Below are 72,089 nucleotides of genomic sequence, written 5' to 3' on the forward strand. Positions count from 1 at the left end.
GACCCCTGGGATTTGCATCCCGTGCAGGCATTGGCCCCAAGATTTACAACCCGTGCAGGCATTGACCCCCTCCTTTCGGAAAGCCCAGTCTAAATTAAATATTTTTTAAATAAATAAACGCACCAAACTGGATTCGAACCCGCGGCCCATGTGAAAGAATTAAGCAAGCATACCACTCGATCACGGCATACTTTATAAAAAGAAATAAAAAATAAGAAAATACTTACATAATGACATTTGATGAATAAAAAGATTTTTTTTATCCCCTTAAAAATGATTCTTCCTCCCAGAAATGCTAGTGAATACAGTAATTTAACATTAGTTTTACTGGGCAGGGACAATGAAGTTGTTTTAGAAAAGCAACAAAAAAACGGAAAAAACAAAAAGCTCGTAATTACCTTCTTATAGATGAGGCGCTATATTTAAGGGACGAGATTAGTGGGAACCACCTCAAGGTTTTTCATGGTGAACAGCTTGAAGCCATTGAAGTTGAATGTAGAGCTTCCCACCAGCTTCATCACAGGGGCGTTAACCGATTCGAAGCATTATGCAATAAAGTTTTTAAAATTCCTAGAGACATTATAAGAAAAATCGTTTCCGAATGCATCACATGTGGACAATCACAACCGTTAAAAAATAAAGAGCGGCAAGTACATATTACGGCCTCTAAACCGATGGAACGAATAATGATTGATTTAATCGATATGACAAGCTATAACAGGTTTAACGATGGGTATTGTTTTTTTTTCTTTATTTATGTGTATTCTAAGTTTGCCTGGGCCTTCCCATTAAAAAGTAAAACGGGTGATGAGGTTACAAAAAACCTAAATTTTTTATTTTACAATATGGCTGGTCCTCAAGATCCTTCAAAGCGATAATGGAAAGGAATTCTGCAATTCCTATATTAATAAACTTTGTTCAGACTTTTTTTTTATTGTCAAAACATAGTACTTCGTCACCCCTAATCAAACGGGCAAATAGAAAGGTTTAACCAAACTTTAACGCGAACAATACAAAAACATGTATTTGAAGAAAGTTTGTTAGCTGTTGACAATTCTAAAACTGAAGAAGAAAAGGAATGGCCGAAACATCTAAATAAAGTAGTTTACAACTACAATTTGGCCAAACATAGTGCGACAAAGCAGGTCCCGTTTAATTTATTCTTAAAAATACCAGGATTTAATTCTGGTTATACGCAAGATGAGAATGAGTCTTCAGATGATAGCTTAAAAGAAATTGAATTGATACTCTAGACAGAAAATAAAAGAGATTTGTCGAATAGTGTTTTTTTAGAGCAAACTGAAACTGGTTCAGTTGATCCAAATTACCTTGCAAGAATAAATCGTCATTCGTTGGTTCATATCTCAAAATATACTTTTGAAATTGGTGACAAAGTCATTGTAGCTAAAGACTTTGATAATAATATCAAAACCAAAAAACTAAAATTATCTTCATTTTTTTCTAAAGAAGTTAAGATTATAGAAATTCTCTCAAACAACAGAGTGAAATGTGACACTGAAGAAGGAACTCGAATTTTCCCTATGTCAAGGCTTAAAAAACTATAATTAAAATTTAATTTTAAATTTTTTTTTGTGTTCTTTTTATTTCTTATTTTTTTTACTTTTTTTTTTTGGGGGGGTCAACGCTCGCGCGCCACAATAATTATAGATTATTTGGGACATTGCGACTTTTGCTTAATTTGATATGTAGAAAATGATGATGATAAATTGAATGAGCATATGTTTTTTATATTAAATCATATATCTTTTTTATAATGTCATTTTTCCTCGAAGACGAATATATAACATGAAAGTTACGAAACACATCTAAAAACTCTATATGTTATTGAAGAACGAGGTGATTACTGTAAAAATAATAAGGACAGAAGAAAGATTTTATATATGAATCAAATGACCCCCTTTTGACAAACAAATGAGCAATTATCGATATAATATTGTAATGTGTAAATTTAACTCGAAACTCGTCTTTATCGAATTTTTTATAGTCGCTTTCTTATCAATGACCATTACATAAGGAATATGTAAAAAACCAGAGCTAATCGAACGATTCTGTATTATTTGATTTAAAACATCAATAAAAGATTGTCATACGAGTATTCATCATATATGTTAGAAGCGAATGGATATGTTTTTATTTAACCAACTTAATCATATGGAAGTATTTATCATATATGTTAGAAGCGAAAGGATATGTTGCTTTTTATTTAAACCAACTTATCCTATGTAAATTTATTTAAAAGAAGAAAATCTAATTAAAAATTAGTAATGTTAATACATCGATTCTTTCGTTACAAGAATAAAAAAAAACTAAAAAATTCCGTGTCAGAATAAACGTGAAAAAAAAATTAATCAATCTTTTACGATAGCAAATATGTAAATATCATTTAAATTAACAACATATTCTTGTATCAAACCACAAGTAAGAATAACAAAATCAATTTGAGCTATTTGTTATTTTGAAATTTGTTCTATGATGTCAAAAAATCCATTGCGTTTCCCAAAACTTATAAACAAATTATACTTTCACTTTTTGATTTTTAGTATGACAACATCGGCCTGTTTTTTAGCGAACGTAACAAGTTAGTACGAAGTCTTTGGATCTTGAAGAAAACGAACTTTGTACCAGCAAATTGTGGGCTGTAAAAGAGAATAAAAGAGAAAATGATATAAAAACAATATGTATACATTGTATTATAGCTGATTTAGATTATATTCAACTTATTAAATCTCATTATATTAGTAAAAATGTAAATAAAATGATTTGTTTATATTTTATAAAAAATTAGCTAAAAATATCTTTATAAACAAACTTGATGGTATAAACTTATAGAAACTTGTGAGATAAATATTATAAGATTTAATAATAGAAGAAAAAGAGCACTTAATTTGGTTATGTAACCATTAAAATAGAAGACGAGACAACAACAAAATTCTCTGAGAAAAGTGACAAAATCGAAGATATTTGCAATGAATTAAATCTAAAAAAATAATAAAATGAATTCAAACGGTCGTGAAATAATGCAATGAAGGATGTAGGTTAAGTTATATCTAACAATAAAGTTTCTATAAATCTTATATCTACACAAAAGATATAAAATCTATTTTACATCATTTCGAATTATATTGATAACTGTGATGTTACTAAAGTAATAATAAAAAAATTTATGTTTCAAAAAGAAGGTAAACTATTATTTAAGAATATCAAAATAAAAATGTTGTGTTGAATAAGAGTAATATGTGATTAGAACTAAAAAATCGAAATTCAAGAAGTTGAAGTATGCTGTACAAGATTGAACTACTTTATGCGTACTAAAAAATATGAAAATTATTTTTATAGTAACAATATGTGGTAAAACCATAATTCTGGACAAAAATACTCTATTCATGGTTGTATGGGATAGTATAGATTAGATGTTGCATTGACATCATTTTGAAGTTGCAAAAAAATTTTTATCATAATCACATTCGTTCTACGTGCTAAATAATATTTTTAATTCCATTTACGAAACTATAAGGCTGTGGTCAAGAATATAGGTTGATAATGAATATGATAGAATTGTATGTGTCATAAAATAAAGGAAACTAATTTTAGTGTTATAATTACAATATGATTAAATATTATGTATAATATAAGTGTAAATAATACTACAGTTCTATTTTTTTTTAATAGTAAAAGGTTAAGAAACTCGAAATATTTACTTAACACTTTTTGCAATCTCAAATTTTTTCTCCTTACAATATATTTATAATGATAGTGCCTTAAATTATATGTCAATCTTGTTTTATTGTATCTTTATTATCATACTCTTTTTGTAATTTTTTTTAAGCTCTGTTAAACTCTAAAAACAGTTTAAAGCTTATTAATATTATAAAAGAGTCTTTATGTATCAATCTTTTCAAACTTTAGGTATTTTTACCTTTTTTCATTTAATTTATTTGTTTGTTTTATTTTTACATAAAATATTTATTTATATTGATTTTAATTTCTACATGATTGAGATAAAAGAAATTCAGACTCCTTCTTCTAAACACCTAGTGTCTTTACCATAGTCAATAGCTCGACTTTTAAATTTTGCCTCAATAGCTACTGTCATATTCGTTATTCGACAAATTTCACCTATTCAACCAGATATATTTTTAATCGTTTAACACACAACGGGGAGATTTTATAATAAAGTTCATTTTCTAATATATTATAGAATCAAGTTATTATTTAACAAATTATATAGTTATGTGCAGGTATTAAACAAATACAGATAATTTTTAAAGAAGTTTCTTTAAACTCTATGTAAACATATTGAATAAATAATTGTAGTTTAAGGGTATTTAACAATGGGGATGGTTGTTATGTAAATGCTTATAGAAAAAAAAACATGTCACTGCTTTCTTTCGTATATTAGTATGTATTGTTATGTTCATTACTTTAAAATTTAAACATTCTTTATGTTTTTGACCATTAGCATTAAGTATAATAAAAAGACTATAATTTTAAATGTGGACGACGGATAGTCCGGACGAAACAGATTGTCTTCTTGGCATCTGAAACAATTGTTTAGAATTGAATATAAATACATCTTCGAATTAACGAAGATAAGTAATTGAAACAATATTATAATACTGCATATTTAGGTACGTCAACACTTAATATTTATGTAAGATTCAGCCGATAACATCGTAATCGCATATTTTATAACACTCAAAAAAAAATATTTTTTTAAAATATTCGAATAAGTTAAAGTTCTTTTGATCTATTTTTAATTGTACTGAAAAATAAGTACAGTATAATTTCTACATTTACGAACTATGTAGTTATATATAAATTTAAGATTTTCTACATAGTTCCAAAAAAATGTGAAAATAAATAAGAGGAAATCAATTGATCACATTATATCATTTGTAAATTAATACAATGTTTTTATGATTTTTTTGTCAATTTTATCTTACCTTTCACATTGAACTGCAGCAATATATCTTATCCTAGCATTTGTTTTATGATATAGTGCTAAATTACGCCAATATTCCGTTGTTATTACTTTTAAAATACCAGATTGTTCTTTATTTTACAAATATAAGGGTAATATTGAGTGTTTTCATAGAAATTAGATCCGAAATAGAAAATTTATATATATACGGCATTTAAAAATTTGATTTAGGTTGGTTGCAAAAAAATATTTTTAACAGACCGGATGATTCTTATTTATGCATTAATTAATAATAAAACTCAAATTTTTCAAAAAAAATAGATAACATAATTTACTCCGAAGAGAATTCATACATTAAAAAGTAATGTCTATGGGTGCCAGATGGGATTTTTTTCTAATTTTGCAGTATGAAAGATTTTATTGTAGTTTCATGATAAACATTTATGATATAATATTACAAAGAATATTTTTAGAGACATCTTCATGGTTATTACGTACGAAGAGAAAATTGTGAAGATCAATGAGCACGAAATAAATTATCTTTAGATTATTCAAATATTATCATCGCGGGTGGTGCACAATAAACTTTTATGTGTTTATCATACAATAGTACAGAGTAATATGGAAGCATTCATTGTTCGATTGTCATAACATGAAAATGTTTTATTTTGTTCAGACATATTCTTTTCTTGATTTTCCTTTCCAGGGCCGTCTTATTTATGAGAAAAAGTTCGGCCTTAAACATGTCATTTGATCATATCCGACAAGTGTTATTTTAAATCAATTACTTATAAAAAGAATTTAAGTACAATAACATATTTTTTCCATTCTCCAATTTCATAAAATTATTACGTACTTGAAGTTATACAAAATAAACAAAGACTACAATAATACAAATGTAAGTAAAACGATTTTAATATGATTTCGTTTATAATTCTAAAAAAAATCGTGTGAAAATTATTTTTTCAGTTTGTATAGATAAATAATAGATTTCATTTTTTTTATCTTACTATAGTAAAAAAAGCCAAAAGAAATAAATAGAAACAAACTTGTCCATTATTTATTTATCTATTAAAAAATAGTTGACTTAGCATTTCAAAGGTTTTAAAATTGATTTTTTATTGTGTAATTCGGTTTAATTTACGTATTTTTTTTTCTTTGTGTAAAGAATCAAAACTCAACGTGAAAATAAATAAAAATGTATAAAACTCTATAGTGTATTGATGTATTACCTTATTTTCATAAAAATTTTATTCTTTTTTCTATTTTCCATCTTTTCCATCTTTGTATTTGCAACTTTCTTTAGGATGTCTTTTCATAAAATCTTTTCTAGTAAACGTCCTGTTACATCCCTTGCTTGGACATTCAATGCCCTTTATTCCAGTGTGCGAATGGTAATGTCTTTTTACTAGGGTCAATTTATTCCACTGTTTATTGCAAGTTTCGGGCATATCGTCCCAACCTTTCCACGGAAAAGATATATATTTTTTATCCCCGATAATCTTTACATGAAACATGTTATTAGAATACTTTTTACTTTCTTTTATTGGGTTATCCATAACTCGTTTTACTTTTTTATTCCTTAATTTCAGCGCTTTTTTCGTTTTTAAGTTTTCTTTAGGAATATATACTAGTATTCGAATTACTAATATATCTTCATTTTGATCTAAACTAATCTTTTGATTATGTTTTAACTTAATCTGTATGTTTTTTTACCCCTTCACATTCTGATTTCGCCTCTAATCTTCTACTTTCTGTATTGATTTCTAAGGGTTGTTCATTATCATATTCGTGTGTTGCTTCAAAAAGAATTCCAACATCTTTTTCTTTTCTAGATTCGTTTTTTGTATGATCTACTTCTTGTTTTGTTTTAGATTTTTCCTTTTCTCTATTTTATTTAAAACATCAGATTTTTCCGATAACTTTCTTATTTTTATGTTAGAATTTTTGGTTAGTTCATTTCGGCTTCAAGTGCAGCTTCTAATAAATATTGAAGGTTTGTCTTATTTCTTTTTTTGGTGATACAACTTCTTGTTTGGCGCATCCAACTAAATATTCAATAGGTAACTTTTCATCATCTTCTTTATAATCGTTAAAACTTTTAGATTTATAAATACTATTTTCGGCGTTATTTCTAATTTTTATCTGTAGCTTTGTCTTTTTGGCCAGTTCTCGGAACCCCTGATATAAGTATCATATAAATCATCAAATGATCCTGAATCTTGTTTTCTTTTTAATTTAGAATGTTTTTTCGATGTCATTATCATTTTTTGTATTAGTGCCTGTGTTTTATTTTTCAGTTTTTTTGTTTCTTATCTGCTTTCGACGGTTTATTTGATTTAGATGTCTTAGAAGATTTTGTTGGCAAAAAGGGTTTTCTGGTTCGTCTCTCTTTTTTGTCATATCCTTCGTTGATTTTTTTTGTTTTTATCTCTTAAATGGAGAAAAGGGTTATCGTCTCATGTATACTCATATTTGTTTTATCTTACATAATTTCAAAATGTAATCAGAGAAAATAACAAAACTTGTTTTTGTAATGTTTAATTGTTTACTTACAAATATTTATAATGCTTCTAACAATTATAAGCACTTATGTTGCAAATCGATAGAATATTATGAATCAAACAATTTATATACAAAACAATACAATACATATATAAATATAAAAAATAATATAATTTATTAACAAATATCGTTTTTTGATTTCTAAATTTTTGGACATGATGATAAATCTAATTACACAAAAGTTATATTTTTTATCTATAACAAATATTATAAAATTAAATAGGTTTGAATAAAACTTAGGTCAATATTTTGTCAAATTAATTTACATTATTGTTTACTATATAATTGATAACAAATTGTATTTTTTTATATGCTAATTCTCTCATTTAAACACTGAAATTTTACCTTTGTAAATGTCCCATCCACGTCATTCCTGTTAAATAAAGCGACAAATATTTTTTCGAAAAGACCATCAAATTTCCATTTAGTGACTTAATTAAAAATGATCTAACTCAAAATGATTATTAAATTTTTTTGGGTTGGTTTAATCTTCTTTTATATCCATTCAGAATCATATAAAAGTTTTTTTTATTTATAATCTTAAAAAATATAACTGTTATTATAGTATTTATGTATATATAAAAAAATTCTTGTAAAGTATAAAACAGAAATTTTAAAGTACATTATAAATGTATTTTTGTGATGTTTCCACCGGGGAGATGGCTATTTTGTAAATAGCATTCAATGATGCTTTTCCCTGCATTTAAATTAGTTTTATTTATATTGCATTTATTATTGATATTCCCATGTGGGTAATTAGCTGTCCTCTTGTAAGGGGGTAAGTCCCTTGGTGACCTCCCATAATTGTAGTAGTGACTCTTCTTCTCGCTCATCCTTTTTTTGTGGGTTAAAATAAAAGGAAAATAATAATAGCAAAATATTTTCTAGAAAATTAACTTGAAGAGAAATAAGAATAAAAATTAATAATGTGGTAAATATTACCACAATTTTCGGGCTTATAATTTAGATAGCTTAATATTTAAGAATTTCTGCGTTATTAATTATAATGTTAGTTTTCATATATGAACATGTAAATCCATAGAATTTATTTATAAGTTAGTTATATTATAATTAATATTGTATAAATAGTCTACTCCTATTATTAATATATATTACAAACTCAAAAGTGCATCTTATTTTTAAGAAAGTAAACAAAAAACTCATTTATTGATTTTTAGAATTTATTCATGCAAAAATGTTTAAAAAGACTTTAGTTTATGCAAGTCTAAAGTGTTTAAAAAAATTAGAAATTGTTGATGACTTTAAATTTAAAATTTAAATATATTGTATGTGCATTTTTTTAGATTAGTATTAAATGGAAATATTATAAACTTCAAATATAACTTATGTGATTAGACACGATGTCTGATCTGAAATAGATGACGGAGTATCAATAATAGATTTATTTGGGTTATTTGTTGTAGCCATGATTTCGGGCAAGGGCTGGAAAATAAATAGGAAATATTTGGAATAGACCATTTCGACGGTCTATTCCGAAAGGAGTAAATTGCTAAAATAAAAGTAACTCTCTAAATGCTCGTATTCAATATTAATTAACCACCTGTGCTTATATCATCCTCCACATTTATATTAATATTAGAATCAGTCACCTTTGAGGATTCTTATTGTCAGCGTAGGTTCGTCGCCTGACACTATCCCTCTCTCAGAAGAAATCCATTCTAATGGATCTGAATCCTCTATCTTTACAATATCTTTTCTGTTAACTGAAAATGTTTTTCCATAAAGATCTTCTATTTCGTAATTGCCTTTTCGGCCTTTCTTTAAAACCTTATAAATACCTTCAAAATTACAGTCAAGCTTGTTTCTTTTTTCTTTTGTAATTTTTCCCTTCTGACGTAGTCGTTCAAGTCGAGATCCTCTACGTCTCTACCTTTTTTTATTACCTTAAGCGCTATCTCTCTGATCTCCTTTTCTTCCGCAATCAGCATCTTTCTGAATTCATTGAGCCTCTCGGCAATCAATCCGTTTTCTTCTAAGATTTCTGGTTCCTCCTGGTTATAACTGTTTTGTTTCCTACCGTAGATCCGTTCGAACGGTGAATTTCGTGTGCTCTTTCTTGGGGAAATTCGGTATGCATAGATTGCATATGGAAGGAACTCATCCCACATCTTCCACCTTCCATCTACCAACTTAGCCAACTTTCCGACTAGTGTTTGGTTTGTCCTCTCGGCCAACCCGTTGCATTTTGGGTTATAGCTTGATATGAATGATTTTCTACCCTTCATCATTTCACATATCTTTTTTACTAACCCGTTGGTGAATTCCTTACCTTGGTCTGCAAAATCTCTCTTTGCGATCCATGGATTAAAAATATTTTCTCGACTAAGAATTTGGCTATCATGTTAGACGATTTGGTTTTAATTGCATCTGCCTCGCACCATCCAGTGACGTAATCTGTCGCTATCACAATGTATCTGTTACCATCATAGCTTTTCGGCAGAGGTCCTACTAAGTCTATTCCTATTTTATCCAGTGGATTTGTCAGCGACAATCTGTATTTCTGCAGGGGTGTTTGTCCTTTACAGTGTCTATTGCATGTACTGCATCCTTTAGGTATACTTATGATGTCTTTGCACGTCCCTTTCCAACTGGTTTCACGTAACGTCAGAACGTATGTGGCCTCGACTCCTCCATGGCCGCATTCTAGGTGGTTTCTCAACACGACCTCGGGGTTTTCCTCGGCTGTCATCTCTTTGTCCTTCTCCACACCCTTCGATATCATTACGATTCGGCTTAAAGCATCCGCCATCACATTCTTTGTCCCTGGTATGTGTTTGATTACGTAGTTATACTCCTGTAAGGCCAGTATCCACCTCATTAATCTTCCCGTACTATCTTTTAAGTTTAAGAGCCATTTTAGAGCTTGATGGTCGGTTCGTATCGTAAATTCTCTTGTTATGTAGATTCTCAGTTTTTTCACCGCCCATACGATTGCTAGGCATTCTTTTTCGGTAAAGTGTAGTTTATTTCTGCAGCTAGAAGTCGTCTTGATATACAGATGACTGGTTTGACCGTGCCATCCTCATCCTCTTGAGACAGAACAGCCCCTATCGCTAGGTTTGACGCGTCGGTATCTAGGTAAAATCTTTTTTTAAAATCTGGCAACCTGAGCCCAGATGCATTTCTTATTTCTTGTTCTATTTCACGAATGCCCCTGTGGCAGCCTCAGTCATCTCAAATTTCCCATGTTTTTTCCCTCGAATTGTATCATATAAAGGTATCATCTTTTCCGCATAGTTTTGGATAAATTTGCTAAAAAATGCTGAGAAGCCGTTAAAAGCTCTGACGTCCTTTTTTGATCTTGAAGTCACCCAGTCCATGGTTCTCAACTTTTGTTGTAACGGTATTGTCACCAATCCGTCTACCACCGTGAATCCCAAGAACTCTACCTTATTTTGAACGAATTTACATTTTTCTTTCTTTAATTTAAATCCTATGTTCTTGATTATCTCTAATACAAGTCTTAGATGTTCCATATGTGATGCGTGGTCTTTTGAGTACACAAGTATATCGTCTAATTACACCATGACAAATTTGTACATGTACTTTGAAAAATATTTATTCATTTTCTTCTGAAACGTAAATGGCGCGTTGATTAGTCCAAACGGCATCTTTTTTCATTGGTAAATTCCTTCTCTCGTATAAAAGGCCGTCTTTTATCGGTCCTCCACGCGTACACTTAATCGGTTGTAGGTCGCTTCAACGTCCATCGCACTAAAGATTTCGCCCCTTGCAACTGGTCTAGAGTCTCATCGATTCTCGGTATTGGATATTCTAACGGAATTGTTATCTTGTTTATTCTTCTGAAATCAATGCAGAATCTTATCCCTCCATCTTTCTTCTTACACAAGACCACTGGTGAGACATATTGGCTTTCGCTTTCTTCTATAACGCCTTTTTCTAAAACTTCTTAACTTCTTCCTTGATAGTTTTATGTTCTTCAGGAGATCTCTTATATTCCGGACATGCTGTGATTTTACCATTTTCCACTAGGTCTATTGCGTGCTCAATATCAATGTTTATTGGCCTATCCGTATCAGTAAATACCTCAGAATAATTTTGTAAGATTTTCTTGTAACTATCCTTTATGTTCGCATCTCCGCAGTCCATGTTCTTAACAAGATCAGTAATATCTTCGAGTGGTAATGTTTCTTTTATGTCGACTCTCGCTTCCATAATGACTTCAGTTCTAGAGTTCTTTTTTTTTCTTTCCTTCCAGTGATAAATGGAACCAACTTAAGTTTTCTAACATCGTCGATGCCAAAGATTAATGACTCTTCCATATCGTCGACCCCAAGAACCTTTTTTACTTCTTCGTGTTTTGTGTATTCTCTTCTTATTCGAAGGTTGCCACATCCCAACACCTTTGGATACCGGACAATCCTCTTATCTTCCCCGCTGTTTTGGTCATTCTCATGCCCATGTTTGTGGATTCCTTTCGCTTTATAACCGATACTGTAGCCCCAGTAGCTATAAATGCTTCTAGGGAATGTTCGCCGCCTGTGAGCTGTAGTCTCGGCCTATTGTCATTTTCTTTTCTGACTGTAGCTGATATGTTTAATACTTTTCTTTTAGGTTGCCATTTAGGTTTCTCATTTTCTCTTGTCTGGGTCTTCTCAGGCTCCGAATTCTCCTTCATTATCTTTTTAGTTTCAAAAGTTTTTTTCTTAGAAAATGGTTTTAACTTTTTATTAAGAATCTCTTCTTTTCGCTCAAGGTATTCCTCAAAATCAGAGGTGGGCAAAAGCCGGCCCGCGGGCCGGATCCGGCCCTTTTGCTAATTTTATTCGGCCCGCTGAAAAATTTTAACGCAATTTTTTAAAACTCTTTATGAGATTTTGTTGACATAAACATTATTAGTATGCGAACTGTATATATAATAGGCGAAATAAAATAAGCGTTTGGCTGATTACACTAGTGTGAACGATGCGGGTCGCTCGCGACAATCGCTCTCATGGCGAAGTTTCCATCGAACACAAAGTAGATCGCGCTAGGTTTAAAATGCATGTGTGGACGACATATGCAGCACTCCTCTCAGCCTCTCAATGTTTGGGGGACGACAGATCGCAGCCAAGGTATTGTTAATTATTATTTTATTCTGATCGCATACTCTTTTTTAGTTCGAATCTACCATTGGTTTGCATATATAAAATTGAAAAAGTGGACTTTTTGTAAGTAAATTTTTAAAACTTTGGTGTTTTTTTATTGTTTTTATTTAACTTATTTTTTGTAGCCCTTTTAAAATGAGAGAAACTAAAAAAAGAAAAGTTGATTTGGAATGCAGAAACTTCAATGAAGCTTGGACGGTAAAATATCTTTTTACAAACATTAATAAGAAAGCAATTTGTTTAGTTTGTCAGGAAACAATTGCTGTTTTCAAAGAATACAATTTAAGCAGGCATTTCCCAACAAAACATCCAAAATATGCATCACTTTCTTTACAAGAACTTCAAAACATAGCTGAAAACTTAACAAAAAACTTGATTCAGCAACAAAAAATTTTTACCAAACGAATTAATATTGTAAAATCTACTACAAAAGCAAGTTATGTTGTCGCACACAAATTTGCTAAGTTCTGTAAGCCGTTTTCAGAAGCAGAATTTGTTAAACAATGCATGGTACAAGTGTCGGATATATGTTGTCCTGAAAAGAAACATATTTTTGAAAATCTAAGCCTTTCGAGAAGAACAATAGTACTCCGGATTGAAAATATTTCAGGAAACTTACTTAACCAGCTAAGCAGAAAAATTGCTGATTTTACCTATTGTACTCTGGCTTTAGATGAATCCTGCGGCGCTACAAAATTATCTCGGCCAGGGGGTGAAAATAGGGGTAAAAAATAAATAATTCGTTCAAATTTAAAGAATAACTTTTTCTTGGCCGAGATAATTGAGTAAAAGTGAAAAAAGGGTAAAAATTTGCCCCAAACATGGAAAGACCTATTGACGAGCTAACAAGCTTAGACTTCTCCCACAAAATATTCCAAAGCAACAAAAGAACATTGGAATTTTTCACAAGACATGGAGTTTTTCAAAGTTCTCTTATTTGTGATAAGTGTGGTAGTGCTAATCGCTTGCAAACCGAGAGAAAAGCACTAGACGGGAAAATTTTCCGATGTGTTAACACATCATGTAGGAGAATGATGTCCATAAGGAAGGGTTCAAAGTTAGAAAAAATAAGAATTGATGCAAACAAACTTTAAAAGAAATACATTGCTGGATTTTTAATGCCAGCAGCTATCACGCAGTAAATTCATGACAAATATCTGAGCCAACCTACATAAAACTAAAAAACATAATTGATGAACTGATTGGGGAAAGAGAACAAGAGGAGATACAGATTGGCGGTGAAGGCGTCGAAGTACAATTCGACGAAACTGCTATCTGTAATGGGTTAATAATCGAAAACCCATCAAGTGTAGATGATGATATTCCTGGGATACAATGGATTTTAGGCGGCGTAGAGAAGGATAATTTCAGAAATTTTGTTTTAAAAATAATTCCAAACAGAAAAAAAGAAACAATATTTGAGTTTTTTAAACAATATAATAGGCCGGGTTCTATAATAGTAACAGATGGATATCCTTCGTATCCATGGGCAGTGCGTCAATTTGGGTCAGTTCACTACGTTGTAAATCACAGTGAAGGGTTTAGCACACAGGGAGTAACAAACACCAATCGAATTGAAAACCTGTGGTCTCATTTGAAGCAGCAATATCGTGCACGAGGTGGTGTATATAAAAAGAGAATCCAAATATTTTTTAATGAATTCGTATGGGAAAAAAAGAAATAACAATATTATGACCCCAAATCCCTTCTTTTAGCCTTCTTTTAGATATCATTACTTTTTCTACATCTTCCAATTAAAATTTTAATTCAGTTTTTTTCCTAATTTTTTTTTAAAAATTTTCTATCTCCCGACTTTTTATTTTTTTTACCCCTCTTTTGAAAAGTGGCCGAGATAATTTAGTAGCGCCAGTCCTGCGATATTACTGATACAAGTCAATTATTAATATTTATTCGCGGCATTAATAAGAAATGTGAAATTAGCGAGGAACTTCTTAGTGTGCATCCAATGAAAAATACAACTACTGGTAAAGACTTTTTTCTCGCTGTTGAAGAGTGTTAAGTTAAAGTTAGTTTAACTTGGAATAAAATAGTAAGCGTCACTACGGATGGCTGTCCTAGTTTAAGAGGGGAAAATAACGGCTTCTTAAACGAATTCGCGACAAAGTAAAAAAGTTACAACCAGAACACGATATATTATTTTTGCACTGCATTATTCACCAAGAAATGCTATGCAGAAAAGTTTTGAAATTGAATCACGTCGTTACTGTTGTGACCAAAGTTTTAAATTTTAACCGAGGACGTGCTTTAAATCATCGACAGTTTCTTGAATTTTTGAAAGAAATTGAAAGTGACTACTACGAAATTCCCTATTACACTGAAGTGAGATGGCTTAGCATTGGTAAAGTTTTACATAGATTTCAATATTTGCTTGATGAAATAGTATCATATTTGTCGATAAAAGAAAAAATACAAGATTTTCCTGAATTGCAAAATGAGGCTTGGCTAAACGATTTCTCGTTTTCAGTAGATATAGTAAAATATTTGAATGAACTAAATATAAATCTACAAGGTAAAAACCAATTCGCTTTCAATATGCACTTAAACGTCAAAGCATTTATGACAAAACTCAATTTATTTGCTGAAAACTTTAATAATAAATTATTAAATCATTTCCCCTCATTGCAAGCAGGCGAAAATCATTAAAAAATACAGATTTTTTTAAATATAGTGCAATAACACAAGACCTGCATTCTGAATTCCAAAGAAGATTTCAAAGATATTGAAAAACTTTTATCATTAGTTAGCCATCCTTTCATTTTTGACGTGCAAGAAGCTCCTGTTGAAATTCAATTAAAATTAATTGACTTACAATCAAAAAATTTACTAAAAGAAAAATTTCATTCAAACGAATTGAGTGCTTTCTATGGCGCGTTAAATATTGAACATTTCAAATATTTTTTGAACTATGCTCAGAAATATCTTGTTTTATTTGGTTCGACTTATATTTGTGAAAGAACCTTTTCTTTAATGGTTCCACGAAAAATAAGTATCGATCATAAATTACTGACGAAAATCTACACTAAGCATTAAGGATTGCTACAAGTGATTTAGAACCTAATTTTGAAAAAATAATGTCGGATGAACATTCAACATTTCACGTTTCGCATTAAAATTAAAAATTTGTTTTAACGTTTGATTTTTTTTTTCTTTTTTGAATTTTTTTTATATTATATTTAGAGATGCAATATAAATGTTAAATTGTAATAACCATGTATCAATATAAAATAATTAATATCGTTAAGATATAAATAAGTAACAAAATAAAACCTTTTATTGTGTGGTTTATCTAATAGCCATTTATTTATAATAATATTTCCTTAAAAGGTACTTGACATATTTTATTCTAATTGAAATGATACTTAATATTTTTGTAAAAAAATGGGCAGGGGAAAAACTTCATCCAAAATTTCCGCTTGTGTAAAGCAAAGCCGAAATATTCTTCCGGCTTGGGAGACATTTTAAAAAATTCATTTGGGCCCACAGCTTTAAAGTATTTGCCACCTCTGCTCAAGATCATCCCAGTCACTACACTTTTCTATATTATCTCTAATATATTCATCTTCAAATAATTCCATTGGCCGCTCTCTACTTCTTATGAATAGCGTCTCCACTTTCTCGGCGTATATTTTTAAGTTGTAGGCATATGAAAGTACATCTGGGTATTTAGGGCCCTCTTTTATGCAATTCCAAAACATTTCCGCTTTCTGAGTACTCGTCTCCTTTTTATTGTACTTCTTCTTAAATTTCTTAAAAAACCTTGTAGGTTGGCATGTCTTCTTGGTTTGCCTTAAACCATAGTTCCGCCCTACATTTTAGCTTCGCAGTTACCTTCAAATATATACGTTTTGCGTCCATTGTTTTTCATATTCAATAAATTGATTTAGGAATGCTTTTTGGTCCTCTCCCTTTAGTCCTTAAACTCATACCACTTTTCAACCACCAACAGATTTCTCAACCTGTGTAACACTGAATCCATTGTCTCATTTGTTTGAATCGCTTCGTTGTCGCCATTTGTGATCAGACACGATGTCTGATCTGAAATAGATGACGGAGTATCAATAATAGATTTATTTGGGTTATTTGTTGTAGCCATAATTCCGGGTAAGGGCTGGAAAATAAATAAATAGGAAATATTTGGAATAGACCATTTCGACGGTCTATTCCGAAAAGAGTAAATTTCTAAAATAAAAGTAACTCTCCAAATGCTCGTATTCAATATTAATTAACCCCCTGTCGCTTATATCATCCTCCACATTTATATTAAATAAGAATCAGTCGCCTTTGGGGATTCTTATTGTCAGTGTAGATCTGTAGTCTGACAACTTATAAAAGGCCATAGAACAGAAACTTGATTTATAGCTTAATATCTATAAATTTTTTTTACAAAAAAAATTCATCGAATTTTGATAAACCTATTCTTTAATAAATCTATAACTGCGTTCATATTCTGATCATAACCCAATATCACAATAAAATAAATCCTTGAGTTAAAAACCCGCTTTTTATAGAACTAATATATTGTAAGGTTTGGCAGAAAACTTTATAGATATTAAATTTTGGAATTTACTACAAAAAAAAATTGCTATTAGTTATTTCATCAAAAAAGGTCGAATCAAAAATTTTTACTCAAAGAAAATAAACTAGGATCACTTTATTTATAAGAAAAAAATTGATATTCGTACTACAAACGTACAAAAAATACAAAAATGTTTACGCATCTAGTTCAAAACTAATAATGTCATTAAGCTAGATACACTTCAACCTTTAAAATAATTCATATTGATTTGCAATATAAAAATACATAACAAAAAGTTTTTGATATCAAATCATTTTTTCGTACATATAAAAAGAAATTCACAATGATAATCTACATTGAATTTGGAACTTTACATAATTATTTAACATTCTATCTTGGGAATAAAACAAATAAAATATTTATTTTTGCATATTGTTTTAATTGTAGACCAATGGTATTTTTTTAGATTGTATTGTGAGGATTGCTAGATTTTATATTGTCTAAATTCGTATACTAAGAGACAATTATGATTTTTTCGGAAAATTTATCATATTTTCAAAATTATCCTACATAAATTATCAAAGGTCAATCAAATATGGTTAAATATTGTTTATGTTCTATCTATATAATTATTACTTTTGAAATATAGCAATATAAAAATAAATCAAATATTACTGCTTTCCTTTTATTCATTCCAAGTATCGTTAGGATGTTATCTGTTTATCATGCACAATAATTACGATATTAATTTTTATGTTAAAATAACATAAAAAATAGGTGGAGAGATTATGAAATGTACGAAGTTTTTGAAATTATTAAATAAGTTCTTTTAGTACTTTATAAAAATTCTTGGCGCAACGGTCTGGGCCCGGACTTTTTTCTCTATAAGGGGGGACCCAAGAGCGAAACGAAAAAAATACTATTAATTTAAGCATTTGATTCTAAAAAAATTTGATGATTTAAATGGAAATATCTCTACAACTTATGATATTTTTATATATTACACATCTTATTCTCCATTTATATTCCTAAAATTTTGGGATCGCTCTTTCTTTAATCCCTTTTCTAGCTATCATATAACATTTAAGATGTGACCAGGATCCCTCTATTAAATTTATGGCCTTCCCTGCTTCGTTTTTAAAGCCGTCACGTGGACATAACGCGATGATTAGAGTTGATGGATTCTTCTGCTGCGGGTTAGGATTTGTGCTCATTAGTTATACAAATAGTTTGGTTTTTTATGTATTTTTTGAAAAACTGAGTCATCGTCTGAATAGTTCGTTTAGGCGCAATCTCGATTTTCAATGTTAACGTTCGATCGTCTATAGTACCGACCAACCATGTGCTGTTTTTGACTGTGCCATATCTTTTCGGTGGTGGATTGACAGGTTTCCCTTTTACTATAACCTTTTCATCGGTCTGTATCACTTCTTTAAACCCTTCTATTTTTTTAGTGCTTGATGTTTTCCTTTTTTAATGCTTCGTATATTTTTTTTTGTGCCTGAAGACACTGTTAGCTGTCACGCGGGAATTTTTGTTTTGATTTAGTGTAGACTGCTTTTTTAGTGAATGAATACAGAATATACAAATTGTAAGGGGGCAGATCTCCATTATTACTAAGTTGACCCTCGAGATCTGAGAACACCATTCTGTGTGTATTCCCTCTTCTCAAGTACAATTTTTGGAGGGCAAATCGGGATATTCCCCGCCTAAAATTATAAAAGAAAACCATGCCAGAAGGGTATGAAGAATAATAAAAATAATAGTTTAAAACATTCTTCTCGGACTGATGGGAAACCATCAGTCCACGATGGTGGTAACGGTGAAGAGGATAAGATGAATGAGATCGATGACATTTGCTCTTACATGAAAAACTATGTCTCCAAAACAGATGGACAGAATTTACCGGCGAAGATTTAAGTAAAGCCGAAGACTTTCTATCTCAGTTTAGAGAAATTAAAGACGTGTACTCAACAGCCAAGACGCTAGATATTGCCAAAACCAAACTAAAGGGCAAATCGTTGAGATGGTATAAGGCTTTCGGGGGGGGGGGCGAAGAGATAACAGACTTCGAGTCTTTCAAATCCCAATTTCAAAAAAATATATAAAAGAGAAACTAGTGGAGAACAAAACTACAATGTTTATGCACCTATATGTATAAGGTCCAAAGAAAGCGATATTATAAGTTACACTTATGACCTAAAGAGGTATGCCAAGAGAAACATAGAGTACTTTGAAAGATCAAAGATTGCCATACTAAGAAACTCTCAGGATGCATTTAAGGAGCCAGTCAATGATACTCAAGACTGGATAGAGTTACTAGAAGAAAAAGAAACTTTAATAAATAATTACATAAAGAAAAAACATATTTAGAAAGCCACAACAGGAAACACCTTTATATGAAAAAAAAGAATATAGAACTTTAAACAAAAAATAGGCTCAGATGAATTCGAAGTCATCATTATTCCTGAAAATAGGTAAAGTGTGAACAAATAAAAATTCAACAGATATCCGAGCCAGAATAAATTTTCTATCAGATAAAGAAAAAATTGCTGCGCTAATGCACCGGAGCCGAGGTTAACTACATTAACAGGAATAAAGCCCAAGCATTGGGGTTAAAATAAAAAAAAGAGGCAATGACTATAGCAGGTATAGTAAAATCAGAAGGGATAGTGAAATTTCTTGTAAAAAATCTTAAGACCAAGAAAAATAAAGCCTTGAAGGCCTACGTAGTCAAGAATCTGCTAGAAGACCTTATAATTAGCCTAACAGATATCTTAAATTTAAACTTACATAAAATACTGGATAAGATTAAGAGTACCCGAATAACTAAGTCTATTTGCATTACAACGGCTAAAGCATCCGAAGTTCAAATAGCAGATGTTGAAGAAGAAGATATGACAGAGAATGAAAAAGAAAAATTTATTAAAGTTATTTCAAAATATCCCGATGTGTTTTCTGATAATAATCAACAATCGTGCTTAGACATTGAGCATGTGATTGAAATAACAATGACTTTTCAGAGGTAAAAAATATTCAATCTAGAAGGTCGCCAGAACAAAATGAAATAATCGAAAATAAAGTAAAAGAATTCCTAAGTAAAGAATTTATTGAGTGTAGTGAGTCAGACTATACTTTCCGGTTGCTCTTGTGAAAAAAACCGAATGGAGATACACGGGGTTGCATAGACTATAGGAGACTTAAAAAATTACAAAGAAGATGATTTACCTAATCCCACTCGTAGAAGCAACCATAGAAGAACTTTAAGGTGTGTCTATATTTACAGTTTTGGACTTGGAATCAGGATACCATCAAATCCGAATTCGGAAAAAAAATAGGTATTTAACAGCTTTCAGAAGTAGATCAGGAACTTTCCAATGGGTTAGAATGCCATTTGAGCTGGTAAATGCACCTTTTACATTCCAGAAAATGATGAATTCGATATTAGCACTCTGCCTTTATAAATTTGTACAAGTTACCTAGATGATATAATGATATATTCGAAGTCAATCGAAGAGCACCTAATACACGTAGAAGCGGTTTTATCAATACTAAACAAACAGAAATTGAAGGTTAATTGTGAAAAATGTTAAATCGGAAAGAATACAGTGAAGTTTTGGGGATACACGATAAATAAAACTGGTACTAGTATGCCCTTAGAACAACAGACTAAATGTTTAAATTTGAGAATTTTTACAACGCTTAAAGAAACTAGAGCTTTCTTAGGATTTATAAATTACTTTAGAAAATTTATAAGGAGCTACACAGATATAATGGCTCCTATTTACGAATGCCTGAATAAAGGAAAATTTGAATTCTCGGAAGAAGCCAAACAAAGTGTTAAGAAATAAAAGAGATTATTACGAGCTCTCCCGTCTTAAAGCTTCTGGACTTCACTAAGAAATTTATCTTGTACACTGATGCAGCAAACTTTTATATAGGAGCAACGCTAATGCAAGCATACGATGAAATTAAAATCCCTGTATACTCCATTTCAAGAAAACTAAACCCAGCCGAAATCAATTACACGGTAACCGAAAAGGAATGCCTGGCAATAATATGGAGCATATCTCAATTTCGTATTTATCTGACAAATACTTTTACCAATAGAACTGATCATCAAGCATACAAATGGCTGCTAAGTTATAAAGCGAGTACAGGAAGACTAATGAGATTAAATCTAACCCCGGGAATTTCTTCCTACGACATCAAATACATAAAAGGAAAAGATAACATTGTAGCTGACGGATTGAAAAGAATTGTTTACACAGTGAAGCATATAATGAACGAGAACTGTCGCTAGAGAGTCGAAAAGAACTGATATTGAAATGCCACAAAGAATGTGGACATGGAATCACTCTCGCAACGTATAATCTAACTCTTGACAAAGCCAAATATAAAGGCATGTATGAGGAAATAAAAAAAAGTCGTTGAAAAGTGTCAAATATGTTTAAAATTCAGTTCAAAAAGAGTACCGAAGGAACACCATAATATCCGCCTAGAGGATCCCTTCGTACTGGTAGGAATTGATATGGTAGGACCCCACCTAAGTCTGAAAATGGAAAAATCTATCTAATAGTCGCCACAGATTACTTGACAAGATGGTGCGAAGCGAAAGCCGTAAAAAATAAGACTGCTAAAACGGCGTCTAAATTTATATTCGAGGAGATTATATGTAGACATGGCCCACTAAATAAAATTCTTTCAGATGAGGACTTGAATTTTTAAACAGTACTGTCAAAGAACTATTCGAATATTTAAGATAAGGAAAATTTTTGCATCAGCATACCATCCACAATGTAATTGTATAGTAGAAAGGACGGCTAATGTCGGCTTTAGAAGAAAATTTTCGATATAGGGTTTTTTTTGTTTTTTGCCCCCTTTTCAAAAATAAAGGAGAAAAAATGTGGAAGAAGAAACAAAAATAAAAATTAGAACAATAAATTTATTAATGCTTCAAACACAGAACTAGAAGAATTTCTTTGAAGCATATACCTGAATAAATAAAGTTTCGCACTCCGAACTGATCTACTTCTATTTGGTATAGAATTTTTTAAAGATCGCCAATTACCTTCTATGATATTGGTATGAACTCCAGTAAGTGGGTCTCTAAAGTGTAGAGAATGATTTACCATTAGATGTTGGTTAAATATTATGCCTAAATTGCGGTAGGCTCTTCACATATCGCTATAAATTATACTATTTCTGTCTACATATTTTAACAAAAGATTAGTTAGCGTTATTTGGTCTCTTTTCTTAATATATATAAATATAATTCGGCGGTGTATGGTACGTTCGACCATACTAAAACACCAGAAACCTTTCACAATTCTACCTCTATTATTCTTATTCTTGACAATCTTCGTCTCATCGATTTCCACTACTTTGTTTTCACCCCCTATAACGCCAATACTAGATAAATAATTTTCAAAAATATCCAATTCTTTTAACTTTTTTAGTATAAATGACACAGATTCCGCCGAACAACCCGAAATTTGACAAATAGATTTTCGAGGATATCCTAGAATCCACATATTAAGTATTTGTAATACTGTAATATGGTTAAGCCTAGAATCTTGAAATAAAGTACCTTTCCATGAAGAAACTGTTTTTTTTACAAGTACTCCATTTACACTTCAAGATAAGTTTTTGTTTATTCTTTATTATCATCTGAGCATCACATAATTCACAATTCTTTATTTTATTTTTATTCATTAATGCATTATATATGTTTTCTAATTGCTCTCTTGTTTAAATTTTCTCCTCCATTTTTGAAAAAAGGGGCAAAAAAAACCATATATCGAAAATTTTCTCCTAAAGCCGACATTAGCCGAAATGACTAACCAATCACTAGTGGGCAAATTGGCAACAATCATAAATGGAAGGCGGAAAGGCTGGGACGAATACATAGAACTGGTTCTTTACGCATACAGAATTTCTCCCAGAAAACAAACAGGACACTCTCCATTTGAGCTATTATATGGACGGAACCCCATAACATGGGAACATCCTGAAGAAGCAGCCTTATACTTGGAAGATAATTTTTTAATATTTGAAAGACTAAAACAGACTCGAGATATTATGTTACAAGCCGAGATAGAGGCCAGGGAAGGCGAAATAAAGGATGGAAAAGAGCAGACACTTAGGATAAGAGACGTGGTGGCAAGAAGAAAACCACTCATCAAGATAAAAAATAAATTGGATAGTAAGTTCGAGAGTCCATACACTATAACTAAAGTGTCTAAGAAGGGGCATATGAAATAACTACCCCCAATAACGAAGTGTTCTCGGTAAATTGGAAAGACCTAAAGAAGATTGACTCTGAATTAAAAACCTGGGAGCCGATAAAGAAAGGGGGATGTCGGTGGACAGATCTCCATTGATACTAAGATTACCCTGGAGATCTGAAAGCACCATTCTGTGAGTATTCCCCCTCTTCCCAAGTATAATTTTTGGAAGGAAAATCGGAAAAATTTCCTGCCTAAAATTATAAAAGAAAACCATTCCCAGAAGGGGATGAAGAATAATAAAAATGGTTATGTTCTCGACTTACCCCCCCCCCACCCCTAAAAAAAAAAATTCTTCCACAATTGTAAAATCTATTTCAGGAATAATGTCATATGCTAAAATACTAAATGTTGTAACTCTAAGTACAAATCATTGCTCTTTATCAAACATCAAACTGATTCATCACAAGCTGGTCCGGTCGAATATGGTTATCACTAATCAGAATTTCAGAATTAAATATAAAAGAAAAGGTTCTTAATAAACATGCAATTTCATTCAGATTCGTCTGCTAGTTTCAACATGGCGACAACGACAATAAAAGGACTTAAACAATTCGGAAGCGACCCAGAAGAAGACATTTGCTTATGGATGCAAGAAGCGCTATTCATCGCAAGAATCACGGAAAAGACGGAGGCGGAGTCAATTAAACTCATCTTCTTGCAGCTCAAAGGGGAAGCCCTGAGTTGGGTGGCAGAAACTATGGGGGACCGAGCCAACCAAATTCGGTACATGCCCGTCTGGAACCCGCTTTAGGAAAATGGACCCGCTTTGAAAATTTCAAAAAAAGGAAAAATAAAAAAAATTATAAAAAAAGAGACTTAACGATTTATTTTGAATAATGAAAAAAGTCGATTAATTCTTTGGTTTTTTGGTATTTGATAAGACCATAGAAACTGTAAAAGATACTCATAGTGCTCGTCCTGGTTTAATCCATGTCTAGCCCGAATATCTCTCTTTGAAAGAGACCAAAATAATTCAATTTGTTGAGTATGTGTCTTGGGATCGTTAGGATTTACAAAATTAATAAGGCGATTCACGTCTTAAACTCTATCTCCGTAATTTGTCTAAATGCGGCACTATATGCTCTCCATTGTTCAGTGATCACAATAGATCCAGGCAATACATTATCTTGTATTACCTCAAGAAGAGTAGCAGTATATCTACTAGTTTCAGGGACGATAAAGGCCTTTTTAGAACCTCTTTCAACTCCTCCTACATACAACTGACCTATGGTATGATTACCACGATTATATTTGGCACGGAAGAATAGAATCTCGTCGATATTTACTACTTTAAAGATGCCGAACTCATCACGATCTTATTATCTCTGACTATTGTTGGTTACTTTCTCGATATTGCGATCTCTGCAGAGCAAACCATATGTACTTACGGGGGTTTCTGTCTAGATCGAGATCATTTGCTATATCAAGGAAGGAAACTCTTTTGATGTACTTATATATCATTCTTCGAATTTATTAAAAACTAAATTTGGTATTTTCAAAAATAGAGTCCTTTTCCACAGATTTAGAAGCCATACAATATTTGTACAATCCCAAACATATTGTCTACTAGTCTTATTCTTCTAATCAATTTAATTGGCTTTATAGAATTGCATACAGTAAAAAGGTGTTTTTTATTAATGAACTGCGTGCCAGAAAGATACACGCTGTCTCAGAATCATAAATGTAACTTTAATTTATAAAAACAACATATTATCACTAAAGAGCTCAACTCTCTCAACAAAATTTGTTTTTGTCAGTTTGCCATTTTTTGTAAGGGAGGCTCTTATAATTTTCAAGGCGGGTTCCAAACGGTCATGTACCGCCCCATATATAAGATCATTACGAGAAATTCTTGGCTTTATAAGCGTTTACATGAAATTTATTTCCGGAGCTCAAGTGTTGCAGGATGCTTGTATGATTTACTTAAATAAGATAGAAAGTATAGTTAGGCAAAACATAATAAGGCTTTCAAAAAGCTTTAAAACATCATAAAACCAAAAATAGCATTATACCAACCAGACTATACAAAACCCTTCATACTAGATACAAGCGCGTGCAATTTGGTAGTTGAAGCAATTCTCTACAAAAGCAAGGCGAAACAATTTATTCTATTTCATATGCTTCAAGAAGACTTTTACCGACCGAGATAAACTTTAGTATCAGTGAGAAAGAATGCTTTGTAGTGTAATGGGAATGGAAAATTTAAATATTTTTTATACGGATATGTATTTGGGGTAAAACTGACCATAAAGGGTTGGAAGTATTAGACAAAGGAGAAATAGACTCTCAACGAATACAAAGATGGCTGAACAGACTTATCCTATATATTTCTCTTCTAAAATATAAAAAGAGTGTTGAGCTGGCACATGTGGACTACACATCTCGCCTATAACAAAACGATACCCAAGTTGTGAATATTATTCAAGATTCAAATTGTGAATTAAGAAGAGAATTTATTAAAGATAACATGAGAAATTAGTACATCATGGAGCAAAATGAGTAGCAAAAGAACTCAAGAAAAATATACGTGATATAATATGAAAAAATAGATGAGGATGATTTGAAAAAGTGTATAAGAGGCAAAATGTTTAATTCAAAATGAAGGAAACCCTTTTGTGTTTGTCAAAGCGTTTTATTAGGAGAAAAGGTAGCTATAGACATTTGGACTCAAAAAATTGAAAAATTATACTAGCAGCAATTGATTACTTTAGTCGAAAGATGCGTAAAAAGTTATTACCACGAGAGCTAGTATCAAAATTGTAGATTTTAAAATGGGGATAAACAACTAAGTAACAATAAGGAGCATAATGATTCACTCAAATTAAACCAAAGTAGAAAAGTAAAGAGCTGGCCATTAAGATGAAGTAAAAGCTTATGCTACAACAATCTTCCGCCATCGGTCGAATGTAAGGGTAGAAAGATTAGCAGAATTGTCCAGGAATGCATTTACGAACAAGAGCGAAATCTGAATCTAAAAACAGAAACTATAATAAATTTAGAGGCTTACAATGATATCAGTTACTCGACACTAGGAATGCCTCCAAATTATGATTTTAAAGAAGAAAACGAGAAAAAATATAAGAAAGTACAAAAAAAAATAAAATTTTAATAAGCCAAACGAGCATAAAGAAGTTGAAGAGGTGTATAAGGAAAACGATCAAGTAAAGATAGAGAATGAATTTGCAGTGAATAAGGGACTTCCGTGTTTGAAGATAGAGGACAGATTGCAAAACGATTATTAAACTAAACTTTTATTGTAATATCAAAGGAGAAAAGTTTTAAGATATATGCATCTATGCTAAAAATACTTATATACTTGCCTATAAAAGGTTGGGAATGTTGTATATTTATAAATTTATATTTTTAAACGCCAAGATAACCTAAATAAACAATTTAAAAATATTTGCAAGTAAAATTGGTTTTGATGATGCTGATTTTTGCACATTATAAAATCGATAGGAGGTTAAATAGGAAATATGGTCAACTTAAAAGAATTATTATTAGAAGAGTTTTTTATTATATCAGTAAAAAAAAATTATGAAAAAACATGAGTACCGCTTAAATACATTTTTTACGAGAGACAATCAAATATCCGGAGCATAAAATAGTTGTTTCTACAGGGATATTGTTTTATCTATCAGCAAAAAATCGAATTTCAATAAATATTAAAGAAATAGTTAAATAAAAGGATAGAAAGTCGAAATTCCAAGCATGCAATTTAGTCAAAAATTGTGGAATCGTGAATTTGACATTTGAATGGGGGCATTAAAGTCATCAAACTAATAATAAGTAAGGCATTCCTATCTTTGCTAGACGTACAGTTTCGAGAAAAAATTTATGAAAAAAGCCAGGATGTATCTAGAATTATATAATCCTAAGTTCGACTTCTTTAAACTTTGGAAAATAACATAGTAAACAACTAAAAGTCTTACCGTAGGGAGCCAAAAGTTATTCAATTTAAAAAAGTAATATGAATGTTGAAGAAATTGAGATTTACTACAATTACAATAATATATGCAAAGAACGTCTTAAAATGATGTTAGAGTAAAATTTCTTACAAAACACAAATAATAAGTCTATATAATATCCAATAAAGAATAATTACTAACAAGATAGTGACACAACATATCGTAAAATTTAATTCAAGTTTTTGGCAATGTAAAGATTACACTATGAACTGCATGAAAAAAAACAATAGTTATATCATAATAACACAATTACAAATAAAAACTACTGATTCAAGATTGGAAGCCACCCTTTAGATTACAATACAGCTACTAGAAGGATTAAGGAAATATAAATTTATAATAGATATGGAGAAATAACTCGTAGTAAGCACGAATACTTTAGTAAAAAATGTGAAAAAGAAAACAAAAGAGAATTAACGACAAAATTCTTTTTTTTCTTGAAAGTAGTAGGTAGATAGAAAACTTACACAATTAAAAAAAAACTTTATTTTGTATCTATTTAGGGGTAAAAAGGATTCTTACATACATAATGTACCCTCGAGCGTGATTACACTGAATTTTTGTGTTATCTTACATATTGAAAGCATGAGGGCCTATTTCCATGGTTTTATCGTGGCCAGTCTACACCGGAAGAAAAAAGTTGGGGATGTTTAAAATGACACAAGTAAAGGCAAAAATGTACTAGTTCAGGTTTTTACGTTATTTCTATCATTATCTTTCCATAGACAACCACACTGATAGTCCGAATTTATTTACTGTATTGGATTTCAGTTCTTATCATTTAGATCATAGTGTTGAAAAAACAATTATGATGTATTAGCTTAAGTTCATATTACCGCTTATAAATTGCAAAAATTACGAAGATGCACTAGTTTTTTTCGATTAAAATGGAATCTTAATCTGGCATTAATTTTAAACTTAAGGAACAAAGTTTTGGCTTGATATAATTAACACATCAATAAACTAATTATACAAGAAGAATAACAACTGAATAGTTTTATTGTACTGAACTAAACAGAACCCAAACTTATGAATGATGTATGCTCGTATTTTTTTTTTGTGATAAGCTTGTAATATCTAAAAAATTATTCAAAGGAACTCATTATACTCTTAATGTATACTAATTCATAAAAAAATATCCTTTTAATTATATCTGCTACAAATAAGGATTAACTAAGTCGTTTGTCTTTTTAAATTTTTCTAATATCATTACTGATGTTTGCTATGTTTATAAGTTACACAGATTTTTGGATTGTTTGGGATATTCACGTGTTACCATTAAGATAAAACCATATCTTTGAAGAAAAAAACATAGTGTCTTTACAATTCAAATCATCAATATTTTTTGCATTTTATCTATCTAAAAATAATTTATCGAATTAGATATGTAAACCATTCCTTTAAGCAAAAATATTGTACTAAGACTGATGTACGATAACAAGAAAATATTGAATTGATAATAATAAGCTACTTATGCGTAAGAATGAATATTATATTTTATAATAAGGTACTTTTAGTGTGAGCTTGAATCTTTCCAATATTTAATAGCGAATTGTCTAAGTATGTGTTATAAATAATTAAACATTATTATTAATTTTTCGATTTTACGCAGATATAATTCAACAATATATTTTTTAAATTAATATACATTTTAAAACAAATACATCATCGAGCGATAAATAATAGTTTTGACTTGATGTAATGTTTTGTCATCGTTTAAAATCTTCTAATTATCACATATACAAAAATATGAATAACCTTATTAGAGTTTAATTAAAAACTATATAAATAAAAAATAAAACAGCCAAACATGAATTTTTTGGCCATTACCATTGTTGTACGGTGTTGTCAAGATATGTATGATAAAATAACTAGTGTGATTATAAATAAAATAGAGAGAAGGGAATATCTTACGTTTAACACTGATAAAAATTATCTTAGAGTAGAATTAGGATTCGATAACAATTTAAATGAGCTTAATGCATATTTAGTTAAAAATATAAACATGACCGATGATTTTAAGAGGAGCAAAACTATTAAAATAAGTTGTGGAGATAAATCTATCGAAGACATAGTCACAGAGTTTGAAGATAATTTATTAGATGAATATATTTATAATGCAACAGATTCTATTTTATTAATCTATGATCCATTTTATATTGAACCGAATCTCATCTTTAAAAAATTAATCAAATTGTTAAAAAAAATGAATCGTAAAAGATCAAATACGATATTAAGTTCGTTTTTGTACTATGAAAACATTGTAGCCTTTGATATTTTAGAAGATAAAATATTTTCATATGTGTTTTATAAATTGTATTTTTATGGTAAATATTCGTCCAGTCGTATAAAATCACCAATAATCTACATAAACAAACTAGGTGAACGTTTCATATCTTTTTGTATACATCTTGAAAATAGTTATCATTTTTTTAATTTAAACGTAAAACATTTCTATAATGAAGAATTTTTAGGAATGATTAATGTAAAAACATGTTACAAGAATGAAACTGACAATATTATAGGCGATTTTTTTTACAATTTATATAAAAATGCAAATATTGAACGATTAAGTGTATTTTATGAAGTGTTTGATACATTTTGTTCAATTAAAAAAATTCATTTTAATCGTAAAACATTTAAAATGGAAATAATAAAAAACAAAATTCGCATTAAACAGGGCGGAAAAATATATTATTATGCATTAAGAAAAGATTTAAGACAATCTGAAATACAACAGATAATTTCAGAAGAATGTTTTTTAGATTTTCAAGATTTTTTTAAAAAGTTTTTTACAATAAAGCAAAGTATTAATAGTCACAAAACAGTAGAATTTTTGTATAGATTATTAGAAAACAACAAGAGAGTGGAAAATATCATTGTTAGAATCCTAAATAATAGGGATAGGGCATTAAAAATAATATTACCGCATCTTTTACTTGAAGTGTCATTAATTAAAGAAAGTGAGTTGGAAGATATTATAAACAAAGAAAAACATAATAATGTAAAAAGAATGAATTTTATGAAAAAATTGTTGACAATATTATCGAATCATAATTTATGCGCGAACGTTTATGCTATAAAGATTTGCATATTTATAGAAGCTCAACAAATTGTAAACGAGAATTTCTGGAGTAAAGATCAAGTTTTTGATGTTTTGAAAAAAATTCAAAATCTTATTGAATCTAAAGAAAGAACAAACAATAAAGACGAGATTATATCTTCAGCCTCGTCTAATTCCAAGAGTATTGATTTAATTAAAATTTACCATGAAATGTTAAAATATCACATATCAGATATTGAGGAATTTAAGACAATTGTTTGGTATAACATATTTCAAATCACTTCCTTGTTTACAGGATTAGAGAACAATACTTTTGAAAAGGATTTTGATAAAGTGTACGCCAATAAAGAAGACGTCATTTCTAAATTTAAATTAGATAAAAATAAAATAGATACCAATAATGAAATCATATTTCAGAAACTAAAAAAAAATTTATATGAGGATTATTTTAAAGAAGAAAAAATTAAACATATAAAAGAAAGAATACTAAAAACTCTACAAAATATTAAAGAGGAAGGTCTAACTGATTCTTTAAATAAATTGAAAAATGATGCTTTAAATGTAGAGTTTGAAAATTTTTATTTTGAAGAAGAGATCGATAATTACGAAGGTAAGTTATTTTCGGCAGGAAAAAGAGAAATAGAAAAAATATATGATTATGACAATATGAAGAGTGAACTGGAAAGTATAAGTACAAATATCGACATAAATTTCTTAAATAAATATAAAACTAAAGAGGTAAAGTTTTTTGGTCAAGACATACGAGAAAATTTAAAAGAAAACATCAAGAACAATATCAAAAAGCAAATACCAAAAATTTTAACTAATTTGTTTCAAAGCAACTTGAGTAGAGATGGAAATTTTAGATTTAAATGTGAGAAAAACATTAGTTATATTCTAAAATCCATTAATAAAAAAGACCTATTAACAATACTAAACAATGAGCCAGGAATCAAAACACATGACAGTTTGGTCGAAGGCTTTACTATCCAATAAAATACAATTTAGTAATATTTCGCCATAGTTTCATGGTTTTTTAGGTTAAAGTTCGAAATTTATAACTACTTGTCTTTTATTTGAACTATGAATAGTAAATTTTGGCTTAGACTTTACAATTTTAAAAACAGTAACAAACTCATTAAATCATAAAATTTACCTTGTTTATATTATAGATTACCTATGTAAATTTGTTGTACTCAGAATTGTTGTTAAAAACATGGTTTATTTATTTATTTAATCAATTTGTAGTAAAAATCAAATGATATTAAATATATCATTGATTGGCAGTTATACTTTCAACAAAATATAGTAGTATTAATATTCAAAATGCAGAGACTGGAATGTTAAAAACTCTCAGCCCTTATACTTTCTGCACAATAGAATGGAATGAGGCTTTATTTAGATTAGAACAAAAGTTTTTGTCGTAGCCCACCGAATACTAACCAATCATCTTTCGACAAATAGAAAGATTGATTGGCTACTAAACTATTTGAAAACATTTTCAAAAATAAAAAGGAATATATAAGAAAGCGCTTAACAGTTTTATTCTAAAATATTATCGTACCTTTTTATGACTGCCATTAGAACAAATTAATTGTTCGAAAATTCTCGACCTTCTGTTTGCACTCAATTTATAAATTCGCCACGACAATAACCGACACGTTTATCATGACCATGACCTCTTAATTTTATTTTTGTATCCATTCTCTACAAAATTCTGTAGAATCTTAGATACAAACCTACCCTATTCAACATTAGATAGTATTATTAGTAGGCTTTCTCAACTATTTGGAAATAAACCATGGTTATTTATGTTAATTATTTTTAGAAATGCATTTAAAGTAAAAAAAGCCTCAGATATATTATCTTAAATTGGTTTTACATATAATATATTTCATAAATACGACCTAAGAAGATCTTTTTTTCTTTGCAAGTAAGAGATAGAGAAAAAACTTAAATAAGGACCAGAGATATTTGGGGTGATCTTTATCCAACTGGTATTCGAAAATTCTTACTCACTTAAACTTCCTCTATATATTTTGCCGGTGCAGCAACCCCGCAGTATCCATTTAACTTTGGCTTCAGAAGAACATTTTCCATTAATACCTCAAATCGTATCCAGAGTTATCTCACGGTGACTAAACAGGCATGGTTATATAACCCTTAGAGAGACATCATCGTACTAACTCAAAGGTCCCTTCAATTATTTGTATGCATATACGGCTCCTTACACGGCCTATCAACAGCCGGCATTTTATTGGGATGCGTTGACCACCAGTATTTCACTAGTTTCGGCCACCGTGTTACAGAATCTTGTAAATAGGGTCTACGAGACCTTTTATTGCCCTATTTCGCCTAGTCTCTGAGTTAGCTCTGGGATCACACTCTAGAGTGCAACAGCGCCAAGACCACCTTGGCCGTACCTATTAGATACTTCTGTATCATTAAGTCGCCACAAGGATGATACTGTTCTTTGGCCTTAAGGTGCGTTTCTGGATTAGATGTTATTTCCCTTGGGGCTGGACACATATTAGTTTTTATTGAATCAACTTATTGATTTTCGTGGACATTTATCATCTGAGTTGTTTTAACTGCATCATAGAAAGTAGAAACATTTTTGGTGCCCCTGAAAATCGAACCCAGCTATTGCTCAATTTAGCATCGCTTCTACCCCTTAGGTTAAGGGCACATTTGAAACAATAAGCATATAAGGAAAAGTTCGCCACCGTGTTGAAGAAAATTTGTAAAAAAACCCTTAAAAGGAGAAAACAAGATGAATAAATTTATTGTAATACATCATCCTTAAAATTATATATTGAGCAATTTTTTAAGAACTTCCAAACAGTCATTATCTTTTAATTCTTCTATTTTAGGTAAAATCTTTGTATTCCTTGTTTTTGATAAAAGATCGTTTTTCTGATATTTTATAATATGTTTGTATATCTCATTTATAAATTTTCGAATTCTTAAGCACAGTAAAAGTTCCGTTAAACTTGAATGTGGTAATTTTAGTCCTCTTTTTAAAGATGTACAAGAACCTTCCGCTCCATTATTTGCAAATATATGTCCAGCATAATTCTCTCTTTCTAATAATTATAGTGAAAAAGTCATTATTAAACCAATTTGATATATAATAGTTGAGAAATTCTTTGATAATTTTCCACTACAAATACGGCATATTAACCTAACTAAATATTTAAATAAAATATATCTTTTTTCTTCACTAATGAATATTACACAGAGCAAGCATCTTATGTAGAATCTAAAAATAGTATTTTTTATGTGTTTAAAAAACCCATTGATTTAATTTTTTTAAACCACGCCTGTGAATAATTAAATACACAAAATCTTGTTCTGGTGTCTGGATAAACACTATTTAATGCTTTGTATATGGCCAAATTTCTATCTATTATCATATTTTCCATTTTTATATCAGTTTAGATGTAAAAGCATTTGAAACGCTTTTACATACGTTTCATATTTTTCATTTGACAAGAGAAAGTAAACAAAAGGAATATATGTTTATTCATCTATAAAAAATATTCTCAACAGTAAAAAAAAGACATTAAAGGACGAGTAAAACGTCCCATCAATTGCAAAAATTCTTCTTATTGTTACTGTGGTTTTTATTTTTATCAGACCGTCATGCTATGACTCTTTATTCGGCACTAAAATAATTATCATAATGTATAAACTTAAGACCGGATCCCGTTGTTAATAACTCATTTGAATGTCAAAAAATAAATGAATTTAATTAGGGTATGCTTATTGTAGTTTATATTTATAGTTTAACAAGGATAGGTTCCGCGTTGGCGTCTCCTGCTTGTAGGTGGCTTCTCGTCTCCATAGTTCTTTCCACATCGGCTTCGTCTTCTCTTCTTCGGTAGTCCAGAGAAATGCTTTCTAGCGTCTTCTTTAACGTGATCATCTGGATGTACGCTTCTACCTTCTTAGGAATTTCAAGTCTTGTGGTATAAGATTTGTGAAACTTAGTCACTATACCGTCCCAAGTGATTACGTAGGGAATTATTTCTGTTTTAAAACCATATATTAGGCCCAGTTCGTTCGCAAGGACATCATACTTTCTTAACTTATCGTTTTCTACTTGCTGTAGATTCTCTTGTGATGTGACACCTATTTCGATTATTCGTATCAAGTTGTTCTTCTTATCTACTACGACAATGTCCGGTTTATTATATTTTATCTTTATGTCTGTTTTTATCGTCGTGTCTATTCTTATTTCCACATCTTTGTTGGCAACTATCTGTTGTACTGAGTGGTTTCTTAATCTCTTCTTAGGCTGCACTTTATTATTTTCCAAACAGTAGTAGGTGGATGCATTTCACTATTTCATTATGCCTTCTCATATAATCGTGTCCTAGCATTTTTCCGCACCTCGTCGCCAGATGATCCACGGTCTTGGCTGATTTATTGCAATGGGGGCAATTTCCAATCGATCAATTAAATAGATTTCGGTCTTGTAGGGCACATAACTTACTCTCTGTCTTGGTATTCGTGTTACCTACTTTAAGCCATAGTGATGAATTTTTAATGTCGACTATGACATTTTCCTTTGCCATAACCAACTTTTTATGTTCTGTTTTTTTATTTATGTTGTTGTATAGAGATTTGCCTGAGCCTCCGCTAGTGTTTTCTGTTGCACATCTATTAACTTATATTTTTCCTGGACGTATGCTTTAATTAGAAAAAAGTGAGTTTTCTTTTTTTCCTGGTTTAATATAATAGCTCGCCTTCTGGGGTAGATATTGACCTTTTGTTCGAAGTCCGTCCTTAGTTTGAGTATCATGCTTTCACTTTTAAACACTGCACTAATTAGTCTTCTTCCGAGTGCATCGCGGGGAAGGTATAGCCTTTCTTTGCATGCCGGCTGTGAGTGACCTCCATGTATGTTTAATGATATTCTAATGAAAGAGTCTATCTCCTCAAATATCTCCGGTTCTAAATCTAGTACCCCGACATAATAATTTATAAGTGAAATGGCAAATTCATTAATGGACTTAAAGGTGTTCTTGGCGTTAAGTGTTGTACTGCAAATAATTCTTACTCGTGACTTTATTTTTCCTTTATGAGTTCAATTGTACTATCACTTGGTTTGTTTTCTCCGGTTTCTAAAACTCCTAGGTATTTATATTCATCATCCTGGCCTATAATAGACATTTTCGCGCTGCAGATTTCACATTTCATCGCAGATTTCTTTTCATTTATTTCTAGTCCGACTGCTTTAAAACATTTCATTATTTCTGCTATCATCACTGCTAGTGTTTCTTCTTTTTCTGCTACTAATTTTTTATCTTCTATAAAAAGAAAATGGTTTGTATAGTAGGACTCCGTCTTTTCTAAGTTTATACCTACCTTAGGATAAGTAGCATTCAATTTTTTGGATAACGGGTTCATTGCCAGTACGAAAAGTAAGGGCGACAGACTGTCTCCTTGAAGAATTCCTTTTTCAATCTTTTTTTTCATAATTTTCTTATTATCTACAAGAATATCTATCTCCCAGCCATTCATAATAAACGATATAAATTTGATCATCCAACTTTCTATTTTAAGTCCTTCTAAAGTCTTTTCCAAATATTTATGTTCTACGCCGTCCAAAGCTTTTTTCACATCGATCCATGCAGTCTTAAGTTTACAGTCGTACTCGTCATTGATTGCTATGTTAATCATAACTTGCTCTTTGGCTCCTTGTATGATACTTCTGCACCCTAGCTGATTTTCAGCCAAAATTTCTCTTTGATTAATTTCTTCCTGTAAGCATTTAGTTACACATTTTGTTGTGAGCTTGTACAGATTAGACATGCATGTTATTGGTCTAAACTCTGATCCTTTCTCACATTTATCTTTTTTGAATGTCATAATTATAAAAAAAGCTAAAGTTTTGTCCAAAATCTTGTATATTACAAATTCTAATTTTTATATTATGTAAACTTGTAAGTAATTTTCTTTCTGAATCATCATGAATTATAGTTGTTGCACATACAATTTCAATTTTTGTTTTTCTGCTTGCCAGGCTATCTTTTTTATATCTTCATTCACAAATAGTATTTTGATTTGAGAACAACTAAAATTCATCGTGATAATGTTCTTGGTAAGCACTCATATCATTTGATATGTTATCAATGCTTATACTCCCATTACCCTTTTTTAATAACAAGACCATTTAATGAAATAAGTCGAAGTATATTCTTTTATAGTACTTTTAGCCTTGTATAACCTTATTTGTTTATTTTTTTTTTGCCTTTTATATCTATAGGTCTTTCTTTTTAAAGTGTATTTTTCTTTCATTTTCCATTTATACGGGTTTCCTTAAACTAGAGAAAATCCAAATTTTAGTAAAAATATATAAAGTCTTTTAGTGTCATTCAATTGTTTTAAAAGAAAAAAATTTCTGTTATGGTGTATTTAAAAATCTATTTTGTATTACAACATTAATTTTTTCACTCTGTAGTTTGTGTGTTTCTTCATGATGCCGTTTGCTCGCTTCAAGAGTCATGTAAACAAAGTATTTTTATAAATTTTTTTTATACGTGAACTGACTTCCCCGCCAACCGTTTTTGTGTTTCTAATGTATTAGTTGTTAACTATTTTTTTAATAAAATAGTGAATATGAACAAATTAAAACACTGTGATATTCTTTGTTTGTGTTTACTTGTACGTATTATGCAAATATGTGTTTGAATTATTATCGTAAAACAAAACATTTACATAATAATTACGAGAATCGATATTTCTGAATTTTTTTAACCCTTCAAACATTGTTAAAATACATTATAACCATATAAAATGAAAACGCAAAATGCATAATGTTGAGAATATATACTTAATAAATTTAACCCTTAATTTACAATTATCTTTAACATGGTGGTGAATAAAAAAAATTATTGAACCCAAACATAAACAAAAAAGAGGTTGTAAGTTCCGTCGAGGTATGAGACGTGAAAAATGCAGTTTAAGTTTGAATGGGGATATTTGGTTGTCTAAAAGAAGAGAAGGTGATGGCTTGCATCAGTCGAGGAACGGATAAGTGAAGACGTGGAGGTGCAATGAAGAGCTATCAAGAAACAGTATTGACTGTAATAAGATCTGGCATAAGAGTTGTCGAGATTGAGTGTAGTGATAATCCCACTATTCACACTTAAAGCTATCGTGGCAAGATAGCTAGACTGCCTGTTTTCATGATCCAGAGAGATTTAAAAAGGAAGAAAGTAAAAAGAAACTGTGTTGTCGTTGAAAAATGAGATAGGCGGATAAAATCCCGTTTCATTGTTGGGGAGACATGTAAAGAAAACCCACATGCCCATAGACTTTGAGTATTTTTACAGGGAAAGAAATACCGTAAAGACCAATACAAGAAGGGATAGTAAGACGCGAAAGAGTAAAGCGCAGCCCATGGACAATTAATTTTAAAAAAATGCACTTTTATTTTGAAAGCCAAGTAGTAGGCGTAGGGAGTTGTAAAGATAATTACATCACTATTTCTAAATTTAGCGCGGGGATGTTGAGAATATATACTTAATAAATTTAACCCTTGACATACAATTATCTTTAACACATAAAGTAAACATAAACTTTTTAATGATTGTTTGAAGACGATTTGATTGAATTGTATTTGCGAAATACAAACATTTGACTTTCGATATGTTGCTTAGAGGTTTCTTAATATCATGTTTTCATAATGACAATCTTGTGACAAGGGGGTTGTTAATGATAATGCGTGTATGTGCAAGTAAGAAGGGGGATGCCATAAAAGATTCTTATGTTTAAAACTATATCCATATTAATTATATTTTCAGTGTTATTTTTTATCGATATTTTTTTCGCTATATTATACAAGCATATGCTAATCCGTTTTGAAAACGGGATTGATATATTGGTTTATGTCATTTACCTTCCTCTCTATTTTTTAAGTTTCTGTTTTTGGTTTTAATAAGGAAAAAAGATTGTATTTTTAAAAAATACTTTTTATTGACATTTAAAGAATAAAATAATGTTTAAAACACACATAACTCGTAATATTCTATATTAAATATTTTTGTAAATTTCTGTTGAAGGGTTAAATAAATTCTAAAAAAGGATTCTGACGATATTTTAGAAGAATATTTTATAAAAACAATGGCTAATTTCCACTTTAGCCCCCCTTATAAGGATAAGAACAGGAAATTTTTTAGTTAGCTTTGTTGTTTGAAAGTCGAAGCGTCCAGAGAAGAGAGGAACAAACAAAAATTTACATAGTGCAAAAATAGTCTTATTTAGATCTAATTTGATCAATATTTATGATTAACATTATTTTAAATCTTTTTTGATAATGTATTACTGTAAAATATGCGTTTAAAGCAGTAAATATTTGAACAAATGTATTTTATTCTTTTGTCATTACAATTAATTTTTGTTGTTGTTGTTAAACATGTTTTCAATCAGTTTTTGTTATTATAAACAGATTTTAGGATAGGTTTTTATTTTTATATATATATATGTATATATTAGTTAGGTGACACGACGATAAAAACAAACATAAAGATAAAATATAATAAACCAGACATTGTCGTAGTAGATAAGAAGAACAAATTGATACGAATAATCAAAATAGGTGTCACATCACAAGAGAATCTACAGCAAGTAGAAAACGATAAATTAAGAAAGTATGATGTCCTTGCGAACGAACTGGGCCTAATATATGGTTTTAAAACAGAAATAATTCCCTACGTAATCACTTGGGACGGTATAGTGACTAAGTTTCACAAATCTTATACCACAAGACTTGAAATCCCTAAGAAGGTAGAAGCGTACATCCAGATGATCACGCTAAAGAAGACGCTAGAAAGCATTTCTCTGGACTACCGAAGAAGAGGAGACGAAGCCGATGTGTAAAGGGCTATGGAGCCACAAAGCTACCTACAAGCAGATGACGCCAACGCGGAACCTACCCTTGTTAAACTATAAATATAAACTACAATATGCATACCCTAATTAAATTCATTTTATTAGTTAGGTCTTTCTTAGTACTTAATGATTTTTATAGTCAAACAATGTTGTAATATATAAAATTTATATTCTTTTATGTATTTTTGAATCATATAAAACATCATTTTTAAAGAAATATCGTTTAAAACGATGTAAAAAGCTTACATAATATTGTTTATATAGAGATTAATCAGGACTTATCTCTATTATACATTGAAATGTAAAATAAAGATAAGTCTTGAATAATAAACGAAAGAAGGAATATTAAAAAACCCCGAAAAATAATTATGGTATCTTTGCGCAGCACAGATCCACAAGTAAATTGTTTGTTTACACAACAAACAAATAAAACTATAAATACAATTATAGTCCTTACCCACACACAAAACCAAGAAAGAGATGGGAATCAGACAATCTAAAAACACAAGAATTACAGGGAAGAACACACTACCAAAAATCTTAATAAAACAATTGTGCATAAAACTATTTTAGAGACATACTTCGAATTAGGATATGTCAATGTTTTGTATATTTTTGGAAATTATGCTTGTCGTATCTGAACTAATAAGCTTCTATCATCTAGTATCAGAATCTCTTACAATGTTTACACCATCAGAGTGCTAGATCACAATTAATCTTTCAAGAAAACTACATAATAAAATATAACGATAGATAAATGCATATTCCTTCAGACTTGTTATATGAATCCAATATGGCGACAACGACAAAAGGAATAAAGACTTTTAGTGGTGAGAAGAATGAGGATGTATTTATCTGGATCCAAGATCTAGTATTCATAATTAAAATTATGAAGCACTCGGATGCGGAAGCCATAAAGTTCCTGCTATTACAATTAAGAGGGATCGCCTTAAGCTGGGCTGCAGAAACCTTAAATGGAAGAATTAAAGAGATGGGACTTAACGGACTTACACAGGCTCTAAAAACAAGATTCGGTGAACAGCAAAATACATATATATATCACTAAGTAAATTTCTGCTACAAAATTTCCCAACAACAAGAAATGAATATACTGAACTGTTAAAACGCAACGATATTGTTCAAAAAAAAAACTACATAAACATTATGCCACTTACTCAGGTCGTTATAATAAATCACCTGTCGAAATCAAACCGTTACTCTTCCAAGAAGCAGAAGTAGTCCAAACTTTTGACAATTTTGTAAAAAGGGCAGAAGACATCGCATGGATCTCTTTCCCGGATAAAACGTTAAACGCAGTCTCAATGGAACGACCGACAACCTCTGGGTCTACAAAACAGTACTGTGAATATCATGAGACCACGTGACATAGTGCGAAGAATTGCATAGTCTTAAAAAAGCTAAAGAAGAACAGAGGTCAGATTCAAAAAAAACTACAACAAGCCAAAAAACACGGCATTTTCACTTACAACAGAGAAGAAAACAACATCAGACGGTGAAACAACTGACACAGTAACAAACTAAAAACCAATAAACAAAGTTACATTCTACATAAACCAGCTATACATCACAACAAATCCTTTTTTCAAATTTTCACATTAAACTCAAACCCCATAAGATGCCTCATCGACACAGGCGCAGAAGTTACCATAATCGATAAATCCTTTATAGGGGATCTAAAATACCGTCCCCAAATCCAAACGCCTCAGATAACAATAAGATCGGCCTGCGGTACGGAGCTAAGAGTCATAGACAGAGCAACCGTAATCACACTTAATAAAGACCACAACAAGGAACTTGCCATAAGCCCATACATTGTCACAAACGAGCCCCTTGCGTCATACTAGGGATTGACATGATCAAAAACAATCCAGAACTTCTTGCCGAGCCTATACGAATGCTAAAAGGAGGCCGATAACAGGGAAAAACTGTCAACAATTTGCTATGAATGGAGGCCAAAGATATAATAACGAAGTACACAGATATTTTAAAACCGAAATCTCAGAGTTACGGTTTGCACAAAGGGGAAGCACAAAATAGAGATCTCATCAGATGTTTCTATATATTCCAGAGGAGGTAGAGTTCCAATACATCTAAAAGAACAAATAGACAAAGAAATCGAGAAGAATCTGCGACTTGGGATCATCAGAAAAAGTAAAAGCCCATGGTGCAGCCAAATTGTGGCTGTCCCAAAACCGGATGGGTCGGTACGTATGTGTATAGATAACCGACCTTTAAATAGAATAACTACGAAAGATCGATTCCCAATACCTAGGATTGATGAAATAATAGATAACCTCGCGGGTTCGCGATATTTCACTACATTAGACGCAACATCAGGGTATTACCAAGTCGAAGTCGAAGAAGACGACAAAGAAAAAACAGCGTTTTCATGGAGAGGAGGCCTTTTCGAATTTAATAGATTACCTTTTGGGCTGTGCAACGCCCAGCCACCTTCCAGAGACTAATGGATGCGACGTTCGAACAGGAACGAAGAAAGTTTGTAATTCCTTATCTTGGCGGCATAATTATATGCTTAAAAGCATAGAAGAACGCCGTAAGCATGTAAACACGGCGATGGACAAACTAATGAAGGCCGGATTCCCACTAAATAAAAAGAAATGCACATTCTTCAAACCCGAAATAAAAATACTTGGATCGATCATCGGACAAAACAAGATCCGCCCGGACCCTGCTACAATGAGGTGATACAGAAATTTCCATTGCCCGAGACCGTCACAAAACTAAGATCTTTCTTAGGTATGGCGAACTACTGCAGAGATTTTATTAAAGAACATGCCAAACTATCTCGTACCTATTTAAACTTATCGGTGGAGAAAAAAGAACTCTCAGAAAATGATTCAGTATTTGGATGCGGCAATTCAATCCTTCAAACAATTAAAGAAAGTTATCTATGAGAATCTCGAGCGCACACAGCCTGATATCAATGAAAATTCCATTTTGACTACCGATTCGCCGGAAAGTGCTGTTGGTCTTACTGTCACAGGTCGATGATCTCGGAAAGGAACAAATGATTTCAGCCTTCAGCAAAGACCTAGACAAGGCTCAGCCTAATTATTCGGTGACCGATAAAGAACTTTTAGGGCTAGTGAAGAGTATAGAACACTACAGACACTGCCTATTAGGAAAAGAGTTCTTACTACGTGCTGACCATATGGCTTTGGCATACCTATGGAAATATAAGAATCCCGTTGCCGCCTTCTGCGTTGGTCACAACGGTTACAAGAATATTCCTTCAAGGTAATGTATATCAAAGGCGAGAATAACATCGCAGATGCGGTTAGTAGGATGAGCATAAACTCTTTACATCAAGGCTGCCCCAATGAAACCCCCAGTCAGGAACAAAGGGACGAAATAATAAAAGAAGGTTAAATTGCGATGTTGCCCCCCCCCCATCCCTAAAAAAATAAAAAAAAGACAAAACTAAAAAAGGAATAAAATTATACCTTTAAAATGAACATAAAGAATTTTAGAAAATTAATATATAAAAAAGAGTAATTATTTTTATTTCTTCTTGAAAAAAATATATTAAAGGTACCAATGTGCAATAAGCACATGACACTCATGACCAAAATTAGAAATAATTTGGACAAATATCGTTGTTACTTACATCGAAATGGAAGAAAATGCTCAAACAAAGGTAACATTTACAAAGAAAGCATTTTAAAAGTTCTAGATTAGATATCGAAGATCTTTTAATTTTGCTGTGTGAATGGGTTAAAGGTGTAAGCAATGTTTCGGCTACTATCGAATTGGATATAGATAGTAGATCCGTATCTCGCTGGTTTACGCGTTTTAATAACGCCGTATTCTTTCCCTATTTCACTACTTTAAAACAAAACCATAGGAGGTTTAAATTGCGTAGTTGAAATAGACAAGACATTGCTTGTTTAAAGTAAAAACCATAACGGTAGAATCCTTCAATACCAAGTTTGGGCGGTTAGTGGAGTTGTAAGAGGAGACAGCAATTCTTTTTTTTTCGAAATTGTTGAAAATCGATCAAGAACTACTCTTGTCGATTTAATAAAACGAAAAATCGCACCTGGATCTACAATTATTACTGATTGTTGGCGGGGTTATGAAGGGCTTTGTGAACTATGTCCGGATTATAACTATTTACATTTAACTGTAAATCATAGCCAAAATTTTGTAAATTCAACAACAGGCGCCCCCACCCAAACAATTGAGGGAATGTGGTCTGTAATTAAAAGGGAATTGCGCAAAGAAGGAACAAGCCATGGTTCTTTAATGAATCTAATTCGAAAACTTTATATGGCTCGTTTTAAGTTAATTTATAGAGAATCACTACTTGAAAGAATGTTTGCTTTTTTGAAGTTCAAAATATATGGTTTTTAAATTACGATTTAGCCCCTGATTTTGATTTAATTGAATAAATTTTAGTTTTTCCTTTTTTTTAGTTTTGTCTTTTTTTTATTTTTTCCCCTTTTTTTTATTTTTTCCCCTAATTTTTTATTTTTTCCCCTAATTTTTACTTTTTTAGGGGGGGGCAACATCGCAATTTAACCTAAAAGAATATCATATAAAATTTGGCCATGGCTCGGCAAAGGCGATGACGTACCTCTTGATAAAAAGATATACGTGGAAAGGAATTTACATGGATATTGAGAAATATACAAAATCTTGCAGTACGTGCATAAGATCAGGAGTTCCTCTGCTCAAAACAAAAAATAGTGTCATACTCACAGATAAGCCAAACGAGCTTTGGGAGGTCGACTTCTTAGGGAGAATACCATCTCCACGAGGAAATAAATTTATCTTTGTTCCAATAGATCATTATACAAACTGGGTAGAAACGGCCAAAAGAATGAAAAAAAACAGATGACACCATCGTCGCATGCATCAAGAGTTAATCAAGTAACATGGTAAGGCAGAGAAGATAGTGTCGGACGTGGGCTTAGAATTTAAAAATGCGAAGGTAAAAAATATGCAGATGATAGTGGAATTATGTGGAACTTTGCTTCGCCCGTGCATCACCAAACGGTAGGTTGTGTATAAAGAGTAACCCGGACGCCATGGAACAAATTAAAGAAACTTTCCAAATTGGCAAAACGAGTTGGGAATCACAAGTCGCGGCAGCCACCCCGGCAGTAAATTTATCATACAATCATGCAATCAAAACTTCTCCTTTCATACTCAAATACGGCTATGTTCCTACACTAGACATGGACAAAAAACTAGGTAAGAGAAATATTATCATACCACTAGAGAAGCTGGAACGAGACCGACTAAAAAGCTGATATCCTATCACAGTGAGATAACGAAGGGGAAGAGAGTTGTGGAGTACAATTTAAGCCCAAATGACCCAGTTTTAATATATAAAGAATCTACTTTGAATAAACTTAAACAAGAATGGGGAAGAGGATATAAAATTTTATCGAAGATCGAACCCGATGCGTATCTAATTCAATCCAAACGAGGAAGCTTCGACTTAATAAAACACATGTAAAATTAGACGTACCGGCTCGTCTTAAAATGGAGGTGTCGTATTCGAACCAATAAGCTTCTATCATCTAGTTTCAGAATCTCTTACAATGTTTACATCAATCAGAGTGCTAGATCACAATCAATGTTTCAAAAAAACTATTTAAGAAAATATAACGATAAATAAATGCAATTTCCTTCAGATTCTTTATATGAATCCAATAATGCTATTTTATCACAATTTTATTTTTTTGGTTTGTGCTCCTTCACATTTTTTCCGCTTCGACTTTCAAAAAAACAGGGCTAAAAATAAAAAATTCTGTATTTATATCGGTAAGGGGGGCTAAAGTGAAAATGCATCGAGATAATTATCCTTCTCGTCCTGTTGCGCGTTGAATTTCTAAATACGAGATATTTTTATAAAATTGCCATTTATATATTTAGGGGTGTAATGTGAAAATACTCCGTGTTTAGTGTTGACAATAAATAATTAATTAAAAATAAAATATAAAAGAAGGTCGTCCTCAATTAAGGGTAAAAAGGAGCGATCTGAAAACAAAAACCACCAAGAAGAAAAAACAGAAAGGAACACGATACAAAGTAGGAAGGAACTGAATATGCCATAAAAACAATACATGATTAGGTGAGCGTCTTGTGTCTCTCCTCACATCTAGGGAATCGAATTCTAACGAGTGGCCCGGAAGAGTATTGGAGGCAATTCTATAGCGTATAAGACGGATGCCAAGAGGAGGATGAATTTCACACTTGACGTGTACGATAGTAGATTTAGCTCGACCCAACTTAACTTGCAAGAACTGAATCAGAAAGCTAAGGCAAGAGTGACAACAGAAGACGGCCAACCAACAAGCAATGGAAAATTTCTTGCACAACCACAAACAAGCAAAAGAATAAAAACAATAAAAGACATTGTGGTATCCCACATGTCAAACATATCATTTTTGACATGTCTTGATTTGTTTACCCTGTAAACAAACAAAAAAAAACTATAAAAGAAAATTCCACACTTAGAGGTATGGAAGGTAAGAGAAATAAACATTTTACTCAAAACTTATCTTTATTGGAGTTGTACTTCCGCAGGAGGTACGACATATTGAATTCAATAAGAGAGTACAAATATAATGAACTCCCACCCACGCGAGGAAGAGAAATCGCAGGGCACAACTCCAAAATTCAAGAAACAAAAGTAGTCACCATAAGAATTAAGACGGGTGAAATTGATCTAGGAATCACTAAGAATGTAGAACTGATCAACGACATTTTCGAAATCGATCTACTAGGATGGTTTAAAAAGATCGAAGAAATTTTCCAAAGGAACCAATGGAATGAAGAGACTAAAAAGCTCTTTTTATACGATCTTATAGAAGATCAGATTATAGATAAAACCAAATTGAAAGATGATTATGAAGAGAACAAAAAATACATCATGTCCAAAGTATTTTCACAGAAAAGGGTCGAGAACTTAATAACAGAACTGGATAATCTCAAACAGACTGACCACATCTTCTTCGACGATTATGTAAACGAAATCATGAATCGATTAACTATCTACAGTAAAGTATCCAACTTTAGCATGAAAGAATACGAACGAAGATCAAAGGAATCTCTATACAGAGGACTAGGCTTAGAAACAGTAAGATATCTCGAAAAACAAAACCTCGAAACACTACCCGAAATCATACCAGCCCTAAAAAGAATTGAAGAAAACATAATAACAAGATTTAACATACCGAGAAAGCTAAATAACACCTCAGGTATAAGATTCATGAAAAAATGGTGTAAAGTCCACAAAACTTTGGGACATACAACGAGAGACTGCGGGCAAAGCAATGAAACAAATCGATCGAATATGAGCAAAGTAAAACACGAAACATTCAACAACTACAAAAAGACATTAGTTCCCGATACCAATCAAAACTTAAAGAATACAACGAGGAAGACTTCAGAGCCCAGGGAAAATAAAAACTCTTTAAACTATGTTATTTTAAAAAATCCTACCATTGTCGAACGACTCGATATCTCACTCATAATCAACACAAAACATGAGTCAACAGGAACTATAGACTGCGGAGCAGGATTAAACTTTATTAAAGCAGACCTCGTAGAACAATGGAACATCACCACTAGAGAAAACAAAGAGATCCAGGTAATGTTCGGTAATAAATCTATTGAAAAATCGGTCTTTCGGCCTAAAAAAAATAAAAAAATAAATAAAAAAATAAAAAAAATAAATAAAAAAAAAAAAAAAAAAAAAAAAAATAAAAAAAAAATAAATAATATAAAAAAACAATAAAACTAAACATAATAACTAATATTAATTTAATAATGTAAAAGGGTATTCAAGAGTAGATGAAATTTGAAATAAATAATCAAGCGCGTCTATGGTTTCAAAATTGGATACAATATCATATATATATATTTCTCTTATATATTTTTACACTTTTCATTTACTTTAAAGAACTTGTAATAAGCGCGTAGAATTTTTTTGCCTGCTTTTCAAATGCTCCTCATGTAACCTTTCTCCAAAAACACCCAAATCCGGATTTGCTGCAGTAAAAAGATTATCAAGCGATCTATGAAATCCTTCTAAACTATTCGTAGTTCTTGGTAACTTATGTAATACTCGGTTTTAAACATTCCAAAATAAAATCTCTTCTGCGTCAATGTCAATATAATTTTTAAATACAAATCCTAAAATTGTTTCATATCTCTTTCTATCACTCCTTGACATAAGCTTTTCTTTAATCAGACCAAAATAATTTAGAACCTCAATAGGTTTAACAAAACTTAACGCTAAAATCCTTCTTATATTCATTTTAAATTCGATATCATTTTGATACAACGTGCTCACTTTCAACTCTTGCACTTTCCTATAAATAATCTGGGAAAATGAAAATTGCACCCATAGAAAACTGCGGCAGGAAAAGCTGTTTTGAAAGCTTTTCTTGGTGCTAATTCAAAATCTAAAAAAACATTTAGGGTTAAAATTTGGTGCTTTTTCCACTATAAAATCACATATTTTCTTATATGATGCCTCATTTTTTTTAACATTAGTATAAATACCAAAGGAATGTACTTAGTATTGATATACGCGACTAGAGTATAGAGTTGCTTGAACTTAGATGGAGCAAACTTGAAAGTACCAATCATTAAAACAGTTTTAGTATTCTCAAGGTGAATTAAATTTTCTAGCGTGCAAAGAATCACGACTCTTTCCTTATCTTCTATCCCAGAATCAAATTGCACAAATAATTCGCCTGTAGGCAAATATTTAATTGAATTTGTGATATCGGTTTTATCGGGAGTTGAGTAACTATGCCTCCCGTTTCGCATTCTCTTAATTCTATCCCTAATACTAAAGATATCAGGTGTTTTTTTAAAGCTTCATTAGAATATTCTTTCAACGCGTCAAAAATTATAATTCTTGACGCCTTGGCAGTTTCCTCTGCCCGTTTTAAGATTTGACCGTAGGAATATTCGAATTTATTTTTGTCGAAGTCTGGCTCGTGGTTGTGGGGGGGGGGGGTAACGCTTAAAAAACTACAATCTAAATTTGTATGAAGTTTTGAAGTGCAGTTTTCTGCTCTACATCTTCATATTATTTTTTCTTTTCCGTTATATCTGAAATTATACGCATGTCCTGCATATAATATCTTTCTTCCTCCTCTTTTGGAACGAACTTCACACAGTTCTTCGTGGGATAAATTATCCATTGGGGTATTTTAAAATAATTTTTTTAGGCCGAAAGACCGATTTTTCGGCCTAAGGCCGAAAAATCGGCTTGCCCTCGTAGAACAATGGAACATCACCACTAGAGAAAACAAAGAGATCCAGGTAATGTTCGGTAATAAATCTATTGAAAAAACTAACACTACAATAGAACTCGACTTAAAATTAAAGGAGCAAAACGAGACATGCAAGATCGAATTTTACTTATTAAAAAACCTACCAGTCAATATTATACTTGGTAGAGATTTCATATTGAGAAACGATATTATATTAGATTTTACAAGAAAGAAAATAATCTGGAACAATGCAACCGTAAATATGAAAACAAATGCAGAAGAAACAGAATTCGAAAACCCCCTAGAAAAAATACTTATCACTAAGGAAGAAGAAAGACTTAGGGAAATTATAGATAATTATAAAAGAGAAATCAAAGAAAATTGTCTTATAAACACAGATCACGTTAAATTACAAGTTTCAAACAACGACATAAAATGTAAGAAAATTAACTATGCCGTACCAGCAAACTTTAAAGAAGATGCAATAGCCGAAATACAACGACTTATAACCGCTGACATAATAGAAGAATGTAATGGAAGATACACAAGTCACGCATTTTTTAAGAAAAAGAAAAATGGGAAAATGAGATTAATAGTAGACTATAGAGAAATAAATAACTTTATTGAAGATGAAGTGAAAATAATACCCAAAATGGACGATATTAATTATCACTTGGTAATAGCGAAGTAATAAGCAAATTAGACTTGACAAACGGGTTTAATCAATTACTCCTAGCAAAAGATAGCAGAAAATGGACAGCATTTTCGATATTTGGTAAAACATTCAGGTACAAAAGACTTCCTTTTGGATTAAAAAATGGACCAAAAGCTTTTCAGAAAATCATGAACAAAATACTTTTCGGGATAAATAACATTTCAGTATATATAGACGACATAATAATTGCCACAAAGGACTACGAATCACAACTCAATACGCTTAAAGAACTGTTCACAAGATTGAAACATTACAATGTAAATGTAAATTTCGCAAAATCAGAGTTTTGCACAAAGGACACCGAAATCCTAGGAACAAGAATTTTTAACGGAAAAATGTACCCTCTCACGAAAGACTGTAAACTAAGAGAAAACATGAAATGCCACACTAAAAAAGACCTGCAAAAAATAATTGGCATATTTAATTGGTACAGAAAATACATTCCAAACTTAAGTCTAGAAATTCTAAGCTTAACCGAAAAGCTAAAAGGAAACGAAAAAAAAGTCAAGCTAACAAAAGAAGACAATCTAATAATAAACAAATTAATAAGTACACTAAAGAACAATAGCCATCTAGTACTGCCAGACTACAGTAAAAAATTTACACTACATTGCGACGCCTCTGAACTAGGAATGGGTGCAGTACTATCACAAGAACACGGAATAATTTTAAATATTAGCATGAAATTTAATAAAACAGAAAGAAATTATACAATAGTGGAAAAAGAATACTTTGCAATAGTATACGCGATGGATAAGTGCAGAAACATAGTACTCGAAAATTACGTTGAAATCTATACAGACAACAGGAATTGTCTATTTAAAAGCAAAATAAGCAGAAGAATAGAAAGATTGGATGCGATGATGATAGAGCACAATTGCTGCATAAAACAAATCGCAGGAGAGAATAACTCAGTAGCTGACTATCTATCAAGATGTTTTAAAATAGAAAATGTCAGACATGAAAATAACCTTACGAATATAATAGAACAATATGTAGAAAAAATATCAGACGATAAATCCGGAAAGGAAAACTGGAAAAGAAGAAAAGATGACAAAATAATAATTAAAAACACCGAAGCAGAAAATTTTCTAACGAAAATACATGAACTAGCCGGCCACCCAGGAATCGTAGTATTAATCAAGAATCTCTCTCCTTTCTACAACATAATTGGATTAAAGAACAAAATAATAGCAATAACAAAAAATTGCAGAATGTGTAACTAAAATAAGAAAGAGAAAGTCAAAACTCAGAAATTACAGATCGAATCTGATAAAATTTACGGAACAATAGCCATGGACATATTTGGACCATTTGAACTTGAAAATTTTGAACATGATACAATCCATTATAAGGCTTATTACCTTTGCATAACAGATGTTTACTCAAGAATCTCAAGGGTATACCTTCTATATAACATCACGGAAGATACAATAATTAAATGTATAGATAAATGGATACAAGAATTTCAACAGCCAGAAAAAATTATCATGGACAATGGCACACAATTCACCGGAGAAAAACTCAGAGAAAAATATGAGAAAAGTAGAGGAATTAAACTCGTTAACACTCCAATATACCATCCACAAAGCAACGGAATGGCAGAAAGGCAAAACAGTATAATAGCTGAATGTCTAAGGATAAACAAGCTAAATAACATCAACGACATAACAAATAAAATTAACACTAAACTTAACGTAAATTACAAAAGAACTATTGGATGTTCTCCATTCGAATTATAGAAACAATACAGCTTTTTTGACCCATTCAGACGACAAAGCAACCTAAAGGAACCAAAATACAAATCAGTTCCAGCCACACTGAACCAGAATAACGATAAAAAATTAAAAATAAATGATAAAGTATTTGTAAGAGATTTCAAAGCTGGGAAAATGGATGAACAATATAAAGGACCCTGTACGATCAAAGAGGTTGGGAAGAAAGGAAACTGGGTTAAAGTAGAAGAAGGAGGCAACTGGATCCACATAAAGGACATTAAAAGAAGAGGGTAGGATGTGGTATCCCACATGTCAAACATATCGTTTTTGACATTTCTTGATTTGTTTACCCTGTAAACAAACAAAAAAAACTATAAAAGAAAATTCCATACTTAGGGGTATGGAAGATAAGAGAAATAAACATTTTACTCAAAACTTATCTTTATTGGAGTTGTACTTCCGCAGGAGGTACGACAGACATATAGGAGAATGACGTAGTCAAGAGGAGCTATCTCTGTATAAATACCATTTGATAGATTTGATGTTTTATTATTAATTATATTGTAAGCCCCTCGTTAGACATCTGTTTTGGGAGTCTGGTCCCTGGCTTGGTAGCCCTTCCTTGGTCTTGTGTTCCAATGGAATTGATCGTTATTCTGTCGCATGATCTTGTGGGAGGGGGTCAGGGCAAAAAAAGAAATAAATATTTGGGAGGTGAGGTACCACAGTACCCCCCCCCCCATTTGAGGGTGTTTACTTTATTTTTTTGAACCCCCAAAACGAAGTGCATAAAAAAGGAGAGCAGGAAGGGGACAAAAATTACTAGAACTTTATGATAATAAAAATACATAATAAAATAATGAAATGACTTAAAATTGAATTTAAAAAAAAATGGTTTTAAATATATGATATAAAAAAATTAAAATTTATACAAATTTATTTACTTTATCCTAGTTTTTATTTAATAGCCCTTAAAAATGACAGATCTCTATAAGGATGTCGAGAAAATAATGGAAAAAATGATTCTAAGAACATTAGAAGGCAGATTTTGTCCATTATGCCTTGGAAATGTACATCGACATTTGGAAATACAAAATCAAATGCGTTGTACCACAAGAGGATGTCGAAAAGAAATTATAATAACGAAAAAGAAGCCTTTTTTTAATGCTAAATTGCCTTGGTTAAAAATATGCCAGGTTCTATATCTATTGTTTGGTTAAGTTCTCGACTTACCCCCCCCCCCACCCCTAAAAAAAATAAAAAAAAATAAAAAAATTAAAAAAAGGGGAAAAATAAAAAAAAATAAAAAAAGGGGAAAAAATAAAAAAAATAAAAAAACGTTTAATTCTCGACTTAACCCCCCTTTACCCTTCAAAAAAAAAACAAAAAAAATTATTCCACAATTGTAAAGTCTATTTCAGGAATAATATCATAAGCTACAATACTAAAATTACCTATTTGAAAAAATTCTAACATTTTATCTAATAGATTTTCACGATATATTAATTTGAATCTGTTAATGTAAATCTTTCTTACAAGATTCATAATAGTACCATGACTAGTTCCGCCTTTTCTTAGTTCTCTTTTAATAACCGACCACATTCCCTCTATAGTCTGAGTATGCGCACCAGTTATATTATCAACAAAATTTTGGCTGTGATTCACAGTCAAATGTAGATACTCATATTCTACACAGATTGTTTGAATATCACTATATCCACGCCAACAATCTGTCACAATTGTGGTCCCCGGAGCAATTTTTCTTGTAATTAATTCAACAAGAGTAGCTCTTGTTCTATTTTCTACGATCTCAAAGAAAAAAGCTTTTGCATCCCCTCTCACAACGCCTCCAACTGCCCATACTTGATATTGAAGAACCCTTCCCGCATGGTTTTTACTTTTTACAAGTAAAGTTTCATCAATTTCAACAATACAACCGACGCCGCCAATCGTTTGATTGTTTATATATGTTGAATAAGAGACGTACACGGCGTTATTAAAACGCGTAAACCATCTTGATACCGTACATTTACCTATATCAAGTTCTAACGTGGCGGCCAAATTACTTGAACCCTTTACCCATTCGCAAAGCAATATTAAAAGATCCTCAATAGGCAATTTTGAGTTCTTAAAAACGCTTTGTTTCATTATGGTTCCTTTGTTAGAACATTTTTTACCATCACGTCTTAAATAACAACGATAGTTTTCAGTGTTGGTCCGATTTTGAGTCATTGGTATATTGCATTTATTGCACATAGGGACCCTCAAAATGTTTTTTGCAATTAAAAATTGCATTAACTCATTTTTTTTATAGATGAGTTTTCTAAATTCTTTAATTCTCATTATGGGTCAAATTTTTTATTTTTTCCCCTTTTTTTATTTTCTCCCCTTTTTTTATTTTTTCCCCTTTTTTTATTTTTTTTTATTTTTTTTAGGGGTGGGGGGGGGGGGTAAGTCGAGAACTTAACCTATTGTTTGAAAATACAACATTCAGAATGATAAAAAACCTACTTAATATCCACAAAAAAACAATCTATAGAATTATCAGAAAAAGTAGTAAACATATTTCTGGCAATAAAAAAAAAATAGGAGGTCCAGGTATAATTGTAGAGATTGATGAATCTCAATTCGGAAAGAGAAAATACAACAAAGGCTACAAAGTTGACGGTGTGTGGGTAATTGGGTGGTGGAAGAACAGCCGAAAGAAATTTAGTGCTTCTAAAAGTAAAAAACAGAATAGCCGAAACTCTTGAAAAATTAATAAAAAAAAATATGTAGGTCCCGGAAGTATTATATTTAACGACTGTTGGAAAGGTTATATAAATTTAAATCGGCTAAAGTTAGCTTTAGCTAACAAAAATGCATATAGGGTTTTTTTTTCTTTTTTCCCCCCTTTTTTTAAAAAATGGAGGAGAGAAAATGATGACCAGAGCAGAAATGGAAACAGTTTATAATATTTTATTTGGCAAAAAAAAGAATCAGTTATGCAAAGTGTGTAATGGTAGAATGAGGTTGCTTAGTAAACAGGGCCCTATCTTAAAATGTACTTGGAAGGACTGTAAGAAGACAGTTTCTATGTGGAAAGGTACATTTTTTGAAAACTTTAGACTCGATCATATCAAAATTTTGCAGGTACTTAATTTGTGGATTCTAGGCTATCCTCGTAAGTATATTAGCCAAATTTTATGTTGTTCAAAACCTTCAATATCGTTTATTTTTAAAAAATTAAAGCAAATAGACATTTATAATAAATATTTATCATCTTTGGGAAAGATAGGCGAGGAAGATATTATAGTAGAAATAGATGAAACTAAAATTGGAAAAAATAAGTATAATAGAGGTAAACTAGTGATAGGGTTTTGGTGCTTTGGGATTGTTACCAGAAGGAGAGCTGGTTATTGAAGAAGGCTTTTTATTAGAGGAAGAACTATATTTATTTGGCATCTTTAGTCTATTTAAGATTTCTTAAATAGTTTTAGTTTCGGATCTGAAACATAGATGGTTTCAGATCATTATCAACTGTTTCATCTTTCAGTTTTAGTCTGATTATTGGCGTGTGCAACACAGCCGGTAACACTCTCCCCTCCTTAGAACAAGGCTTCACTTCCAGAGAAGAGGTTAAATCCTCCAATATATCGTCATCTTTATTATATACTACAAAATCGTTTCGGTTTATAGAGTGTTCTATTCCAACTTCAAGACTCCTTACTTCATAGGCTCCTTTTAGTTTGTTTTTCGTGACTATGTAGGGTCCTATATATATTTTATCCAATCTTTCATTTCTATATAATGTATGGTAAGACATTAGGAACTTTTTACGTGGCTTCTTGAAGATATTGTACGTTATTCTTTTTAACCTTTTTCTCGAGTTATCTAATCCATAGGGGATGATATTCCACAGTAGTTTTCCTGTAAATTTCGGCCTAAAAACAACATCACTTTTTGGCACGATTGATGCGTGAGCGCTTCGAGCGATCGTATCTTCCTCGCCCGCCACGCTTTTAAATGGTCGTATAGGGATTTCTTTATTTTCTTCATACCCACTTAATTCCTTTCTCGTGGGTATCTGATAGTATCTATTTTCCAGGTCGAGCTGTTGGTTTATTTTCGTGCTACTTAGATAAGCCCAACGCGCAATTAATCCAGATTTTGCCTTGTTGTACTTTGTTCTATTAAACTCTTTAAAATCTATGCATAGTTGCATACAGTCGACCCCTTCCGTTGCGATTACAGCGGGTGTTTGGTAGTATCGCTTTCCCGGGTCGAGCTGGCGGTTCAATTTCACTGTACTCAAATATGTAAAAGATTCTTCAAACAACTGAGGTTGACATACTTCTTCAATCATGGTTTCTTTTGCTTTTGTATCTTCATTGCATAGGCGCACACCATCGTCTCTTTTCGTTACGATCGAACTTAATGAGTCCTTGGTACTCGTATAGTCGTCTCTTCCCGCGCTTTTATTTACTTGCGCATTGTTTGGGTTGTTTCCATCGTGTTTGAGTATGTTCTTTTGTAAGCAAACAATATGCCTGCTGGTCGATGCACTCATCTCGGTTAATCTCAGATTTCGATACTGAAGTGGGGTCTGAGCTGTTTCTGTACTTGCTCTTTTTTTAATCCGCATATCTTCTTGTTTTGACACTCTTTTGTCTATACTCTGTGGATAGTTTCGAATGCAATGGCCTCCTTTAGCCCTTCTTAGTTTCTCTCTATTAACTAAGTTTTTATCAACAAATGAGTTGGATTCACCTGATCCCAGGCGCATTCTTACTACATCGCCATTAACGGTATCTTCAACTGTAGTATCGTTCGTGTCTCTTGACACCGGATCTGCCTCGATTAAAAACACCTCTATTTCCTCGTGTTTATTGCAGTCCTTAAGCAAGTGCTCACCTCCGCACTTATAGCATACTACTTTTCTCGGACGCTCTTTCGTTCTTTAGTATCTGGCCTCGAAGTCCTTGCTTCCCTTGGCCTATTCTGTTCAGGTCTCTGCCTTGAACTCTCAATAAATTTACGATTTCTCTCGTAAATCTTTAGTACAACGTCCCATGGCGTTGCCTCTTCCACCTTTTCTTTTAGTGACGGTGGGAAATATCTGGCCAATTCCTCAGTGATTCCAGTCATGCTGACCTTAGCTTTCTTGTTTAGCTTTACCAGGTCGTAAATGAAGCTTTCAATCTTCCTAGATTGAGGTCCAGAGAAAAGTTTTTTGTAAAGCATTCTAGTATAGTCAATTCCTTCCTGGAACTCTTCTTTCCCATACTTTCTTAGGAAAATTTGTTTAAATTCCGTGTATGCTTCCACCTCGTCTTCAACCATAGCCTCATACCATTGGAGCGCTATATCCCCCAGGTATCTCTTCGTATAGTTCAATAGTTTATTGTCACTCCATTCTCTCTCGAGATATTGGAATTGGTTAATCCAAACCCATGCATTCTCGCTTTGGGTCCCGTTGAATTTCACCATCGTGTTAGTTGATATTCCTAACTTATCTAGCAGGTGATCCAATTCGTTGGATTTCGAATAGTTGTCGCCAGTGTTACCAGAAGGAGAGCTGGTTATTGAAGAAGGCTTTTTATTAGAAGAAGAACTATATTTATTTGGCATCTTTAGTCTATTTAAGATTTCTTAAATAGTTTTAGTTTCGGATCTGAAACATAGATGGTTTCAGATCATTATCAACTGTTTCATCTTTCAGTTTTAGTCTGATTATTCGCGTGTGCAACACAGCCGGTAACAGGAATGATAGAACGTTCTTTAAAACGAACTATAATAATTACGTATATTAAAAAAAGAGATACAAAAACACTTACTGACCTTTTATTAAAATATGTGAGCACGGAAAGTACTTTATACAGCGATATGTGGAGGGCTTACCGTTCCTTGGGTAATGATTTCAAACAACATCACATGGTCAACCACTCATTACACTTTCGAGATCCTAACACTGGGGTTCATACCAATACCATAGAAGGTAATTGGAGATCACTCAAAAATTCTATACCTAATCGAAATAGGTCTGCAAATGGTGCCAAACTTTATTTGTTTAGGTATATGCTTCGAAGAAATGCATTTAATTCTGTTTTTGATGCATTATTAAATTTATTGTTCAAATTTTTGTTTTTGTTCCTTCCTCATCATTTTCTCTCCTCCATTTTTTAAAAAAAACGGCAAAAAAAAGAAAAAAACCCTATATGCATTTTTGTTAGCTAAATCTAACTTTAGCCTTTAAATCAATTGGGGTTGTACAACACTGCACTGTTAACCATTCTCTTGGTTTTATAAATCCAGAGAATGGTGTTCATACTAACACGATTGAAGGGACATGGGCTGGTGTTAAAAGAGTGATTCCTGCCAGACATCGGACTTAAAAGGATATAAATCGTTATCTTAATTTATTTACTTTTAAAAGAAATAATCCTACAAATACGTTCGAAATGTTAATAATAAGGGCATTTTCCTAATAAATCTTTTTTAAAATCAATTTTTGTATCTAAATTTATAATTAATTATTATTTTTACTATCATAAAGTTATAGTAAAAAATGTCCCCTTCCTGCTCCTCCTTTTTTTGCACTTCGTTTTGGGGTTCGAAAAAATAAAATTAACACCCCCAGAGGGGGTTTATTGGCCTGTTTAGCCCTAAATAATATGTTATAACTGTTTTTTAAATATTATAACTTTTGTAAATTCATATTTTCATAAAAATATTGTTTTAAATATAATTTTAAGGGTTAAAAATATTTTTTTTATATAAATTTAATTGGTCAATGTAATTTTTTTTAGGGGGTGCGATTTTTTAAGTAGCGCCCAAGATTTTTGTCCCTGATAATCTGTTATAGTTTATTGCAGGGCTTAACCCTGCGATAGCAAGCTTTTTTTTGAGAGAAGAATCACTAGTATTCATATCCCACGTCACTACAATCTCCTTGTAGTTTCTTTTATCCTTCTCAATACTTAGAAGGTTAATTACTTTACATAGTTTTTCGGCCTTTAACTCTCTCTCTTGTGGAACGTAAACATTGATTATTAAGACCTTTGTCCATCCCATACTAGTTTTGAATTCAACGACAGTTTGTAGAATATTGTCGTCATCCCCTTTTTTGGAACATCTTACTGCCCCGTCTTTTCTGACTAGAGTCATTAGACCCGGCCGATACTTTCATATGGCTGGTGTCTCCACCACCATATACTTTTCTAGTCTCGTAGAACCTAAGGATTTCTTCCAAGTTTCTTGAAGACATAAGACTGTTGGCTTTTCCACTTTAAGGAGGTTTTCTAAGTCCTTCTTCTTGCCGTAGAAATGGTTGATGTTAAGACTATAGAGCTTGGCCTTTTCTATGGACTTGCATCTTCTTTTATTCTCCACCCTATCACAAGTTGGAATTTCTTTTAATATTTCTAGGCCAAGTATATCCATGGCTTCAGAAATTTCCTTTTTTCTTGACCTTCTGACTACGCAGAAGGTGAAGTTAGCATCTTTTCTGCGATGCTTTCTGGTATAGATAAGAGAGTCCGATAATCCCGTTGACATTCTGGCTAACTGTTGTCGGAGTTCTTCTCCTTTGATATGGTTGGCCATTGTTTTAACTAGACACAACCCCTTTTGAATGCTTGTTCTCAGCATTCTAGCTTTTACCATGATATAGACATGAGATTTAAATCTCAGTTTACATCCATTACTTTTATTAGTAAAGTTACTAATTTTTGGTGAATTGTTGGGTAGACAATAATTTTTGGTACAGCTAAGAAGCCGTATAACTTGTTTTTTATTAAAATTGTTGAGTCCCGAAGACATGTCTGTATTAAATTGCATAATTTATTAGAATAAGTTTTCTTAAATAGTTTCAGTGAAACATACGTTACAGATAATAGAAGATAACTGGTTTACGATGACTGAAACTGTCTGGTGTTTGAAACAAGATAGTACTTGTTTCATGTGTTACAACAAAAGTAATTCTTATATCAGAGATTTTGGGATGTAATGTACAAAATGTAAGTTACACCCTAGATAAATTATATAAATTAAAAATTTATGATAAGTATTTGAACAAGCTGAAGCAGATAGGCGGACAAGATATCATTGTAGAAATAGATGAAAGTAAAATTGGCAAAAATAAGCATCATAGGAAAAGATTAGTCAAGGGGGTTTTGTGTTTCGGTATGGTGAAACGAACCGAAGCAAAGAAGATTATATTCGTAATTTTAAAGAAAAGAGACAGAGATACATTATTTCCAATCATGTTTAAGCATGTAAATTTTGAATCCGTAATTCATTCGGATATGTGGAGGACGTATGCAACGTTAAAAAATCATTATGCGGACCATAGGACTGTGAATCACAGTCAAACTTTTAGAGACAGAAAGACAGGTGTGCATACAAACACCATAGAAGGGAATTATAGGTCTAAAAGCTCCTGTACCGAATAAATGTAGGACTTATGAACTTGATGGGATATATTTAGTTCTATATATGATTAAACAAAATGAGAGCATTGACATCATCAAAGCATTATTAAAATTATGTTTTTGATATATTTTCTTTTTTAAAGTTAATTTTTATGCATTTTTACGTCTTAATCGTATTTTAGGTCTTTTTCTTCATTGCTCATCATTCCTTTCCTTTTTTAAAAAAGGGGCAATTTTTTAAAAATTTTGACCCCCCCCCCCAATTTTTTTACACAGATGCTGATTTTAGCCAAAACTGCTTATTTGATTTAGTGATGTACTATACACTCTCTACCTCTTCCTGAAAAAACTTTCGTTTAACGAGGCACAGTGGGTAGTTTCGTTTGCATATCACTCTCCGTTCGCTTAATTCAATTTTATGCTCGACTATTTGTTTTTTTCTTGAACTTTCCAATTTCTTTAAATAGCATTAATTTGTAATTATTATAGTTCGTAGATCGATTAGTTATTATTGAGTATGTAGATTCCTTTTCAAGATTTAAAAGTCTAGAAGGCGCAATAGTTTTATTTTCAACTTTCACTGACTGATTCCCGTAGTCTATTCTAACTCCATGCTTCATCACAAAGTCTCTTCCTAATATTATGTCGCCTTCAAGATCTTCCACTACAAATCGCTTTGTCCTTTAGTTATACACATTAATTTTTATCTTAGTGTCTACTAAGTTTTCGATCTCAGTGCTTCCAAACACTGCTCTCGGGTTGACTCCTTGCACCGGCACAAGTCTTCATTTACGACTAGATCGTTGTTTTTAAAGGAGTTCAATGCTCTCGAATCAAATAGTATCTTCACTCTTTCTTCTTTGAGTGAACCTTCTACTGTATAAAAGTTTGTGTCCTCGGACACCGAACCTGCTTTTATAGATAACTATTTCTTTTCCTCGTGTTTGCAGTCTCTGAACAAGTGTCCACCTCCACACTTGAAACGCACTAACTGTCTTTTGGTATTGTTAGTTTTACTCTCGGAGCCTGACTTAGGATCATTTACTTCTCTTGGTCGTGATAAATCAATTCTTGTCTTTAATGTCTCAATTAATCTGTGGTATCCACCACTGAGGAAAGTATTTAAAATGATTTTATTTATTATTTTGTTTGTTCTTTCCATTACTCCGTACCCCTCTCCGGATAAATTGATTAAATAAATGTTGGAGGGAAAATTGGACGAATTTGGAGGGAAAGATTTTAGAAATATATTTTATGATATTTGGTATATCATATAATCTTATATTATAACTGTAGATTTTCAACAGTTCTTTCCACGACGTAGCGTCCTCCACTCTTTCTTTCGAGGATAATGGGAAATATTTGGGCAACTTAGCTATTATATCCGTGATATCAATTCTAGCTTTCTTATTATGCTTACTAAGCTCGTAATAAAACTCTATTATGTTCTGAGACTTGGGCCCGTATATAATTTTTTGTAAAATATTTGTACAGAATTGTTTCTTCTCGGAGCTCTTCATTCCCGTACTTGTTAAGAAATTCTTGTTTAAAATCTGCGAAGGCCAACACTTCATCTTCAACCATGGCCTCGTACTATAGCAATGCCGAATCTCTCAAGTACTTCTTTATGTACTTCATTAGTTTGAGATCGATCCACTCACCCTCGAGGTAACTGAATTGGTTCAGCCATATCCAGGCATCTTTCCCAATTTCTCCTCGGGAATACAACATTCTGTTCGTTGTGATTCTCATTCTTTCCATCATACATTCCAGTTCGTTGGTTCTGGTCCCGTTGTCGCCAGTGTTACCAGCGAGAGAAGATTTGCTTTTATAAGTAGTAGGTTTATTTGGCATTCTTATTTTTGGGGGTTATCCTTAAATACTTTTCTTTGTTTGTTTGTTTGTTTACATGACGAGCTATGACAGTAAACAAACAATCAATAATGTTAAGGAAGGCACTTTGACATATCCCAATTCGAAATATGTCTCTAAAATATTTTTATTTACAATTTTTTATTTAGGTTTTTTAGCATGGGGTTCTTCCCTGATATTGTTGTCTGTTTTTTCTGTCTGGTGTTCATCTTTTAAGTTGGTTGTGTATGGGTAAGGGCTGAAATTATATTTATAGTTTTATATGTTTGATCTTTAAACAAACAAACAATTATTCTTATGGATCTGTGCTGCACAAAGATACCACACACTTCAGCCTCATAACAAGCGGATCTGATATATTTAATAATAGTATGACTTTTTATTGTTTTTAATTTGAATATACCCAAAAGTGCTTGGCTTCATTCTCATTGATTCTACTATTCTTCATACCCATCAAAGAAAAAACATTTATATACTAAAATAGGTGCATCTTTAGTAACGTGCAGAAGGTAACACCCCCCCCCCCTTACAGAAAAAAATTTAACAAAATTTTGAATAAAAATATGAAAACGATATAAAAATGCTTATTTAATTCATTAGTTTTTATAAAAGATTAACAAAACCCTTATAGAAGTCTACCATAACATCTTCTCGAAGCATAAATTTCCTATACATAAATTCATCGAGCAATGTATCTATCTCCGACCGTTTTACTCCATGTTCTTTGGTCATTTCAGACTTCATTTGAGACCATACGTTCTCAATATTATTTGTATGGATACCATCAGGAGATAAAAAACCTATAGAATGATTAACAACTTGATGACTTAGACATAAATTTTCTGACACCCCAGAATAACTAGGATGACCATCGCTATGTAAAACCGAACCTACACCAATTCTTCCCTCTAGAGCAGCAGTAAGGCACTCAATGGTTCTATTCTCTACCCTCGTAATGTAGAAGTTTGAAGGATTTTGAGCATCTATTATGCCCAAAATCCAAACGGTGTCCCTTATAAAGTCGTCCGAAGAGGTAGGAGATCTTATTTTACCCCCTCGGCACATAACAGACTCATCTACTTGAACGACTTGCCCGGGTCCTCCGATTATAATTCTATGCATATCTTTATAGATCTTTCGGAGGCTGCTTTTTACGGCAGAGATTGTAGCTGTTGAAACGCCTAATCTTGCCATCAACTGAAAGTAAGAATATCTGCATAATATTCCAAATACAAGGTCACAGAATGTTTGAAGAGGGACCTTGCTGGGTTTATTAACAGCCAGCCTCGCACTGCATTTAAGTTCAAGCAGCGATATGCTACTCTTGTAACGATTTCTTTCTTGACAGGACCCAATCTCATGTTACATCCACATTTGGAACATGATTTTTGCTCCTTCAGCACTTCTAAGTCAATTAAAGCTTCTAAACAGGTGTCAATGTTATGGAAGAGCCTTTGTATATACACAAGTTTCATTTTTGTGCTTTTCTTTAGTAACGTGCCGGAGTTTTCTAAATCTAAGTTTTCCATTTTAGGGGTAAAAAAATATTTTTTAAAAAAACAAAATCCCGGCACGTTACTAAAGATGCACCATTTATTTTTACTGTCTCTTGGAGCCCTACAGTATCTGGATGCATGCATCGACTTTCCGCAATTGTAACAAGTAACTTGTTTTGGTTCCCGAACCTTCAAAGTCTTAAGTTGTGTTAAGATACTTTCCAGTTCTCTAATTTTCTCTTTAAGTTCAAGTTCCTTCTTTTCTAATTCCTTTTTTCCCTTTTTAATTTTTCTGCTTGATAAGTACCTTCTAACAGTCTAATGTCACTAAATAAAATTTCATTAACTACTTTACCTCTAATTGTTATTCTTTTTACATCTGGGATCTCATACTTCATTCCCGCCAAGATAATTTTTTTTATATCTTCATTGTTTAGTTTATGAGCTCTGGCTCCTTCATCCACCAGTTTAATATAACACAAATAGTCTCACCTGGTCCCTGTTTAAGACTTAACACATCTTTCATGCCTAATTTATTTGGAGAGCAAAATTCCTCCAATTCTTCCTTCCAACGACTCCAATTGAAAGCCGCTTTTCTCTGCTTCTGGTTGCAATACCAATCAATTATTTCAGGGCAAGCTCTGCTGATTATAAATTCCCTCTTCTGTTCATCACTCATGCTTTTAAAATATGACAGTTTTCTAGTCTCTTGAGCTCTAGAGTAGCATTTTTATTGTAAGTTCTCTTGTCATGGGAATTACTTTTTCATTCCCCCCATTTTGTTTTCAAGCTCACTGTTCATAAAAATTAAGGGGTAAAAATTTAAATTTTTGGCTAAAGTCCACTTTAGCACGCAAAATTTGATATAGGGGTTTTTGTGTTTTTTTTGCTTCTTTTTAAAAATATGGAGGAGAGAATTTTGACGAGAGAAGAATTAGAAATCATATATAATGATTTAATGAGTAAGTTCTCGACTTACCCCCACCCCTAAAAAAATAAAAAAAAATAAAAAAATAAATTATTTGACCCATAATGAGAATTAAAGAATTCAGAAAACTCATCTATAAAAAAATGAGTTAATGCAATTTTTAATTGCAAAAAAAACATTTTGAGGGTTCCTATGTGCAATAAATGCAATATACCAATGACTCAAAATCGGACCAACACTGAAAACTATCGTTGTTATTCAAGACGTGAAGGTAAAAAATGTTCTAACAAAAGAACCATAATGAAACAAAGCGTTTTTAAGAACTCAAAATTGCCTATTGAGGATCTTTTAATATTGCTTTGCGAATGGGTAAAGGGTTCAAGTAATTTGGCCGCCACGTTAGAACTTGATATAGGTAAATGTACGGTATCAAGATGGTTTACGCGTTTTAATAACGCCGTGTACGTCTGCTATTCAACATATATAAACAATCAAACGATTGGCGGCGTCGGTTGTATTATTGAAATTGATGAAACTTTACTTGTAAAAAGTAAAAAACCATGCGGGAAGGGTTCTTCAATATCAAGTATGGGCAGTTGGAGGCGTTGTGAGAGGAAATGCGAATTCTTTTTTCTTTGAAATCGTAGAAAATAGAACAAGAGTGATGTATCCCACTCTGAAATACGTCTCCAAAATACTTTTAGTAAAATTCAGTTTATTATTAATATTTTTATTGTTTAATCCAGGTCTGTCCCCGGTCGTTGTTCGGTCTGCTTCCTTAATTCTTTGTTGGTTGTTTTTCATCTTGTATTGTGGGTCAGGGCCAATTTTTATTTATAGCTTTAATTGTTTATTTGGTAAACAAACAAAACAAAACAAAACAAAACAAAATTAATAAATGTGTGGATCTTTAAGCAAGGATACCACAACCTGCCCTCTCCATTCTCAGGCCTGCAAATCAGTTGGTTTCGTTTTTATATTGTCAACATGTATCCACTCCTTCCTTTCGTTAATTTTTATCCAATTCTTTTTCTTACTCACTTCTGTAACCATGTAAGGCCCAACGTAACAATCGTCAATCTTATTGCCTGTAAAATTCTCGACAAATATGGTATCTCCAACCTCTAAGGTGTTGTGCTCTTTGCTACTGATATTTTCGGCCGCTCTGTCGCCTTTCTCGTCCGACCTTATTGTTATTTTAGGTTTATGATCTTTAGTTATTCTGTCCATGTCTAAGGCTGAATATCCTCTTAACACTGCATATGGTTGTTCTTGAATTCCCCTATGAAAATTTATATTTAGTCGTCTCATAATTAATTTTGTGACCAAATTTATTTCTTCGCCTTTATACATTCTGAGAACTTCGGCTATGGTCTGATTAAGCCTCTCGCTTATTCCGTTGGACGAAGGGTGATATGCTGGCGTCGCTATTTTCTTGATATTATTTTTTGTTAAGAATCGATCAAATTCCGCACTTGTATACTGCTTACCGTTATCGCAGATTAATGTTTGCTGGTAACCAAATTTCGTAAACCATTTCTCAAACTCTCTCGTCAGTTCTTTAGTGGTTGATTTCTCCAATAGTGTTACTCGCGTGTATCTACTGTATATATCTGTTATTGTCAGAAAGAATCCCCGTGTACTAAGTAACGAATTTTCGTACTCTGCCAACTCGAAGGGACCAAAAATGTCTGTGCTAATCTTATCCATCAGCTTATCTGACTCAATTTTATACTTCTTCTTTTTCGTGTTTTCATCCTTTTGCATATTATGCAAGTTTTACAATTTTTAACTGTTTCTGAAATCTTTCGTTTAATGTCTTTTATGTTATAGACATTTCTGATGTTCTGATACATTACGGTTACTCCGGGATGAACAGTAAATTCATGTATTATCTTCAGAAATTCCTTAACGTTGTTGTCTTGTATTATATATCGATTATTCTCGTCTTTTAATTGTTTTCCATTTTCTTGTACTACCAACTTTTTCCTTATATATTTTTTTAGATCTTCCATGTCCTCGAATTTATCTATCATATAACAACGTGATAGTTTATCGGCTATGTGATTAGATGTTCCTTCAATCGTGGTCAGTTCTACATCGTATTCGTTTAGAATTAATTTCCATCGTTCGGTTCTTTTTGAAATTTCCTTATTTTCAAATATGCAATTTCTACTATCAGTCTGTAACTCTATCTTGTATCCCTGTATTAATGTTCTGTAAAATTCCAATGTTTTAACGATGGCAAACATTTCTTTCTCTACAATCGTATAATTAAGCTCAGACTGCGAAAATTTTCTGCTATAATAGCCTATTATGCCGCGTTCTTGGAATAAGACTGCTCCCATCCCGTTATTTGACGCGTCGCATTGTATTGAGAACTTTTTGCTAAAGTCGGGCAGTCTTAGCTGTGCTGTAGTTTTGATCTCTTCTTTTATCTCTTTTAACGCCAAGTTTTGGGCGTCTCCCCATTTCTCTTTGCAATTTTTTTTCAATAGGCGCGATATACAAGAGACTCGCCTACTTACATCTGGTAAGAAATTGCGATACCAGGTGATTATTCCCATTATCTTCTGTATATCCTTTTTCCTGTATGGGATTGACTCTTCGTTTAATAGCTTATCGATATTTTTAGTATCTATTCTGATCCTGTCGTTTTCAATCACGTTTCCAAGTATTTCTAGTCTCTTGGTCGCAAACATGCTTTTTTCAAAATTTATTTTAACTCTGTAGTCCATTAGTCGGGTTAATACCTCTAGTAATTTCTCATTATGTTCTTTAGGAGTTGACCCATATATCACTATGTCGTCTATATAAACGATTATATTTTCGATTCCGTGTAATATATAATTAATCGTCTTTTGGAATAATTTGGGTCCTGATTTTATTCCAAATGGTATTCGTTTATATCTGTATTGTTCTCCAAAAATCGTAAAGCTTGTAATGTCTCTGCTACTCTCTTCAAGTTCTAGTTGGTTAAACCCGTTTTTTAAATCAATTTTGCTGTAATAAGTGTTTCCTCCAAGTTTATATAAACTTTCAAAAATTTTTGGTATTATACATATTTCATCTTTTATAAATTTGTTAACTGTACGATAATCAACTACTAACCTCAGTTCCTTATTTTTCTTTTCGATAAAAAATGAAGGGCTAGCATAATAGTTTCTACCTCGTTCAATGATATCGTTAGTCAGTAACCTTGATATTTCCTTTCTAGCATCAGCCTCGTACTTTACTGGTACGGTATAGTATTTAAGTTCCAGTCTATGGTCTCTAATTTTTTCATCAATATAAAGGCTTGGCGGTTCTACCTTAATTTTATCATGTTCTTCATTCTTTTTTATATATTCGGTCAATCTACGTGGTATATTCGTTTCATTTAAAATTTTCGATTCTTTTATTAATAAAATTCTGTCATATAGTATAGCATCTATTTCATCTGTTTCTATCTCTTCTGCGCCGATCATTGGTAAAATAGCGTTGTTTACAATGATTCTTTTGTTTTTATAGTCAAGTAACCAGCCGTTGTTTAGTAAAAAAATCACTTCCTAAGATCATTTTTTCTGGCAAATTCTTGAGAATATGTACATCTTCATAAGTCACTTTATTTAGTCCCGCAAGTCTTATTTCCACTCTGGCCTTTTTATTAGTCTTTCCTTTTGCTCCGTTCCCAAATATAAGTGATATTTCGTCAGTTTCTTGTGTCTTTATTTTTAACTTATCAGCTATTTCGGCACTCATAAAGCTCTTATTCGCTCCGCTATCGATCATTATGTCAATTGGAGTTTCGTTGATGGATCCCCTTAATTGAGTCTTCTCAAAATTCTGAACGTTTTCCTTTATAAAGTACACGTTTCTATTGTCTTTATTATCGTTATTTCTTTTGTAAAAATCTTTATCATATTTAGTGCATTCCTCAGTGGTGTGGTTAGAATATTTATGCAACTTGCAGTATTTGTCTTTTTTAAATTCTGAATGGTTATTATGCATTGGTCTATTATCATTACTATTGATGCTGCGAAATTCTCTAATCTCTTTAGCTCTTATCGAAATTTTTATTTCTAAGCCCTTTAAAAATTCAAATGAAGCTTGGTAACTACCGAAGCCATATTCCAGTACTCTTCCGTACGTGAACTTCCCCAAGCCGGCATGGAAAGCTTCCTCAAATAGTCTGTCAACCTCTTCATCCATTAGTTTTTCCATTGTCCTTACGATAGTTAGATTTTGTTTAATCGCGTCATAGTATTCTTGAATTTTCGTATAGTTTGTCTGGTGTATATTTAACAATTTTCTTCTGTAGTATCTTCGTTCCTCTAAAGGAAATTTTACCGAAATTAAATATTTCTTAATCTCATTCCATGTTTCATATTTATTGTAGTCCATAAGTTTATCGTCTTTTATCAGTTGTCTTAATATTGCTAACTGTATTCTTTTATCCCATTTGTTAACTTCTATTAATGTTTCAATTTCTTGGCACCATTTTAAGATGTCCAAACTGTCGATGTCTTCTATAATTTTTATTTCTTGGCTAAGTTTGTCTTCTAGTCCTTCTATCTTCATTGAGAAGGTTAGTGATTTAGTGTTAAATTGCTGTTCTTTTTTCTTCGTATCGTATTCTTTTGGGTTCTCGTCTTTTGAGCTCAAATTGATGTATCCCACTCTGAAATACGTCTCCAAAATACTTTTAGTAAAATTCAGTTTATTATTAATATTTTTATTGTTTAATCCAGGTCTGTCCCCGGTCGTTGTTCGGTCTGCTTCCTTAATTCTTTGTTGGTTGTTTTTCATCTTGTATTGTGGGTCAGGGCCAATTTTTATTTATAGCTTTAATTGTTTATTTGGTAAACAAACAAAACAAAACAAAACAAAACAAAATTAATAAATGTGTGGATCTTTAAGCAAGGATACCACAAAGAGCTACTCTTGTTAAATTAATCACAAGAAAAATTGCTCCGGGGACCACAATTGTGACAGATTGTTGGCGCGGCTATAGTGATATTCAAACAATCTGTGTAGAATATGAGTATCTACATTTGACTGTGAATCACAGCCAAAATTTTGTTGATAATATAACTGGTGCGCATACTCAGACTATAGAGGGAATGTGGTCGGTTCTTAAAAGAGAACTAAGAAAAAGCGGAACTAGTCATGGTACTATTATGAATCTTATAAGAAAGATTTACTATAATAGATTAAAATTAATATATCGTGAAAATCTATTAGATAAAATGTTAGAATTTTTTGAAATAGGTAATTTTAGTATTTTAGCATATAAAAGTATTCCTAAAATAGATTTTACAATTGTGGCATAATTTTTTTTTTAGGGGTGGGGGGTGTAGGTCAAGGACTTCACCGATTTAATATAGAAATTTCAAAATAAAACTTGTGATATATGTTATGGTAGAATGAGGACAGAAAGAAAAGACAGTAGTATCTTAAAGTGTACTTGGGAAGATTGTAAAAAGTCAATTTCAATTTGGCATGATACGTTCAATGATAATTGTAAACTCAATCATATAACATGTTTACAGATACTTAACATGTGGGTTATCGGTTATTCTCGGAAGCATATTTGTCAAATTTTAGGTTGTACGAAAAAATCAATATCTTCATTATTGAAAAAACTTAAGGAAATATGCATTTACGATAAATATTTATCTACTCTGAACATGCTTGGTGAAGAAGGGATAATAGTTGAGATCGACGAATCAAAAATTGGAAAAAATAAATACAATAGAGGTAAATTAGTGAAAGGCTTCTGGTGTTTTGGCATGGTCGAACGAACCATAGAACGTAGAATCATAATGCTTCATATTAAAAAAAGGGATAAAGAAACACTTACTGATCTTTTGGTGAAATATGTAAGTAGAGATAGCATTGTATATAGCGATATGTGGAGAGCCTACAATTCTTTGGGGTACTACATTTAGCTAACATAATAAAATTAATCATTCATTGTATTACAGGGACCCAAATACGGGAGTTCATACCAATACCATAGAAGGTAATTGGCGTTCCCTTGAAAATTCGGCGCTACTTCATTTTCTTGCCCCCCCTAAAAAAAACATACATAAAAAAATACAAAATCGTGTTATTTTTCAAATCTAAACATTTTTTTTTTGAGGGGGGCAAGAAAATGAAGTTAAGGTATTTTTTGTCGATTTGAGAATTTTTAAATGCCTCCTTCAGATTCCTCATTAAGGGGTTAAAAAATTTTAATTTTTTAATCCTTAATAAGAAATTTAAAGGAAGCTATTCGGGAGCTAAATATCTGCGAAGATGCGTGCTTTAGGCACAATGAAGCAGTAATTGATTTTTTTAGATAATAGTCTTCTAAAAAGATCGATTGCTTGCAGACATTGTTCGACATCAGAACGAACTGTTCTTATGAACATTAATGGATGTTCCGGCTAAATTGACGGTAAAGCTTATCGTTGTGTTAATAAAAAGTGTAGTTCGAAGAGCTCACTTAAAAATGGTACGATTTTAAAGGGATAAGCGTTCAATTTCACAAAATTCTTAGAGCATTCTATGGCTGGGTATTAAATTATACTACTTACCAAGCAATATATCTTTGCAAAATATGTGAAAATTCATATATTAAAATCAAGAATACAGTGATGGAAGTCATTGCTTCTAAAAGCGATGATAGCTACCAAATATGAGGAACTTCTGTTTGTGTACAATTTGATTAAACCGCCATATGCAACGGGGAAATTGTATCCAATCCTCCTTCAACTTTGGATTCCATGTCTGGAATTCAATGGATTATAGGCGGCATAGTAGAAGGTAACTGTAGAGAATTTGTTCTTGAATTGCTACCGAATCGACAATCTGGTACTATTGAAGAGTTTTTTAGACACAGAGTAAAACGTGGTTCTATTATAATTTCTGATGGATACCCTTTATGCCCCCAGCCTTTAGAAATTTTGGGAGTGAACATTACAAAGTAAATCAATCGCTTGGGTTTATAAATGCGGAAGGAGACCACACAAATAATATAGAAAATTTGTGGTCCCATTTGAAGAATGAATATAGATCGAGAATGGGGCTTAAAAGGCATAGGATAAATTTATTTCTAAAAGAATTCGCTTGGAAAAAAAATATCAATTATTTTAATAATGATGATCATAGTTGTGCTTATATAAAAATTTTAAAACTTTGTAGGTTGGAATAAATAAAATTTCTTCTAAATAATTTTTTTTCTAGGGGGGGGGGGGCAAGAAAATGAAGTAGCGCCGAAAATTCTATACCTATAATAGAAATAGATCAGTTAATAGTGCAAAACTTTGTTTATTTAGGTATGTGCTCTAGAAAATAATTCTAATTCTGTTTTTGATGCATTATTAAATTTATTGTTCTAATTTTAAATTTTGTTCCTTCCTCCACATTTTCTCTCCTACATTTTTTTAAAAAAAGGGCCAAAAAACACAAATAACCCTATATCGAATTTTGCGTGCTAAAGTGGACTTCAGCCCCTGTTTCTATTATGATCTCTAATCAATGGGCAGCATATGAGGCCACATTAGACATGCAAAGAGATGGAGCACAGTACTACGAATCATCTCATCAATACTGTAACATTAAGCGATTCTGAGACACAATACCAAATAATTTAGTTAGTTTTGGCTCATTTCTAAAAGAATATTCGATTTATACACGGAATAAACCAGGGAGAACACTATTAGCACCTTTTAAAGTTCCTCCGGGCGTTCCAAATTCCTAAAAATCACTGATAAATCGTCTTCTTTCATTATTTAAAATTAATAGTTAAGTCTCTTTTTTATAATTTTTTTTATTTTTCCCTTTTTTTGAATTTTCCAAAGCGGGTACCGCCGGTCATGTACCCACAAAGTGCATTAAAAGCAAGTGTTAAGAGTATTAGATGAGGTTGGTTTAAATTTAAATGCGTCAAAATGTGAATAAAGAAAAGAAGAGCTAAGGATTTTGAGAGTAACAGTTGGGAATAATGATATTAGAATTAATGACGATAGGATTAAGCAAAATGTAGATATGCCTGTGCCCACGTCAATGAAAGATTTGGAATCGTTTTTGGGATTGATTAATTATTACAGTCGATTTTTGAAAAATGTATTTGAGCATAAAGAATATTTATATGTGTTATAGCCTGATGCTATGTCAAGAATTCTTGATATTTAATTTTTATCAAAAATTTCATTAATCATATTTTGTGTTTATTTTCCATAATGAGGGGTAAAAATAATAAGGATATATAACATCCCCCCTCCAAGACGGTAGTCTCATACTA

General features: G+C 31.8%; 5 protein-coding genes across 6 annotated transcripts; 1 reads left to right on the plus strand and 4 right to left on the minus strand.

The window, feature by feature from the left end:
- Positions 1–6,204: 6,204 nt before the first annotated feature.
- Positions 6,205–7,345, minus strand: VNE69_09116 (zinc finger C2H2 domain-containing protein; the record flags this gene model as incomplete). Its single annotated transcript, XM_065474634.1, has 4 exons — positions 6,205–6,618; positions 6,659–6,823; positions 6,968–7,113; positions 7,270–7,345. The coding sequence occupies 4 exons, from the start codon at positions 7,343–7,345 to the stop codon at positions 6,205–6,207; spliced, it is 801 nt and encodes a 266-aa protein (XP_065330706.1).
- Positions 7,346–9,773: 2,428 nt separating this feature from the next.
- VNE69_09117 (endonuclease) lies at positions 9,774–11,004 on the minus strand (the record flags this gene model as incomplete). Its single annotated transcript, XM_065474635.1, has 2 exons — positions 9,774–10,514; positions 10,675–11,004. The coding sequence occupies 2 exons, from the start codon at positions 11,002–11,004 to the stop codon at positions 9,774–9,776; spliced, it is 1,071 nt and encodes a 356-aa protein (XP_065330707.1).
- An 82-nt stretch (positions 11,005–11,086) lies between these two features.
- VNE69_09118 (DNA-damage inducible protein DDI1-like protein) lies at positions 11,087–12,167 on the minus strand (the record flags this gene model as incomplete). 2 transcript variants are annotated; one of them, XM_065474636.1, is made up of 5 exons in its annotated part: positions 11,087–11,206; positions 11,244–11,400; positions 11,436–11,717; positions 11,765–11,858; positions 11,903–12,167. In XM_065474636.1, the coding sequence occupies 5 exons, from the start codon at positions 12,165–12,167 to the stop codon at positions 11,087–11,089; spliced, it is 918 nt and encodes a 305-aa protein (XP_065330708.1). The 2 variants fall into 2 exon arrangements, with proteins under 2 accessions (XP_065330708.1, XP_065330709.1); XM_065474637.1 differs by lacking the exons at positions 11,087–11,206; positions 11,244–11,400; positions 11,436–11,717; positions 11,765–11,858 and having other exon boundaries at positions 11,865–12,167.
- A 17,119-nt stretch (positions 12,168–29,286) lies between these two features.
- VNE69_09119 (uncharacterized protein) lies at positions 29,287–31,491 on the plus strand (the record flags this gene model as incomplete). The annotated part of the gene is made up of 1 exon (XM_065474638.1): positions 29,287–31,491. The coding sequence occupies one exon, from the start codon at positions 29,287–29,289 to the stop codon at positions 31,489–31,491; it is 2,205 nt and encodes a 734-aa protein (XP_065330710.1).
- Positions 31,492–63,155: 31,664 nt separating this feature from the next.
- VNE69_09120 (uncharacterized protein) lies at positions 63,156–63,571 on the minus strand (the record flags this gene model as incomplete). The annotated part of the gene is made up of 2 exons (XM_065474639.1): positions 63,156–63,346; positions 63,385–63,571. 2 exons carry the CDS (start codon positions 63,569–63,571, stop codon positions 63,156–63,158), a joined length of 378 nt encoding a protein of 125 aa, XP_065330711.1.
- Positions 63,572–72,089: the final 8,518 nt, after the last annotated feature.

This window comes from Vairimorpha necatrix, chromosome 9 (genome assembly GCF_036630325.1).
Source record: "Vairimorpha necatrix chromosome 9, complete sequence".
Lineage (NCBI taxonomy): Eukaryota > Fungi > Microsporidia > Nosematidae > Vairimorpha > Vairimorpha necatrix.